The 72,089-nt window shown below is 40.1% G+C and overlaps 1 protein-coding gene across 1 annotated transcript; it reads right to left on the bottom strand.

Moving 5' to 3' along the window:
- Window positions 1–2,659: 2,659 nt before the first annotated feature.
- LOC128359525 (uncharacterized) lies at window positions 2,660–17,949 on the bottom strand. Its single transcript, XM_053320016.1, is given in 19 exon segments — window positions 2,660–2,759; window positions 3,322–5,472; window positions 5,474–6,904; window positions 8,456–8,478; window positions 8,748–9,320; window positions 10,426–11,388; window positions 11,645–11,683; window positions 11,803–11,928; window positions 12,099–12,158; window positions 12,310–12,444; window positions 12,616–12,834; window positions 12,963–13,030; window positions 13,201–13,294; window positions 13,399–13,671; window positions 13,763–13,866; window positions 16,279–16,887; window positions 16,976–17,151; window positions 17,569–17,763; window positions 17,909–17,949. Coding segments are annotated over 19 exon segments (7,380 nt in total).
- Window positions 17,950–72,089: the final 54,140 nt, after the last annotated feature.

The raw sequence follows: 72,089 nt of genomic DNA on the forward strand, positions 1-72,089 counted from the left end.
CAGATTAAAATGTCATGTCTACTGAGTCTGCACGTGAGTTTTGAAATAACTGAAACATGTATGCTGCATGCTCAGAAAACGATAACACATTTTGACTCGGTCTGAGCTAGCTGCTGCCGCCTCTCAACTAACGTCCGTGGAAAAAACGTGCGCTGGGCGCTCATTTTAGGTGTCCCTCGGTCCATGTTTTACATTACACACAAACGTAAAACCTCAGTCTACATATAATTCCTTGTCATAGCTATATTGGTGCACATAAAATATTACCTGTCGATTATCATTGTATTGTCAGATGGATGACGCTCAGGGAATAAGGCCAAATTATGTCACGATTACATGCATGCTAACATTACACGGGCATGACAGGGTGCATGATGTAAAATCACTTTCAGGATTTGCACATTAAGCAAAATGCATTTAATTGCCTAAATGTACAGTATTATAACTTATAAGCACATAACGTTACTTACACTCTCTGACGGGCACATAATGCCGGTGGTGGTGATATAGGCACCTGCTGCCAGCGGGACGAGAGGACGTAAGCCGGGGAGGGAGACGGTCGGTACGGCCCCCCTAAACAGACACAACGGACTGCTCAGAAATCCGGACTGTACCTGGTAGTGATGGGAATTCCGGCTCTTTTTGGAGAGCCAGTTCTTTCGGCTCGGCTCACTAAAAAGAGCCGGCTCTTTTCGGCTCCCAAGTGGCTCCTCAGATTTTCTGTTGCTTAAAGTATATTTATCACCAAAAATAATGCAAACCTATGTGTAAAATGAATTAATAATGTAAAAAACATACACTATATAAAATATTTATCATTTATATGGCTTTATTTACTGAACACTTCAAACTTGAACAGAGTAAATAAATTATAAAGTAGGTTATAAAAACAAAGACCAGTGTTTAAAAAACAAAACAGAAAATTCACTGGTTGCACATGTGCATGGACTATTTACATTGAAGCAATCTGAACAAACTCACGGAATGACACAACAAAATCTTTAGTGAAGATTGGCATTGAGAAAAACCAAGTGCCTCAGCTTTGAGGGGCTGATCCTGTTTCTTCTTTCTGTTATTATCTGGCCTGTTTTGGAGAAGATTCTCTTTGAGGGTACAGATGTTGCTACAATACACAGTCTCCGTGCCATCACATGTGTAAGACGTGGGTAGACTAGACCCTTGGTCCCCCACCAGCTCAGTGGGTCTGCACTTCTCTGGAAAAGGGGCTCCTCGAGATATGATCTCACTTCCAGTATTGCGTCTGCTGAGGGATTCCTTCTTGTAGTGTCTCCACTTGCTCGTTCTTCAAAGAACCTCCAAACAGCAGATGCTTGTGGCTCCTCTTGTTCATGCTCTGCTGCCTCTTCTCCCTCTTGGCCCGCTTGCAGTGGAGTTGACTGGCTGGATCTTGCTGCTGCTGCAGTTATTCTCTGAAGAGCTTCATCCACTGCTCTATTGTCATTAAAAGCCAGCTTTTTGAATCTTGGGTCAAGAATTGTGGTTTCTGACAAGACAGCGTTATATTCCATTCTGTGGAACTTTCTGTCCATGGATCCACAGAGAGTATCCACTAACTCTTTCACTTTCCCTGTGGTTACTCTGGTCTGGTGCTCAGCTGTCACTCTCTGTAGACCCTTGCACAGGATTAACATTTTAGAGGCTGTAACATAGCAGAAAAAGAATAAATAAGAAGTGTTAAAATTGTCCTTTCATTTATTTATCAGTAGGCTATATGTTATTATTTCCAGTCATGTCTAATCTGCTTTTCATACTAATGTTAACAACTAATAAAAATGATGATGATGATGATAATAATAATGTGATAACATTTATACACTGTACCTGTCTGCACTGATCTCCACAGTGACCTGCTCAAATGGCTCCAGAACAGTGCATGCTTCCTGCAGTACGTCCCATTCCTCTTGGCTCAGATGATCGACAGGTGCATTAATGACAGCCAGGGTTGAGATCACTGCATCCTTGGACTCTAGAATCCGTTTTAGCATGTAAAAGGTGGAGTTCCACCGAGTAACACACTCTTGTTTGAGCTTCAGCTCAGGCATGCCCATCTGCCGTTGAGTAGACTTGAGCTTCTCTGTGGCTGTTGTACTCCTGTGGAAGAATTCCACTATTGCCTTCACTTTGTCCACAGTCGGCTTCATCACCTTCAGGGCATCTCTTATAAACAGGTTGATATGTGTGCAAGGCATGGGTGGTGGGTCCATTTCAGGATTTTAATTGCTTTGGTTATATTAGCTGCATTGTCACTAACACAGCAAACCACTTTGTTTTCCACACCCCACTCTTTTGCCACTTTGAGCAGCTCCTCTGCTAAGTTCTCAGAAGTGTGTCTGGCACTGAACTCAAAACAATCCAGCAGAGATGACACCATTTTGTAATTTTCAACAAAGTGACATGTGACTGACATGTATGATGTGGTGGTTCGGGATGTCCAGCAGTCAGTTGTTAAACAAACAGCTGTGGCTTTTTTGACCCTTTCTTGGAGTGAAGCACATTCTCTATCATATAGGCCTGGGATGATTTTCTGCTTGGAACTGCATACATTGGATTGAGAGCATGGGTGTAGCTTCTGAATCCTTTGTCATCCACAATTGAGAATGGCTGAAAATCACGTGCAACCATTTTTGCAAGTTCCATATCAATTGTGTTCTGTCTGGCTGGAGTCATAGCCTTTTGCAAAAACTGGCTCATAGAGCTCTGGGTAGGTCCAGGTGGTTGTGGTGGTGTACTGCATGATGCTGTAGACATTGCAGCAGCAGCAACAGTTACAGTAGGCACACTGGCACCTTCATTTGCAGGTTCCCTTGCTTGTCTACTTTCTTCAAATTGCACTAATGGGTGAAGAGTTCTCGTGTGCCTGTACAGATTATTTGTGGAGCCTGCTCTATATGATATTTTTACCTTGCACAAATTACACTCCGCCTTTGAGCTGCTTTGAGCACTGAAATAGGTCCAGATTCTGCTACGTTTCCTGCTGCTGTCGCTCATTTTCTCACCATTCCTTGCACTCTCTCTCTCTCTCCCTCTCGCTCGCTCTCTCGTCCTCTTTCCCTCTCTTGTCTCCGTTCCGTCACCGTGTGTGCGTGTGCTAACCATAGACTGTATAAGTCTGTATAATTGGACGTAACATCCGTGACGTCACCCATTGGTTTGTGTGGACTGCTGCTCGGAAGCCAATAGTATCGAATCTAGGCAGCGCCATCTTGAAAATTTCAGGTGCATGCTGGGAAAAAAAGAACACGGATTCTACTTATATGGGCATGAGGCGGAGTCATGGACGGACGTATGGGCGGGACCAACGGCGGAGCGGGGAGGCTGCGTCTAACTCCACCTCTGTTGGTTACTTTGTCTTCATCACGTCCAATTGGTGTTGCCTTTTGAAGACCAGGCACTGTACATGGGAATTTTGCTCTTAATTTACTGCCAATCCTTTCATCATCAAAATTAACATAAATAGTTTTGGGGAGTTTGGTATTTTCATCAGATTTTACAAGACAAACAGTGCCACATACTCCATTAACAAGACCATCTGAAGTGTCTATGTTTTTGATGAGCATGACACGAGCATTTGGACCAACACTCAACAATTTATTTAAATATGTCTGTTTGTCAAAGGTATGTGAAGTAGTATTTTTTGCGAATCGCCCTGTTTGAGGATTTTTGTCAAAGTCTTGTGCTTTAATCTGAACAATATCAGAACATACTTTATGCAGCATCTTAAAGTTATGGGTTTCTACATCACTATTTGTTGCAAAAATGTGAAGGTCTTCTGTGTCATCACCCGTGCCTGTCTCACATCGTTTTAATAGTTTTTCATCTTGGACATTAAGTTTTTCTCCTTTTTTATGTTTCCTGATGCGATTTAGTGTCACAGCAAAGTTTTTATTTTTCTGTCGCACTATATCTGTTAACTCTACGTGACTAAAAGTATTTCCCCATAGGTTGGTCTCTGCTTGGTCTGTGTAAAGAGGCCTTCCTTTAACTGGTGGAAGTTGATAAAAATCTCCAACAGCTATTACAGATACATTACCAAAGGGAGAAAAATCAGCACACTGTTTAATTTGCCTCAGTCTGCCATGGATGTAGGTCAATAGTTTGTGATCAACCATGGAAATTTCATCTATGATTAATATTTGGAGATCTTTCAGACTGGCTCTTACAGTATTTACCTTTTCCTCTTTTAGTGGCTGATATGGTAATGAAACATTATTACAAATAGCAAAGCTATGGTGTATTGTAGTAGCATTAATGTTATAAGCAGCTACACCAGTAGGGGCAGTGAGTAAAACATGAACATCATCTGGATAATCTCACATTCTTGCTAACAGTCTTGTTGCCTCATAATACACAGCTTTAATTAAGTGAGATTTTCCTGTGCCTGCTCCACCAGAAATAAACACATGAAAAGGTGCAGGATTTTTACCATTAATTTTATCCAAGCACCACTGTCGTATCTTATAAAACACCTGTGACTGTAGATCATTCAGGGATCTCATAATAGCTTGTGCTTCAGAATGATTAATTTTCTTTTTTGGGAATTCTATAGACACCGGTGTCTTGTCTGGTTGCAAATCTGGAATAACGTCTCTTTCTGTAGGAAACAAATCTTTGTTAACACTCATCTCCTCCTCCAAACTTTCTAATCTCCCCAATTCAGCTTCAGGACAAAGCTCAGCCCAAGCATCTTCTTGAAAGCCTATGTGTGTTACAGCTTCTTCACAATGTTCTAATTCTTCAGCATTTATTTCAAATTTAGACCTGTTCAAATCAACCACCTCTTTTACAGATTTAATTTCATTGCCGTTAGTGACAGAACCAGTGTCATAAAACTCTTCAAAAGATAAAAATGGTGGGGGTTTCAACTGATTGCCTGTATAATAAGGCAAGAACAGCTGAAGCAAGCTTTGATAGTGCTTTTCAGGATGTTGTGTTGGTGAAAAGCGAACGTATCTCACAACAGCCACATCTGTCCATGTCCTCTTTTTTACAAAACCGCAGTCATTATCTAATTTAATCACATCGCTTCTACATTTTTCATTTTTGGGCACATCTCTATATTGTGAAGCATAAGTTGCTAAACACATGTCTTTAAACTCACTACTTTTAGGTCTATTTTTGTAGCGATCAGTGATGTTTGTCATCCAGATTTGGTCTTTGTTTGTGTCTTGTTGTTCTGCTCTCTTCTGAATTACATTTAGAGGAAGACTCTATACAATATTGTCTCCAGTCGGAACGAATACAACTTTTCTGGAGCACTCCTTTAATCGCATGTTTGTCAGTCGATATGCGCTTTCCTGAGCAGATACTTCTCTGTTGTGCAGAAACACACTTCCTAACTTGTTAAGAGACTGTTTTGCATCTAGTTTCCCTTTACTTTTAACTTCGTTCTGTGTATGTTGAAGTAGCAAACCCATTTCCCTTTCTGCTTTTGAGATATATGAGATGATATACTACACATGAATATGGATCACATACAAACTGAATGTCCAAATTTGCATTCCAGCAACGCAAAAAATCTTTGTTGTACTGATTTACCCAAACGTCGTTTACATTTCTTTTATGAATGACGCTAGTTTTCTTTGTAGTTAACTGATATGCCTTTTCAAAAATTGACTGAGTGATGCCAATGGAACTGAAGAGAGCGTCAACACTGTCAAATGTTGTTTCTTCATTTGAAAGAGCTAGTTTAACTTTACTCATTATTTCTTTAGCTTTTGCTTCTGCATCACACGTTTTTACATTACTTTGCTGCTGGTCTATGTTAGTTGTATCTTGTTGCTGCTGCTCCTCTGTTTTTGGTTTACAGATAAATGTTTTGTTGCTTGGAGGTCGTGGGAAATTAAACCTGCACGTTGTGCGCTTCTTTTTACAACTCTTAGAGTGTTTCTTACTGTGCATTTGAACGTTGGAAACAACCTCATGCATATCATCATTTTCAGGTGGGAGTTCACATGTTACATATTTATCAATGAAATCTATGACCTCCTGGTCTGTGTTACTGCCAATCTTTGGTGCATTCTCCACCCAAAACAAACAATGTGTATGTGGCGATCCACGCTGTTGAAACTCAACGCGAAAAAAATAGTCAATAATCTTGCCTATTGGCTGAGCAGGGGACATGATCACATCTTTTAGGAAAGAACGAAACCTATGATTGAACATTCTTGCTGCTGTCACAGGATTCTTCTTTAACAAATTACATTTTTGGGACCAGTCCATTTCATTTACATTGCCTTGCAAATTTTGCACTTTCATAAAGGTTTCCATCAATTCTGTCCAACGTAAATCCGCAGATGAAAAGGAACAGAACCAAGTAGGAATCCCAAGCTGCCTGACCATAGCAAATAAATCTTTTTGTACACTTTGCCAAAACACAGGTGTTCCGCGAATAGGTTTTAAGAATTTGTAGCCCATGTCACACTTTAAAACATTCTTAATAAAGTCTGTACTAGCAAGCGTCGAGGATGTAATCTGTATGTTCTCTCCTCCATGATACCCTTTCCTTAATGCAATGGAAACATTTGACACAACTTGATTAATCTCCGACAAATACTGTGCATAAAAGATGTAATCCAAGTTACTGCCAAATCGACCATCAGCATTAAGAACTCTACAATTCAGATAACGACTCAATGTCAACCTATGCTGTCTGGCATCATGAAAAGTACCAGTTCCCTTTGGGAAAAGAACAGGAAAACATTTAGCCTCATTGCTAACATCTGTAAGCAAACACACAGGACTGTTACCTTCTGCTGGAGCTACTGATAACACACTGTCAAAATGCTGATCTAATACTTCCTGTGCAACATCTACAGCCCCCATACTCAAGTAGCGGCCCGCGGGCCTTTTGTGGCCCTCGGGGTGTCTTTTAATGGCCCTCGAGCTGTTTTGAAATTTTTTTTTAATTATTAAAAAAAAAAAAAAAATCGCGCTGGGTGCTCTTATTTTGAAACCGTGCGCCGCGATCTGTACCAGAGTCGCCTAACCAACGAGCACGTGCATCAGTGTGTCTCCCTGGCAATCACACCATATCAGCCCAGGTTTGAAGCATTGGCCAAAGAAAGCAGAGGCCAATTCTCCCATTAAAGGGGACATGTGAGAAATGTGAAATAGTTTGGTAAACAAAGCACAAAAGTGGGCTGTCTGAAGGGTATTTGTTTTTTTTGTTTTTTATCTTGAACAGGGTTATGTTTGGTTTTATTTAGTTATTTATTTTAATATATGCCCAAATTAAAATTATATTTTTATTTTAGGAAATATTTTTGTTTTTAATAAAAAGGAAATGTTATGTTAGGGCTGGGCGATATGGCCTTTTACTAATATCCCGATATTTTTAAGCCGTTTCACGATGACACTATATATATCTCGATATTTTGCCTTAGCCTTGAATTAACACTTTGATGCATACAATCATGCCAGTATGATGATTCTACGTTTCTACATTAAAACATTGTTCATACTGCATTAATATATGCCGATTTTAAACATTCATGCCAAAAGCGTAAATCACAACTAAACAAATTCATCAAAACTGTATTTATTAAAGAGTTATTAAGCAGTGGCACAAACATGTCATTTCAAAACAAATAAAGTGTCTTTTATGCATGATGTAACTAATACGACAAATCAAAATAACACTAAATTAAAGCACATTTTGTGCATAATGCCACAAAAATATTTTAAAAGAAAAATATGCACTTTTGTGCAGGGTGTCACTGAGATGACATTTCAAAACAACACTAAATTAAAGTGCACTTTTTTTACATAATGCCAGTACAATATTTAAACAAATGAATACAATAAAGTGCCTTTTTCTGCATCATGTCACTATTAAACATTTCAAACAACACTAAATAAAAGTGCACATTTTGTGCATAATGCCACTAGGATATAAAGGTAGAGCTGTCTCTGCTAGGTAGATTATATCAAGTGTGTTGATGATCTTTCTGAATCCGGGCTTTTTAACCACACTCACTGGGGCCATGTCTATCTCAGTGTGGCATGTTACTGCGGACGTTATCTCCTTCTGTTTTTGACTATTTTAGTCGTATTGCTGTTCTGGAAAAAGAAGACGCCAGACTCAGTTGCGTCAGTGCTGGTAGCTTCGGCACTTTCTTCAATATGTCACTGGTCGGAGATGTGCTCTTGCAGAGTTTCAAGCACACATGGTGATATAACTTTGCTGTACTACCAGCTTTTGTGGTGACACTTTTATGGCGTACTTTACATATTACGGTTATTTGTTCAACGTCCTCCCTCTTGTACCCAAACCACCGCCAGATGATGGATCCTGAATTGTTTTTCTTGGAAATTAAATCTCCCTCTTCCACTTGTCATAGCACCTGCTGCTCCCGCGACCTGAGATCACTGCTGCTGCTGCTACATGCTGCTGGGCATATGACTTTGCATGCACAACAGAACGTGTTGTACGTACCTAGGTGCGCTTGTTTTATCTCTCTGTGCGGAGAGATGAGAGAGTGAGAGAAACCTGTAGTTCAACGGGCCGCGACTAAAAACAAATGCCATGCCATGCTGTTGTTTATCATTAAAGTGTTCCTCTTCTATGTCTTTTACCTCTTCACCCTCATCACTTGTATTACCATCATCATTTTTTATCTTTTTCAAGAGGATTCGTCCAATCTGTATTAATTTCCACATCTTTATACCACTTATTATGAGATTTTAAATGTTCTAGAGCACAATGAACTTTATTTATTTGTGTGGACATACTGATATTCATAATGCCCTTTGTAGGTAATTTTCCTCTTCAATTTAACACGAATCATTAAATCCTGATTTTCTAACCTAGGAAGTACATTATTAACAGCATTATTGTTAGAAGGAACACAGGTTACAGGGCCATGGACACCATTTTGTCCTCCCTTAGGTAGAGCTAGTACTTTCATGAAGGGAATATGCTGTGCAATTAAATGTTGTTCTAAAGAGTTTAATGTATTTAGTTCTGGTGGAATAGGATCTAACTGTAGATTATTAATTGCACTTTCTTCAGGTACTTTTCCACTAAGGATTTTTCTGTGGCAGGTGTGACAAATCCACAATTTACCAACATGTGTCCATTTTAAAGTACAGTCTGCAGTACATTTATCACCACATTCATGAAGATATGTGGAAGTTATACATTTATCTGCCAATGAAGCTACTACAGATCCTTTCTTTCCATATTGTTCTTTTCTACACTGAAGTACCTGATGTTGGAATAATAATCTATGACATACACAGCAAACATATTCTGGGCCCTGTTTAACCTTTTCTCTAAATTGCTGAATTACAAAATCTATCTGATGTTTTTGCAGCTTTTTGATTAATTTTTTTCCTGGTTTCGCTTCTTTATAGACTGGGCGTAATCAGGGTTAGATTTATACTTTTCTGAAATATAATGTCTCACATGAGCACGATGATCAGGAGAATTGGCATATTTTTTTTAACACTGCTGTGTTTTACTTTAGACCTGAACTCATCATCTGAAGCATATTTTTTAACACTGCTCTGTTTTACTTTAGACCTGAACTCATCATCTGAAGCATATTTTTGTGCACTGCTCTGTCTTAACTTTGTTCTATACTGCTGATTGGTAGAATATTTATCTTTAACAGTTTGTATTACCTGAGCTTTGTGTTCTTCATTTGTAGCATACTTCGTAACACTGGCCTGCTGTTTTGTTTGTCTATATTTATTGTCGGTTGAACATCTGTGTTGTACTTTCATTATTTTTTGTTTCCTAAATTTGCTGTTATCAGCATATTTCTCCCTCTCTTTCCTCTTCTGCCTATCATTACAGGTTTTAAGAGGTGAAATAACATCAAAACTTACCTTTGCATGACTCATTTCACCCAAGGTACTTAAACTAAAACATTTACTAGAGATATTATCTTTCACACATGCAATGGGCTCATAATGACATTCATTGCAGTGTTTAAGATAAATCCCTTTGTTTACAGGTGGTGCACAACTTGAGCTATACTTTAACCATTTCTGTTGACTATATGTATAAATATTAACTTTAAACAAATCTGCAGCAGCCTGAATTTCAAGCTCTGTAGCCCAAGTGCCAACATATTTCATGCGTGAATCGGTAATATACTGCTGTACAGATGTAAACTCTTGTCTAACAACATTACGGTACACATCAGTACTATGTTCAATATGCTTGACAACAGCCACGCGAATAGCCCTATGGTATGACTCTAGTCCACTAAAAACATGTGACATAGATCGAAAGAAACAATTACCATCTGGCTGAATATCGATGGTAGTACATGGTTCTGGCTGTTCAATATCTAAACAATCAGCAACAACAATGTCCTCATGACTTAAACTGGAGACAATGTCAAGTTTGTTGCAGATGCTCCTCTTATCAGCTAATGTCAAACACTTAAATGTTACATTGCTGGCATTTGTCTCAGACACTAAACAAATTGATGATTCATCATCAGTGTCATCTGCACCTCCCACTGTCTCCAACTGCTGCTCACTGTCTATCACTATCTCTGACTGCTCACGGTCTGTCACTGTTTCTGGCTCAAAGTCAACACTACATCCCTCTCCTGAAACCTCATCACAGTCATGCACGTGTGCACTGGTACCATGTACTGCTGTGTCACTTGTTGAAGAATGTGGTACAACAACAACAGCCTTAACACCAGTGACTTGAAACAACTTGTCCCTAGCATGTGCATCATAGGCATACAGTGATTGGACAAGGTTGGTGACGTGCGTGTAGAGTGCATCCAGACTATCATAGTAGGCAATGATACTGCTACCATCAGGTTGCCAACCACCATCATCACCACGTGCATGTGGATCAAACACGGAAAACCTGGACCCTTGCTTGAAAACCACACACATGTTCTTCCTAATGGTCAACAAGCAAGCATCTGCCTGAAACATGGCCCTCTGGAAAGCAACATCCAGAGGCATGGCCACATCTTGCAGAGCAGGGTCATAGTCCTCTACATCAATGTCTCCTGTGAGTGTGTCTAGGTACTCCAATCTAAATGTGTTGTTACACAACACATGCTCCCTGGGCCACTCCCTTACAAAAATGTACCCACTACGATGAGCATCACTAATCATGTGGTGTTTCTTCATGTAAGTGTAAAAGTCGTTGCCCTTGACTAAAACATTGTCAATGTCAGTCTGAGTCCAAGTCCAAGCGCTCTTTACAACATTGGTCATAACTGCAGTCACACTGTTTGTGGCACACTGCTTGTGCCTGTTACGACCAAAACGCTTGTGCCCCTGATTAAAGGACCCACGAATGAAAGACATGACAGGATCATGAATCACTTGATCCTGGACATCACCGTCATGCACACGCTCCACTGCCGTCCCCTCTGCGTCACAGGACTGATGAATCAAACACACAAACAATTAGGTATCAATTAAAGTAGCTGTACAACATTCAAAACAAATCACCACAACAAAATGTATACACATTAACAATGTAGAAATTAAAAATATATGTCAAATGTTTACTGTAATACAAACCCAATAGTCTGGGGGAGGAAATAAATAACCTGTGTGGGCAACATATAAATATGCTTAAACAATAATGTGCCATTATTTCAGTGTATGAATCAATACATAAAAATAAATAACAAACCTGCTGCACATCCTCCACCTGCAGGTTCATGGCACGCTCCTGTAAGGAAAATTATGGAAAGCCAATTGAAGAGACTATAGGTAACTTAAAAAATTAATACATTCATATTTTAGCACCACAAGACAAAACTGTAAAAACAAATTGTATAATGTACATACCTTCCTGGTGTCCCCCAGTGACTGATCAGAAGGAGGTGCGCCGACCTCCTTCCTCTCAGCCACTGTAGCAAGACAGGCAGGAACCAGGGTGGGAGAAGCCTGGGCCTCCAGCGCAGCTGCCTCCTCCTAAGAAAAAAAGACATAAATACATGAACACCATGTAACCTACAGGGTCCTTTCATAACTTCACACTTACTAACTACATATGATCAAATGTGGAAATAAGCTGTCACTGATTAGCATATCTGTAGAAAAACTTTTCAAAGAAGTGAAATATTTAATAAACAAAAACAGACCTCTGGCTGGACCACCCGCTTCCGGGAGGCAACAGGTCTCCGGCGACGTTCCCTTGTAGTCTTCCAAAATAAGAGAAACACAAAAAACATTTTGAAACCATATTTTGGGCATTGCTCAGTTCAAACTACATAAAACAGCATGGCCTGTTGTGTCTGAAATCATCAAGCAGATGAAACCAAATGACCAAATTTTAAAGTTAAGTTAAGTTACCTTCTGGTGCGCCGCCACTGCTGTAGAAACAGGAGCAGGAACGTGGACGGTGCCATCACCCAAAACATCCAGAAGTTTGCAGCTAAACCACACGGGGTTCAACACGACAGAACATTCCTTCAGCACCACGTTCCCCTGACAATAAAAGCAGTTGATTAGAAAACATGTAACAAAACAAGTACCGTTAAAGTTTAATAAGTCACTGTATGTAACAAAGATGACAAACCTCCTGCTGAACCACCTTCTTCTTGGCAGCAAGGTCAGCTGGTCGAGTCGTGTAGTAAACTGTAGTAAATGCCACATTACCTTCCTGCCTCGTCCAACGACGTTCCACTCAAAGGGGTTTGAGTGCAGTGGCACCGTGACCTCTCCCGTCACGTCCACCCGGGGGGAGCACCTGGGAACAGGGGGCGATGGCCTGGCTCGAACCTCTGGCTCTGGCTTGCTCGACTCCAGCTGCTGGTAGGAAGCAAACCACAACAACTCCAACAGGATAGGCATCCCATGACTGTCACTGAGGTGCACCTGCAAAAATACATAATGATCAGTTTGGTGAACAATTTTCTGATTTAAGACATGCATCAGCCATTAAGTTCATATATGAAGTACAAAGGCCAGTATATCAAACTCCTATGATAACAAATTTTACTTACACCATCCCTGCACCACAGCTCCCGGTGGCCCAAGGGGAAGTGCTCAGCAGTGGCCTGGTAGGAGATCCCTTAAAGAAATAAAACATCCATAAAATTATTTAGTTTCAACTGTTTTTGTTAAATGTAAAATGCTAATGAACACTAAAAACACCATTCCATTTTTTCCAAACTGCTTAATTAGATATAATCCATCATATATCCACCTGCACAAAAAGTACACACATTTGTCTATACATACCCATCTGCGCCGCAACACGGTGGTACTCCTGGCTCAAAAGCTCCTGGTAGTCCATCTCCACGGTCAGGCGGCGGGGAAAATCCAGGACACACAGCTAACAATAAACAAAAATTGTTGTTTTAGAGATCATGCAGCTGATGCATTAACACTGCCACTATCAGACATAATAAATGCAGTACTAAAAAGAAAAAAACTTGCCTTCGGCCAACGGCGACACATGGCAGTCAGGAGCCTCCTGAACTCCACTGCAGCCTCGTCGACGGTCCGGCTGGCAGTCAAGTCATTGCCAGGAGCCAACAGACAGACTGCCTCTGGGATCCGAGGGAGAACAGCATTCTCAACCTCAGTCCTCAGCTGCGCTGCTGAGGCCCCCGGCGTTGACATGAAACCAAAGGACATCCTCCCCTCTGGCATCTGGACGAACTCATCTACGATAGCACGTAGATGGGAGGCCCCGACAATCAGAACGAACTGTAACAATAGAGAGATTTTTTTTAAGAACAACAATCTACAGTATTTATCACAAATAGAATGATTTACCAAATACTACAACAATAATTACCTTCTTGTCTGGGGCATCAGCAGGGATGACCAACTTGTGGCTCCTGCCCGCGAACGCTGAAGTTGGCCAGTCCCGAACTGCATGGCGGTACCCAGTACCGCAGCCTGTGTAGGAAACACAGACAATACTAATAAGACTTAATTCACCTTTACAAAGTAGCAATTTCTAAACAAATGCAAAACACCCCAGCAACTAACAAATTACTATGTGAACTTAAGTGACTACTTACGTTTTTTTTTTTTAATCTCAATTTTTATTAACAAAATCCGGCAGTACATAGACAAAATCCTAAATATTTCTGTCAACATGTAGCCAAAATAACCAAGCAGATTATTGCTAATACTCTTAGTATAAATAATAAGACAGGACATAGGAAGTCGCTAAACTGAAAACACAGGCGGGGGACGGGGGAGTACTGCAGTCGAGGAATCCCCTGTTTACTTTTGAATTTGGCCGTGACCTAGCAACCGAAGCGCGTGCCACCACTACCGAGGCAGGGAAGGGAAATATACAGCAAAAGCTATCCAAAAGCAGCAGCTCCGAAGAACGTTCGAGAACCAAGCAATGGGTACTGCCCACTCTTGTTGATCTAAAGGGGCGTTCACACCAAAAGCGTCTGACGTGAATTGAGCAGCAAGTATACATAGAAAATCAATGTAAATGGCGCGATAACACGCGATTTCATATCAGGCGGCGCGAATGGAGCGTCTGGCGCGACGCGAATGAAGCGTCTGGAGCGGTGCGAATAAAGTTGGAAAAATGTAACTTTTCGGGTGACATCGCGCCGCGACATCCAATCAGCGGCGAGTTTCTCCCAACGTCACATCCGTGACGTAAGCACGTAAACTTGTCCACAAAGAAGAGAAGAGAAGAGAAGATGGAAGAAAAACTTATAGTTGCAGTTTGTGGGCTCCCTGTGTTGTACGTGCATCATTTTACCGGGACCGGAACAAAAAGGAGGAGGCCTGGGCACGGGTTAGTGTCGAGGTGGGACTCTCTGGTAAGTTCTGAGACTATTTGTGGCTTCTTTTACCACCTTACTGACTGTGTTTATGAAACGTTAGTATTGGTTAGTACTAGCAACGGCAGACTGTCCTGCTTGGCAAGATACAAGTTTCAGTTTATGTGTGAATGTTTTCATTGTCTGAATATTTAATTTAGGTAGATGCTAATTATACAAAGTGTATGTCTGTGTATGTGTTTGCAGCTGAGGTGTGTCGTAAAAAGTGGAAGGGGCTGAGGGATACATATCTAAAAAAAAAAGGGGAAGGAGAAAGGAGGAGCGGGTCGGCAGGAGGGCCATTAAAAAAGTGGCGTTTCTCTGCGGTCCTATCCTTCCTCGATCCCTTCACCAGTCCTAGGGAGACCAGTGGCAACATGGGTGGGGGGATCGAGGAAGACTGGACCGCAGAGAATACAAACGTAGATGGTGAGGCAGAAGCAGGGCCATCAGGAGAAGCAGGGACATCAGCAGTTGATGACGGTTGGTTAAGTTAATGACAGTTGGTTAAGTGAAGACAGACACATATGCAGTATCAATGCCATTTATTTCTGTATTGTTTCAGTTACATTTGTTTCCATTACATTTCAAATTATTTTAATTTTGGATCATAAAATAATTTCTCTTTTATAGATCAATCCTCTACTGAAGGTGAGGACACAGCTCCTGCTGCTGCTCCTGCTTCTCCTGCTGCCCCTCCTGCTGCCCCAGTTCCTTCTTCTTCTTCCATTGGTATGTACTGTACAAAAGTTGAATTGTGTTTATTTGTAGGGCTCAAGTCCAAATAGAAAATTAACCTTTACAAACTATATCACTGAGTGAATGTTGTGATTTTGATTTCATACAGTTGCACGGACAGGGAAGAGGAAGAGAGGGCAGGAGGATAGAGAGCGCCTCATTGAGGACCTACTTCTGCAAAATCTGCAGAGGGCTCCCCTGCCACCACCACCACCACCTGCCTGGAGAGAGGAGGAACAATTTTTGCTCAGCCTGGCTCCTTCCCTCCATAGGCTGCCACCCCTGCAAAGAGATTTCGTAAAATTTCAAATTCACAAATTAATTTATGAATCTTCAACGATCACTTTAAATTTGGACCTTATTGAGTAGCTGGGGTGGTAACCTATGGAGGGAATGAGCCAGGCTGCTTTTTCTTTTCTATTATAATTTAACTGTACATACATTTTTGCATAATCACTTATATACTGCTTTTTCTATTCTATTATATATTTTTTTTACTTGTGTATTTAATACTTAATATTTTTATATAAACAAATATATTTATTGACTTTCTTCTCATGTCATTCTTTCACATATATTCTTTCAAGTGCAATGAGAGATTGAAGTGTAGACAGCTAAATAAAGGTTAAAGTAAAGAAAAGAAAGTTTAATGGTATAATAGTAGTATTATACCATTATAGTTATAGTAATAATAATCAGATGTGTCAGTATGGTAGTAATGGAGTATTGCTCAATAGTTGTATTTGGGTGGCTCTTAAAAGAGCCGTTTTTGAGGTGCCTGTGCAGTAGATGTTATGTTGCCATGGGACCACTCCCTCTGCAGAGAAGAAGGCTGTGAAGGTCTCCCGAACCCTGATGGCCTCTCTCGCAGAGTTGTTGGCGCCAACTCTCCCCAGACCTGGCAGTGGCTCCACCTCACTCCCTGCGATGCTCCCCCCAACTCCAGGTGTCTGGGCTGTCGGGGCTGTCATCCGCAGGAAGTTGTGAAGAAGACAGGTCGCCTTCACACACTTCTCTGCCACTTCCGGGTGGACCTCAAGGACGCGGTGGTACATCCTCCACTGAGACGCGAGGATGCCAAAAGCATTTTCAACCACCAACCTGGCCCGGGACAGACGGTAGTTGAAAATCCTCTTGTCTCTGGGGAGGATGCGTCCAGGGAAAGGCCTCATGAGGTTTTTCCTCAGTGGAAAGGCCTCATCGGCAACAAAACAGTGAGGCTGAGGTCCTCTGTGCTCAGCTGCTGGTAGAGGCTGGTCAGGAGGCAAGTGGAGGGTTCCAGCATGAAGTGCCTGTCCAAAGGCAGAGTTGGCCAGGATACCTCCATCGCTGGTTCTCCCGTACCCCCCAACATCAATCACTCGGAAGCAGTAGTTGGCATCAACAACTGCCAAGAGAACAATTGAAAATGTTCCCTTGTAGTTGAAGAACTGCGATCCAGAGTTGGGGGGGGGCCTTCAGCACAACATGCTTGCCATCCAGAGCTCCACAGCAGAGAGGAAAATTCCACCTCTGCTGAAATTGCTCTGAGATGGACCTCCACTTGTCTGTGGTGGGCACGGCCATGAACTCCTCCACCAGGCAGTCCCAAATGGCACTCACCACAGCAGGCAGGATAATGCTTCTGTAGGAGTCTCCTGTAGCCAGAAACCTGCAACAACATAGGATAGATGAAGGGTCAGGCTTAAGTTCTTCGAACTTTTATCTATTCTACATTTAAACTTAAATTAGAAATTGCAAGTTTTGTGGTAAAAATATGTCCATGTATATTATGTTACAAATTCTCTGCAATCACATTATGAAATAATAACCATAATATTTCCCAATATCTGGCAAGAAAGGTGAACAATATTTTTTTCTCTCCCCTTTCAGACTAAATACTATCATTTGACTGAAGTTTATAGCTTAATGTGCATGTATCTGTACAGTCAGTTAAGTTAGCAGTTAAGTTAGGTACAGTCAGTCAAGTCAGTTAAGTTAGCAGTATGAAGTTACCTATGCTATATATTTTTACATATTCATTTTGCAGCAGGCTAATTAGTAGACGAATTATGAAAAGGCAACTCACCTCAGACAGATGGACAGGCGCTCCGCAGCTGGGATGGAGCGCCTGTAGTTGGTGTCCAGACGGGAGATCCTGGCACCGACCCGAGCCAACAGGTCCTCAAACTGGGCACCAGTCAGTCTGAGGTACCGCTGGAACCGGTTGTCATCCAGCCGGAGCTCCTGGAGGAGACGGTGAAATTCCCCCAGCTCCGTGCGCCTCTGGAGGCGAATGGAGCGATGATCCAAAAATTGAAAGCGGCGCGATAGACGCGATTCAAGCGATTAATTCGCGTCAGACGCTTTTGGTGTGAACGCAGTATAATATATTAAGATGTGGCGTCCAATCACAGCACTGCACCTACGCGTATGTCAAGTCTCCACCAATGACTGCAGAGAAATCCATGTACCCCACGTGCCCGCCATTAAATCTGCTGCTCGGAAGCCAATAGTATCGAATCTAGGCAGCGCCATCTTGAAAATTTCAGGTGCATGCTGGGAAAAAAAGAACACGGATTCTACTTATATGGGCATGAGGCGGAGCCATGGACGGACGTATGGGCGGGACCAACGGCGGAGCGGGGAGGCATTTAAAAATATATACATTATTCCTGCATACTTTCAGCTACAGACTCCATTCAAACGTTGAAATGTAGCCACATATCTCATCTATAGATGTGTGTAATTTGGTCTGGCTATGTTTTATACTTCTTGATCTGCGGACCCACATGTGCACCTTGTTCCTCTCCCATTCAAATCTCCATACTGTCTGTGCATGCTCTGTCCTCATGCTGCACGGTCGTTAACTACCATGGCAACGACTGTGTGTGTATGTGTGTGCACATGTGTGCGGGCGTGTGTGTATGTACGCGTGTGTCGGTATCGGTGAAAACATGGAGCGGAGTTTCATTGATTTGGGTTTTCTCTCAATAAACAAGCGAGATGGATTAAATAATAAGGCTGTGACACCGCAGTCTGAAAACGGCGCTGAGTGAATAGGTAGAAGTGTGTGTGTGTGTGTGTGTGTGTAGGGGAGTTATTGTTACTTTGATTGCGTGAGAGTTGACAGCTCTGATTAAGCCACTTTTCGTTTTTCTGTTCAATGCATTTTATCCAAGTTTTGTTGTCTACAGATCTGTAAATGCGGACGCATGCGCAAGGTAGATCCACAAATCACTCATTTGGGAAATTTCCATGAAAGAGGAAAGGTAAGAGGTATTTTCTTAATTGTGGTTTTAGTGTCAACCCGTAATGACGAAGCAAGTTATTTCTTTTTTCAGGACAATGTGGTCTATCACAATGATGTATGCTGCAGTGATGTCACATGAATGTATAAATAATTAATATCGTGTTATAACGTGTATTAGTGTGAATGTCGTTTGGAGTTGATTGTCATGTTTTATGTTCAGATGGCTACCAATTCGCCTAGAAAGTTTGCAGCGGTGGAGGACAAAGAGGTCATGGAAGTAAGGGGTGCTTTACAAATGCTAAGTGTAAGTATTAAATGTGGCGGGTTTTGTGCTGTTTTGGCGAATTTTTGACAAGAAGTGGGGAAACAGATTTGCAATCTTATAAACAATGTTGCTCTGATCTGAGATATTATGAAGTGCTGCTTTTGATGAAAGAAAAAAATGTTTTATCCATTTTATAGCATAATGATCTAATGAACCCATTCTCTGTAGACACACTATTTTGGATGGAGTGACAAGAAAATAAGTGTAATAAATTAGATATGATAAAGATTAGGTGAAATTGGATGAATACATTCTATTATTAATTCCTTATAACATCTACAATTGTTTAACCTCTAAAACTGGAGAGCCCCCACCATCTGGGGCAACAGTGCCCCCTATAAATGAAAAACGTCTCAGAGCAGCAAAACAAGCACCAATATAGTCATATGACACACTATGTAGCAGCTCAGCCATCAGCCAGCACAACCATTACAGCTCAACAAAACACAAGTCAAACACCGAGCAACTGATTGGGCCTTTTGCAAAAACACTAATCCGTCTAAGCACTAAATATATCTCTACTAAAATCTTTGCAGTGCTTTACTTTATTAACATGAAACTTGGCACATATCATGTTCAGATGCTGTGCTACAGTTTCAAGAGTTTTTTGGCTACAGCAGCATAATTCAGAAGGTGTTATTCACTCTAAAGGTGTACATTTTTGTCAGGCGAAAATTAAATATTTAATTTATGTTGTGTACAATCTTCATTTGGTCTGACCCAGTAACACATATGTTGATGCTTTCACCTCTACAAGTATCTCACAAGTGTTACCTTTATTATGATACCAATATTATTCATATACACCTTGTAGTTATCTGAGTTATGAATAATATACCATATTCATTTTGGGTATGGTATTTTCGAGCAGGACCCTGAGCCAGAGGTCTAGGGACCTGATAGCAGTTAGGCCTACAATTGGCGGTGTTTTGTCCCATGTCTCAATAATCAGTTCTATAAAGTGATGCTTCATATTGTTTTATGATTGATGTGTACATTGCTTATTTTGTATATGCAGTACGCCTGTGTTGATCCAGTTGCTGCCCGTGAGGACCTATATAAGGAGAGCCTGGCTGTTCATGGCCAGGCCATGCAGGTCCTGGTGCGCCAGGTGCGGGCAGCCATGCTGGAGGGCCAGCTAAAAGCTGCAAAGCTGCAGCTGGAGGTGGAGCAGGCGGCTGCCTGTCTCCTAAAGGATGGTGAGTGTTTGTGTTTAGTTGTGATTTGCGTGTTGTCAAAGATATGACTGATATGGTTGTGTAATAATATTACAGTGTTTATGTGTTTGTTTTTGGGCTGGATCACAGCAAAGTGGGGGTTAGCCTTAGTCTGTCATTGAGTGAATGAGTGATCAATTTGGTGAGTCATGGAGTTACACCATTGGTCGGTTGAAGTTTCCACCTAGATGTTACTGTTTGAAATTAATAGGATATTAAAAAAAGATGTCCACAAGTATTTTGCTGAAATTCAGCTTAATCACATCATGTGATATGCTACTTCACTACAGTTTAATAATCAATATTACTGGGACCAGTATAGAAAATGATTGATGAAAATGTCATGTCCAGGAATTCCCATTATAGACAGAAATGAGTATCCCTGTAACATTTGGCAATGATTAGGCCAATTAAGTTTGTCAATTGGCAGGGTTACATGGATATTGTCATTATATTTTTGTTCATGATTGTGTTATAAAGAATTAGTTTGACAAACAGGCAATGACATTATTAATGCATTTATATTTTTTTCTACATGTGTGCAGACAATGACACCCCCCGCCCCCATTGGACGAAACGGAGGACGTCCCCATTGAGGATTAGTTTTTTTTGTTAAATTGTTTATTTTAAGTTGTATTGTTGACATATTTTTAATAAAGTTTTATTGATTGTTTCTTGTGGTGGTTGGTTGTTCATTTTGAGGTAATGTGTGTAGGTGTCATTTAAAATGTTATGGGAGGGAGGGAAGTGGAGAGAGATGGTGATAGTTTTGGAATCATTACAAGTTCTCTCCACTGGGTGGCAGGGTTAATCAATTAAGGGTCTTTACTTGTATGTTAAACAAAAACCTTTACTGTGGAATTATTTCACATATACAGGTTGTTCTTTTAATAGTGTGTTATGGAGTTACAGTAAATCAGAGACAAGCAGACCATCATTTCATATTGATTTACACTAAAACGGGCGAGTCGCGTGGGGGGCGAGTTACGCTGTTCATAACTGTTCGGTACGAATAGTTCTAGTTTTATTTGTTTTTCTTTGAATCAGAGGGAGAAGCAGCTGAAGAGGACTCCTCAGGTGGTGAGGCCCGTCTGGGAAGGCAGAGGAGGAGGCCAAACCCTGACACCTGGAAGAGCAATATCCAAAAAAGAAGGCGAATGAGGGGCCAATCCTATCTCAGCAGGATAAACAAAGAGGGTGTTTTGAAGGAGGCGAGACAAAGGGGCAAACCATGTCATTCCACTGCCTGCCAAACGTCTTCTAAACTGAACTGCAGACAATTGGATGAGTCAAAAAGACAAGACATTTTCAAGTACTTCTGGGATAAATTAGATTGGAAAGAGAGGAACATTTATGTCAAATCAATAGTGGAATTGAGTGATGTGAAGCGGCGGCGGACAGGAGCAGAAGAGTCCAGGCATTCAGTTTCCATTTTTTATCACCTTGTTGTCGATGGCAGAAGGCTTAGGGTGTGTCAGCGAATGTTCATGTCAACATTAGGGATTAAGCAGTAGTTATATTTGAGGAGGGTGGGGAGAAGAGGGAAAAGTCCTCAGCAGACTGAGAGAGAGAGAAAGAGAGTGAGAGTGAGAGTGGTGACAGAAGAAAAAGAGTTCCTGAAAAAATTCCTTCTGGACCTACCAAAAGTGCAACCTGATCTCTCAGAAATACGTGACAGGGGCACGACCTGTTAACACTGAATTCCGTGATGGGGACACGTAATGTGTCAAATTTTCGTGTCCCAATCACGGAAACAATACCACAGTAAAGTCAATGGGAATCCTCTTTCGTGGTGGACACACAGATTCCCCGGTTCAACTACGTCACATAGTGGGCGGGGGGGATAATATTTCTAATGAATAAATCTTTTATTTTCTAGCAGTTTTTATTTTTATTTTTTTATTTTTTTCAAAGGTATTTCCTTTCATAGTAGGCAAATTATATTAATAACAAGCTATTGAATGAAAAGAAGAGTCAGTCGTTACCGGACCGGAGCACATCTGTGCAATAAACCCTTGTTTTTATTTTTTTATTATAACCACATAAACCGCTACATTGCTCAATATTTGACCAGCTGATTTTCATTCTTCTTGAGTATGCATCTGTCCCGCGGGAAGACCGGATAACTCGATTCTTGCCTCGGCTATTTTCCACACAGTCCATATCCTCATATTTCTCAATACAACAACATGAAAATAAGTAGATTTTATTTTTATTTTTCAAATTCATCTATTACTATTATAATTAAATAATGAATGAATGAGTAATAAGATTGAGAAGAAGAGTCGTTCGTTACCACGGCAACATCACGTCATGCTTCTTACCGGGAATCCCGAAGCTGTCATTCATTTCAATCACTGCCACTGACTACAGTAAGTATCTCAACCCGATGCATATTCATTTGTTCAAAACACAAAAATGTTATTCCATCCATTGTTGCCCAGTCTCCGTAGCGTTTCTCTGGAGATTAGGTTTACGGAAACAATAGCCTACCAGTGTAAAGTCAATGGGAATCCTCTTTCGTGGTGGACACACGGATTCCCCGGTTCAACTACGTCACGTAGTGGGCGGGGGGGATAATATTTCTGATGAATAAATCTTTTATTTTCTAGCGGGGTTTTTTTAATTTTTTTCAAAGGTATTTCCTTTCATAGTAGGCAAATTATATTAATAATAAGCTACTGAATGAGAAGAAGAGTTGGTCGTTACCACGGCAACGTCACATCACGTTTCTTACCGGGAATCCCGAAGCTGTCATTCATTTCAATCACTGCCACTGACTACAGTAAGTATCTCAACCCGATGCATATTCATTTGTTCAAAACACAAAAATGTAATACTGTTATTCCATCCATTGTTGCCCAGTCTCCATAGCGTTTCTCTGAAGATTAGGTTGAATCTGTTAATGTTGGCTACCCGCCAACTATTTTTAACGTGCAGTTTTTAGCTGTCATGTCATCTAGCAGATTTGAATTATTGTTATCTATGCAGCTAAAAGGACAATCTCAGCCGGCTTTCAGTGTAGGGCATTACATTATTTTTTCAAGTGTTGTATAGACAATCAGAAACAAATTGGTGTGCTTTATTTAGTGCAAGGCAAATGTCAGAAGTTTGATTTTTAGAGATTAGCGCCATCAGGGATGGATTGTAACAAAACATGGCCCTGGATTTCTCCAGAGGATCGAACTGGTCGCTCATCCTGCGGTCAGATGGGTCAGACTTATACAGTCTATGGGTCAGACCCATAACAATAAATACATAATCAAATAAAAAGAAGACCCACAAGCAATCTACAGATAGAGTATCCTGCATACACACTTATGCTATATTTTAATAAAACTCACTGTACTCATTATTTGATAAAATGAAATATACGACAACAGATAAAAGCACCATAAAAGCACTACAAGCACTGATTAAAAAAAGACATTATGCCAGTTATCATTATTTTTGTTACTTGACTGTGTACAGCAATGGTTGTTTTTTATTAGGTATATTGCAATTTGGTTCGTTAAAGATGTAATCATTAGTTACAATATTTTGGTAATAGAAATTAAGAAATGCTCACTTATTTCAAATTCTATAGTAATCATGTTTCTCTGCTTCCTGTTTTACAGACTTTTGCAACACCTCCATACCAGACACACAAACACATACACACACTCACACATAAACCAACGGCACTTTTAAGAGCCACTCTCTTTGCTCTCGCTCTCATCTTTTTATATTCCTTTTTCTCAATTATTCACTTTCTCTCTCTCACTCTTGTCTCTCAATCACTCTCTCTCTCTCTTTTGCTTTCACTCTCACTCTCTTCATTGTATCTTTGTATATTGTGTCTGTATCATCTGTAGTGTCTGTTTTGTTTGTATTTGTATATCATGTCTGTCAATCCTGATGTGAGGGTCTTTGAGGATCCAAATGAGGCCAGGATCCACATGGCAGCATTAATTAGCAATGCTCATCTCTGTGAGGCCAAGGTGAGGCTTTTCTTGATGAGCAAATACTCATGTCTGTAATATAATCATTGCCATAATCATACTATAGCTGTTCATTCAATGCATGATTATCATATATATATATATATATATATATATATATATATATATATATATATTATATAGTGCTGCTGTCTTATATTATATTCTACAACTTTTTTTGTTTTGCCTGTTAAGTTTCATTTCAAACTCTGCAAACATTTAGGCTGCCATGGAAAACCCTGCCTTTCCTCAAATAAAAAGGCGCAGGAAGAGATCCATGAGTACACAGACATGTGAGACAGCGAGGAACACAAAGCCCTGCAACAGGTTTGTTCCTAAGTATACCATGATAGAGTCTTTTCACACTAAAATATTAGATATTTTTAGAGTCTGATTAGAAGCAAAAATAACTGTCTCTCCAGCTTCACAACCCAGAAGAAGGAACCCGGTATGTATGAGGAACACCTTCATATACCAGATCAAGATTTGGCAAGTCTTGGTGAGTGAATTGATCATTACAGCAGTTGACTTTCACTTCAGTTATTGCCATTCCTCCATTTATTCACTCAGTTGGTTAATCACATGTAAGCAGTAGATAAACTATATCACTACAGACTTAAAGTAAATAGAACTATTCTCGTTGCAATACTTATGAGTATTGACTGTCTCATTCCAAGTTTAGTTGAAGTCTTCTCACTATTGATATTGATGCAATTAATGAGTTATAGCAAAAATACTCTATTACTAGAGTATTTTTCAACTCAAAAGTAGTTCATCATACTTCATTATTATACATCATACATTCCTTGAGTTTTAGGGTGGCTTAACATGTGTTTCATCCTTTAGAAACACGTCTACAAGAGTTAAGGGACACCTTAACCTCAGTGGAGGCTCCACAGGCAAGTGGTACAGCTTCTGCCTGGGCACAAAGGCAGCATCTCACAGATGTGAGAATGAAAGCATTCAGGCCCATACTTTTGGATGCTAAACTGTCATCTGAGCTGCTCATGATGCTGCACTGTACAAGCTGTCATAAGGTGTCTGGATTGTGTCCCACTGGACATGGAGTTCCTCTGTGCTGCATGTGACGTGGAGGCACACAAAAAGAATATATTCCACGACAGAGAGGCACTCTGTAATGGATTTCTGGAGCCCATCCCCCCTACAACTGCTGTGGATGAAGACGGCCAGCCTCAATTTTGTGAGTAAAGTATGTTATGACTAACAATACATTACAATGTCCCAATAAAATGTAATTCCTCAAATAATTGTGAGTTGGTACACATGGTTGTGTGAGTGTTAAATATCCTTAGCTGATTGATAAAAGTACAAATTGGACTGGCATGCCTTGGAGAATTCAAGTCATCAACTTATTTGTTAATGTTTGTGAAATGTACTTAAGCATTTGCATTTTGTTCCAACATTGTGAAATGTACATTTTGGAATAGTGCTGTAGCCAGTGGTGTTAATATTGTGAGGTTTTAAGGGACTATTTTGGGAATGTCATTAGTGTTTTGGGAAGTGCATATAAGGGATTGAAAAAAAAAACTCTAAATACACCCTTAATATTATCTTTCTACCAGCTAGCAATTTTTTGTTCTAAAATTGTTATGAGAATGTTACCTTTAATGTTCTTACAATGTTTTTTGCGGGAAGTTTTCTTTAAGTTCCCAGAACGTTATGGAGGAACGTTCTCTAAAAACTTTCTAAAAATGATTTGTGATAACATTCTTAAAATATTGAATAAAAATATTGCTATAACATTATATCCTAATGTTTTACTGATGTTTTTAGCGGGTAGTTTTCTTTAAGTTCCCAGAACGTTATGGAGGAACGTTCTCTAAAAACTTTCTAACAACATTTTGTGATAACATTCTTACAATTGTTACTAATGAAAACATTGCTACAACATTATACCCAAATGCTCTTTAAAATGTTTACAGCTGAGTTTCAGAATTATACTACTTAAGAACTGGATAACATGCTTTGAACATTTTTTAACAATTATTATGTTATGATATTTAAACATTGAAATATGACATCAACTTTCAATTTCAGGATTAATGTTTCCTGAGTGAGCACTGGTCAGTGGGATCACTGATAATTTACTTCAAAATAGAATTGGACTACAAACCCAAAAATGTTTCACAACATGAATTTATTTATTTTCATGAATATGAACTGGTCTTCAGCACTGGGAGCCTATGGACTGTGGGTGGGGATGAATGAAAATGAAATGGGGTTTCAGCTGAAAAAGCTGTTGAAGTCTCCCGAAACTGTGAAAAAGCTGTACTTAACAATCACAGGGTCACAGGCATGGCAGGAAGAAAGCGGGAATACGCGGATCCATCCGCAGGGAGACCAGGGAAAGAAAAAAAAAACGCTCCGACCTCTCTTCTCTCTCCACACATCTTTTAAGCATATTAACCAGATTTAGACACAATACCACCGCTATTTCATGACAAATTAACGTGAAGACTGTTTGAACATTACATTACGGCTACAATAACCCTACGTTATCAAGCACATGTACATGATATGCTAAGCTAACTAGCCGGCCGCTAACTAACATCACATAATGTTTTTACCACTATAACTGTTAGTTACAGAACAGAATAAAAAGTATACACTTAATTACCTTCTTTCTGGTTATGAAACAAGTTATTATCAGGACCAACGGGTAGTCCACCTTCCAGATAAAACTCATAAAACTCTCCGTTACACTCTGCTCTTCTCTCCCTTCACCACAACAGTACATCTGCTTGCAGCAAAACACACTACCTTGACCTGCGCCACATGTCCCGCCCCTTTTTTTGGTGAAACGACTTAGATTGGCTGTTAATTTGATAATGACCCAATAACAACACAAAAACAGATTGATTGACAATAAGGTGGTGACAGGTCAGGTTGCACGGCTGATTTTAGATAGAAAAAAATAGCTTTTTTCTCCACAATGGATTTTAAAGGAACATAGCTCAATTCTTTTTAACAATATTTAACATTTTAACCTGTTCATATATTTATGCATTTTAACACATATTTTAACCAGTTTTTAATCTTACAAACTTTTTTAATGCTACAACTATTTATGCTGTTATTTATTTTATGCACTGATTTTAGACAGGGCTACACGTGTATACCAAAACATTTGTAATTGCACCACTTCTGGGAGAAATGGTGAATTTTCTGGAGAAGTTCCAGGGGTGCCACTACTTTAATAAATGACTGTAGTTCTGCCTAAACACACAACACCCCCCCCCCCCCCCCCAAAAAAAAAACAACAACTTACGAACTACAACGGGGTATAATTTCAGGTCCCTGAATTTTTTCCCCATAACCTGAAGTATCAACAACATCCTCAAAACATTTTCTAAATATTACTTAGTAAATGTTCTTTATGTGATGCCATTTAACATTGTGGGAACATTGTATAAAGCCGTGTTCACACCAAGAGCGTTGGACGCGATTTTGCGCCGCGACAAATGAAAATCTGTCGCTCAAGTTTTGAAGCGTGACCATTTTGTGTACATTCGCGTCATCGCGCCATCGCGAGCCCGCCCATTTTGACGACACAGCAACATTGCTTTCTTTTCTCTTCAACCATGGACGAGATAACAACGTTTACCACCATCACTGCGCTGTACCTACTTTGGACGTCCGACACCCGTCGGAGGGTCAACCGCCGCCGTCGTTTCTGGGTGCATACTATCCTCCGGAGGCGCACAGAGCTCGGCGAGTACCACCGGCTCATTCAGGAGCTCCGTTTGGACGATGGCCGTTTCCAGCGGTACTTCAGGCTGGCTGAACGTAGCTCAATTTGAGGACTTGCTAGCGAGGGTTGGCGCCAGGATTTCCAGGCAGGACACCAACTACAGGCGCTCCATTTCAGCTGTGGAGCGCCTGTCCATCTGTCTCCGGTGAGTAGCTGTGTATTGTTGTGTTAAAATCAATAAATATTCACTTTATCCTGACGGAGAGATTTAGCTGCTGCTGCTTTGCTGAGAAATGTTGCTTCACAGCTGGTGTTTTGGTTTAACTGGTTACTGTGTTAATAGGTGACTTTCTCATAACTCTCTTAAAAAGCCATTGATTGTAGTTTAATCCTTTAAAAATACACAATAATATGTTTTGTATTTTGAGTCTTGAGTATGGATTTGATGCATGCTGTAGGCCTATGTATTTGTGTATTTTCTGATCTAAATAAAGTATCACTGCATGCACTACAACTCAGCTTAATTTAATGTTTTCTATGATGCAGATACCTGGCCACTGGTGACTCCTACAGGACCATCGCCAACAGCTTCCGTGTTGGGGTCTCCACTGTGTCCATGGTCGTGGCTGATGTGGTGTCCGCTATCTGGGACTGCCTCGTGGGGGAGTTCATGGCTGTGCCCACCACAGAGGAGTGGAGGTCCATCGCAGAGGGGTTTGAGGAGCGGTGGAATTTTCCTCTCTTGCTGTGGAGCTGTGGATGGGAAGCATGTCGCCATTCAAGCCCCTGCCAACTCCGGGTCCCAATTTTTTAATTACAAGGGGACATTCTCCATCGTCCTCCTGGCTGTTGTCGATGCCCAGTATTGTTTCAGGGTCATTGATGTCGGGGGCTACGGAAGGACGAGCGACGGCGGTATCCTGGCCAACTCGGCTTTTGGTAGAGCACTCCGCTCTGGTACCCTCCATCTGCCTGCTGACCGGCCTGACCACAGAGGACCCCAGCCACACGTCTTGGTTGCCGATGAGGCCTTTCCACTCCGGAGAAACCTCATGAGGCCATTCCCCGGGCGCACCCTTCCCAGAGAACTACCGGCTGTCCCGGGCACGGCTGGTGGTTGAGAATGCCTTTGGCATCCTGGCAGCCCAGTGGAGGATGTACCGGCGTTCCCTGGAGGTCCGTACACAGGTTGCAGAGAAGTGTGTGAAGGCGACATGTGTGCTGCACAACTTCCTGCGGAAGACCACGCCTGGGACGATGGGCAGCCTACCAGCTTGTGAGGTGGAGCCGCTGCCAGGTCTGGGAAGACTTGCAGCAAACAACTCTGCAAGAGAGGCCGTCCGGGTTCGGGAGACCTTTGCAGAGTACTTCTCCGCAGAGGGAACGGTCCCATGGCAACCCAGCGTTTAATGCACAAGCATTCCCCCAACGGCTCTTTTAAGAGCCACCCACACATCGCTATTGAACAAACATCCTGCAGTAATACTATATATTGACACAGAAATAAAAATGTGATGTATATAAGCACCAAAAATAATATGCAGGTGTTCATGAATTCATATCATATTGTGAGATAATAAAGCTTTAATTTGGCATGTCTGCAACAATACAATAAACATAACATGTGCATGACATGATACATATGCTAACTATCATATCAATGGTGCCATCTGATATTATTCTGGTATTGTTTTGTCCTGTAAATGATTAGTCAGTGTCCCACATAATGCTGTGGCTACCTCCCAACCTCTGACCCGTCCCGTAGATGGAACAGTGTGTTTTAAGAGGTTAAAATAAGTTGTTTAGTTTATGTGAATAACCTCTGCACAGCTTGAATCAAAGTTTACAGTACACAATGTGGGTGTGCAACAAATATCTGAAGTCTGGTGAGAATGTTCACTATAGGTAAGAGTAGGCGAAAGACAGCTGAGATTTTTATATTTTATTCATTAAATTGTCATACAAAAAAAATAAAAATATATATATACATGTACAAAAACAATAAAAAATAAATAACATATGGAAGAGCCTCAGGGACACATGAAGAAAATGAATGATTCCTCAAAAGTCTGATACGTTCCCTGCAGTGATTGCTGCCCCATTGCTAAATAGCTACTCGGCAGGTTCCAAATTGAGCACAACAGTGCTAGCTTCATAAATAAGTTTATGAATTTGAAATTTTACAAATGCCTTCCTTTGGGGTGACAACCTCTCCAGGGAAGGAACCAGGCTTTTGAGGAATAGTTCATCCTCTGAGGGGGGAGGCTGGGGAGCAGGTGGAGTTTGCTGCTTCAGGCCGTTCAGGGTGTCCAGGACGAGAGCCTCTAACTCCGCCCGTCTGTTGGTGGAGTCAGCGGAGTTTTCCTCCCCCCTGGCTCTCTTCCTGGACCTCTTCATCGCTGTATGAAATAGAAAAAACATTTTATGAAACTACTACCGTCCAAAAAATGCAATAGTTAGAAGTAACTCAATATCCAAATTAATATTTGTTTAAATATTTTAAATTAATTATCTATTAAACTATCTTAAATATGTCTTGTACATACCTCTTGGCACTGAAGCAGCAGGGGAAGCAGCAGAGACATCAGCGGGAGAGACAGCTGGACCATCATCAGGGGGAGCACCAGCAGACTCTGGCTCAATGTCAGAATCTGCTTGGGCTGTAGTAGTGACAAACATGTCTTAGTTTTTTTGTTCATACAGTATATTAATTGACTAGGTTATTCTAACAATTACAGCACATAAAGCATTTTACAGATGCAGTCATTTAATACATCATACTGTTCTAGCCATAGCAATATCTATCCTCCACAACACTTTAAAGCAAATGGTGTTTTAGTGCCCTTCATTCTTCACATTTTAACTTGTAGGTTTGGTGTAGGTGAGAGTACAGATTAGTTATTGACATTTTTTTAGTGCAGGCTGTGAAAAAAATATCTGTACTGACACATCAATACAAGTCAGTTATCATTTTATACAAAAACTAGTTTCCATGTCGTTTCTGTGTGTGTGTTCATTCATCAACAAACCTCCGATGGTAATCCCTGATGGGCCTGCTGTCTCTCCCTCGTCCTCCATGGACCCTACGCTGTACTCCACGGCCCCATCTTCCTCGACCCCTGCCCCCATGTTCCCGCTTGTTTCACGGGGGACTACAAAGGGGTCGAGGAAAGACAGGACCGCGAAGTACTTCCACTTCTTCGCTGTCCCTGCTGCTGCCCCACTCCTAGACTCTGTCCCCTTCCTCCTCTCCCTCATATGTGTCCCCGAGGCTCTTCCATCTCCTGCGACACACATCAACTGACAAGAACACACGTAAATTAACTGTTGAATCTAGTAAACCAGGAACTTTATGACGGGAAAGCCAGCTACGCTAACTGGGGCTATGCTAATGCTAACCAATAGCTGCAAACACGCAACAAATACATATTTACAAAACTTACCAGGTAATCCAGCCACCTGGCTTACTTTACTCCACGCCTGCTCCTTTTTATACCGATCCCGGTAAAGGAGACAGGACGTGTCATAAAGCACGGGGTGAGCTGTAACGGCAATAATCAATTTGTCCTCTATCTTGCAGAAGAGTGATCCAGGACGGCGACGTCAGTGACGTCGGCGACGTCAGGAGAATCTCAACGCTGATAGGCTGCTGCGGAATGGCGTCACGCGATGTCGCTGCAAAAGTTCAATATTTTCAACTCGAGCGTTGACGCGATTTTCGCAGCATCGCATCCATCGCGTCGCGTGTGACGCTGTATCGCGCCGCAAAACAGTAAATCACGTGTTTGCATTGACTTTACATGTAATCTCGACGCAAAATCACGTCCAACGCTCTTGGTGTGAACACAGCTTAAGTAACATTGTATAATCGGTTACCTACACATTGTTCCTAAAATATCCTCACAACGTTCTTCCTTTGTTTACAGATCACATTAAAGAAACATTCTGTGATCTGATGCATCAATAACATCTTGAAAACATTTTCCACATATTGCTTTGTGATATTCTTCATTTATCATCATATAACATTGTAAGAATGTTTTATAAATAACATAATATAATCCGAGGCCTTAACAACATACTAAAAACGTTTTCTGAATGTTGCTTTGAGAATGTTCCTTTGTTGTTTTCTTGTAACGTAAAGGAAATGTTGTATAGAAGAACATTCAATAATCCCCATAACCTGAAGTATCAACAACATCCTCAAAACATTTTTAGAATATTATTTTGAAAATGTTCTTTGTGTGACATCATATAATATTGTTGGAACATTTTATTGATAACATACCTACACATTGTTCCTAACATATCCTCAGAATGCCATAGATAAAATGTTCTTCCTATGTTTCTAAATGACAATCAATAACGTTGTGAAAACACTTGTGAAGAATGTTCCTTCCTAATTTTTGTAGAACATTGTAAGAATGTTTTATAAATAACATATTGCAATCAGAGGCCCTAATAACATACTGACAATGTTTTTCAAATGTTTTTTTTGACAATGTCTTTCCTTGGTTATATTGGAACATTGTGATAATGTTTTATAGGGGAACATTCAATAATTGTTTACCTCACAAACATCCCCCAAACATCCTTAAAATGTTACATCTAAAACATTCTATCTTTGTTAACATTTAACAATACAGGAACATTATTTGAAATAATAAACATCATTATGATGTTCTTTGAACATTAGATAAAAACATTTTCTATAAAACATAAACAGAACCTGTAGGGAATGTTAGCCAATGGTGTGGGAACGTTCCCTGCTAGCTGGGCTGTATTGCAGTATGCCAACTGCCTGTGCCTACAAGCACTATTTGCAATTGTGCTCACGAGCTGATGGTAACTCCAGGGAAGCACATATCTGTGGTCACCATCAGTGGTATGTTGTTCTTAAAGTCCTTTTTATGCAAGTTGTATCGTACAACAGAACTTAACACCTGTGTGAAACACAAAGCTTTTTCACCCAGCCATTTTCTTCTTGAGAAAGTCATGTCAAATAATAATATGTCATAATACATCATAAATGCCCATCTCTGTGTAAAATACAATATAATCAGGCAAACTCACAATTGGATTAGTAAAATATCTTTAGTCTTTACTATGTTCTCTTGTTTACAGGTCGATATGATAAACCTGTCCATCCTGCTGTGCTGAATGGACTCCAGACATAAAGAGCCTGCTTGGGTACAGGTACTGGCCAAGCAGCACCAGCTGCCAGACCTTGTACAGGTTAGATGTGCTTGAGTCGTTTCAGAATATGAAGGTGACAGCACCAGCCATGTCCAGGCAGGCCTTCCTTAAGATGTTGAACCATAGATCCACTCAAGCTGGAAGGGTACATTAGCCTGAATCACACTGAAACATACAATGAACAACATAATATTCCTGCATACATAATATTTTGGGTTATTGCTTTACTAGAAATCCTAATCTAACCTTTTTTATCATACAGAAAGGCAGTATCTGTGCTGATACCTTCCAGAGGAGCTTTTTTGAATATATGTTCATCAAATATAAGGAAGAGCAGATGTGCCAAACATCTCATTTTGACTGTCCAGCCTGTTCACCACACATGTTAGCTGTCTGTTGTGACGGTAACAGGAAGCACTACCGCTTCAGCAAGTCCAAAGGGTAAGTACAGGTATTATACAGACGGTTCATTTAAGATTGTCTAAGAAAGTAGCTAATATCATTAGCAGTCCTTAGGGTTGTCCTTGAGGTTTCATAATAGATATTTTCCCAAATAATAGTAAATGTCATGATTTGGGATTTGTATTATTGATTGGCATTTAACTTATTTTGGACAGGACTGAGGAACCACCCCTATATCAGGGTTAGTTCCTGCCAGGGATGAGGAAGTGGCCAGTTTCGTTGACCTTGTCAGAGGCAACACGAGGAGTGTAAGACAGTTTTGGATTGTTTATGATTATGAGTATTTTCATTTTTTCATTTTTTTTTTTTTACATATGTTACAATGTGTGTTTAATAAAATACTTTATAGGAAAATGGCAGCGCTGTCTGTGGAACAGCTAACTTTACCGCGGCCAGAGAGCAGTCAAAAAAATCTGGTGCCCAGACTGATGAGGAGGGCATTCAGATTGCAGTCTGCAGGTATGTGTTTGGAAGTGTGTGTGTGTGCATATACCAGGTGTCCTCATGTTGATGTGATGTAGTCTGTTTACACAGTCATTGTGTGTAGTCAGCTCCCCTATGGGGACAAAAAGCAAGTCCCCTTAATGTAAATCCTTAAGAGTAAATACTTGGTTTCAAGTTATGTTTGATGGAAACAGGACTGTGTGTGTGTGTGTGTGTGTGTGTGTGTGTGTGTGTGTGAGGCTGGTGTCAGTATTTGATTTGTAATAGCAGTTCCAGTCTTACCCTTGCTGGGTCAGTTGATTATTAACCAGTAGATTTTCTTCTGATTAATCAGACACGGGGTTCTCTTGCGAGGACTAAACCACTACAGAGCAGAAATCTTTGTGTATCCTTTGTTTCTACAAAGAGAGGTGGCAAAGAGGGCAAATGTGACCTTCTTCTGCATGGATGTAACATGCAGGTAATCCTCACTGTCTTATTGCAACTCCATCACCATGTTCAAAATGGCCTGTGCCTAAACTTTAGATGTTATCATGGGAATTAAAAAACTGATCTTTAATACTCACCAAATACTGCCCCTGTTTTATAGGTACTGGCCTTATGTTAATAAAGTTGCAGAAGTTGTCCCAGAGCTGCGGCCATTGACACACATGAAGCCATTCCTCAGTGTCATGCACGCCAAAGCTCATACACCTAAATGCGAGGTACATGCACTTACTTAACTTCTGGTGTGACAGCACCTTTTGTTGAGACACCATTTATAATGCTATTTATCAAACATCTAATGCAGTTAAAGCATTCAATCTTTTATCTAAATTATTTTCAAATGTTGTGCATGTAAAGTTTGATTTAATGATGTTATATCAAAACTTCTAAATTACATATATAATACTTCTCACACTTTATTACAGGTGAGATGGGGTGGCCGAAGCCAGGATGGAGCTGGAAACACTGTGGGAGAAGAAGTTGAACAGGTGTTTATTGTAACTTTACAAGTGGTAGTAGAAACCAAGACAATATATATACTCAATAGTTACAAGCTTGGTGTTAGGGATATAACACATCCCTTATGTCGGAGTTAAAATGAAAGACAGCAAAGAGAATGTTGATAATATTGACATGTAATGGAGATTAAACGTTACTTGTAATATTTTCTTTGTAGGTGAACAGCTTCCTCTCCAGAGCAGCTCTTGTCACAAAATATATGACAAAGGCAGGTTGGTATGACACTTGGATTACACACTGTAATAAGGTAGTCCTAATTATTGTTTTAGAGATTTTAAAATGACTGTTTTCCATTTCCCTTCTTACAAAAGTTATTGTTCTATAACTTTACTGTAATCACACTTGTTAATGATTGGGTTTAGTTATGTCTATCAGGTTTCTCAGTAAGTATTGCCTGTTTTATGTGAATTCACATTTTTGTCTTTATTAGGAAGAGTAAACATGCTCACTCTGCAGGCGATGGGGTGGAACAAGAAGAAAAGAAAAACAAACCTCCACAAAGTGTTGGTCCGTAGATAATTACAATAATCTCATCTCACAATACATATTTATTACAAATGCCTGCACTTTTAAAAGCTTGTAATCTCACAGCTATATAGATATTTTTCCTCTTGGGTGTCTCTACATGTTCTGATGAAGGCTTATAGTCAAAGCTTGCATCATGGTGCTGCATGAACTTTGGTTTTAACATTTTGGGGGGGGGGGGGGTTTCTATTCAAAAGATCACAGAGAAGGCAAAGGTGGAGGTCGCCAGCTTCAGCCACCTCCAGAGTGAGCACAGGCTTGATAGCAACACCACACAGCAGTGGGGGGGGGGGGGGGGGGGGGGTGATATCAGACAATGTTTTTTATATATACATCTGTTAATGACTGTACCTTTATACACTAAATACCAGTTTTCAATATGTTGAAAATGAGTCGATTATCTCCAAATATTTAGTTTTTGTTCTGTTTAGAGAGAATAAACAGTCCAGGGTCTACTGAAGACCTCAGGGCTGACATTGAAAGCCTCACCGTGACCCTTTTGCGCAGGAAGCAAGACCTTTATTGGCAGCATGGTTTGTTTCCAAACGACATTATTTAAATGACACTTCAAAAACAACAAAAACACTCTTGAGTCATGACACTGTTTTGTTTTTGCTTCGCTTTGTAGATAGCAACCAAACAAGACAAAAGAAAAGGAAAAAAATTACAGAGCTGAAGAAAAAGCTCCATGAGAGAGTCTTGGAGTATAACGCACGTGAAGAAGACCAGATTGACGAGGACTTAGCTTGCAGTCTCACAGAGGCTACGTCCTACCGTGGGAAAGAAGCGAAGATGGTAATGGTAATTGCTAGTTTGGCATGGTGCTCTTTATGTCCCTAGTCTATGCCTGTTGTACCACTGAACATTGGTTCACACATTTTGAATAGTTCTCAGTCTGTCATATCATAATTCATATTGGGTGGGACTGTAAAATGAAAGTAAAAGATCACTATACCAGATATGAGTACTTATTGTAGAAAAAAGGGAAAAAGGCACTGTGCTATTCCACCGCACCAATCACAAATTACATGGAAAGCATATGAAATTATGATAGTCAAGCGACAATCATAATTTCACATACTTTCCATAAAAATGATATCATTAAGTTGTTTACATTCTGGAAAACTTGTGCTTTGCTACAAAGATTTGTGTCAAAAATAAACCTTCTATTCTAATATTTATATCTAACATAATATCATTCAAAAAAATATTCCTTGTCCTTTACTCCATCCTAAAGGTGCAACTTTCAGGTTGAAGAGGTCAGTCTTTTACCTGGTGGTAATGCTGCTGAAACGTTTGGAGGAAGAGCAAAGCATCCTGGTCAAAGAAATGTGTCAGCATGTGACATATCTTCAGAAGGAAGTGCAAGAAGTGGAAGCAATGAGAGGACAAGTGGTGGAGAGCATCAAAGCCAGCCGTATGTTTCAGATCTTAAAAATGGAATCTTCTCATCCAATCTGCATAACATAACAAATATAGCACATCTCTCACTGTGAAAGGTTGAAGGGAAATTATTGTTTGTAAAAGTTTCTGTTCAGACAATGTCTGAGTCATGTGTCTCTAAAACATGTTTCTTTTTAGCTATTCAGCCCCAGTGTGCACAATTTACATTGTGACAAGTAAAGATAATGACTGAAAGGTTACTTGAAATTTGATGCATTTGCATTTATAATGTACTATATATATTGTAAAAATGTACAGTACTTATAAAGTGCCATATAGTGCCATTATAGTCTTTTGACTTCTCAAAGTGCTTTACAGTACAGATCAACATTCACCCATTCACACACATTCATACACTGATGGCAAAGGCTACCATACACGGTGCCAACCTGTTCATCAAGAGATCAATCTATTGCTTATTAATAAATGCTTAACCATTCATTATCTAGATAACAGTCAATAAATTGCTGTCTACTGACTGATGATTTCACACTATCAAAAACATGAATTAATATGTCCCATATATTACTTTTTTGCATATGCAGCATTATATAATGCAATGGTATTTTCCATTTGCATGGTTTGTTTAGAAGGAGTCTTGCTGCAGTGTGCTGTTGTTCCTGTACTTCTTCTGCAGGTTTTAGTGACCTAACAGAGGACGCTACGCATGGGCTCCACAGTGTCCTCAATCGGAGGTGTCATTCCATCAAAGATGAAATCAAACAGGCTGTAAATGCGTACAGCACAATAACGGCTATGGATTCGGACCTGTTTCAGGACACTGAGGAATCTGAAGATGGATTCACTAGCCCCGAGTCCGACGAAGAAAATGTTACAGCCTAACAACACAGAGGCCCTGGAGAGCTAACAATATTAGACAAAATCAATTTGCAGAAAAAATAAAAACAATTTTAACTCCAATCTTTTTTTTGTTTCCTTTTTTAAAATTTGGATTAATATTTGAATTTCAGTGTACTGTCCTGTAGTTGTCAGCTGTTTCTGTTTGCTGTGTCACATGTTCAGGCTGCTGTTAGATAAGTGTTTACAACAATTACTTTCCTAATATGTATATGAAGTGGATTTTTGTAGGCCTACCTCCTATTATTGCAAGTTAAAAAATACATATGTATTTGAATAATAATATATAGCCATTTCTTTTGTTGTATTTGTTGTAAAAATGTAATCACTTAAGTGACTGGGGACCTTTGTTGTTGGGTTACACCTTCATTAAACATCTGGAACACAATATACACAGTTAATATAGAAATGTAGCCTTTTTACATGTCGTTCCATAAGTAATATAGACTACATTAGCGAGATGGGCCGACTCCGAGAGCAAAATAAATAATGTCAAATGGGCCTAAATAATGAAATTATCCAACAGTAGAGGTTGAATGCATTGCACAATATAATGTCCATTCATTCATTCATTCATTCATTTTCCATACCGCTGATCCACTAGAGGATCGCAGCGGGGGTTGGAGCCAATCCCATATAATGACACTGTATGAGGGGGCATGGTACATTCTGGACAGGTCACCAGTCCCTTACAGGGCTAACACTGAATAGACAGACAACGATTCACACTTATATCTAAACCAATGGGCAATTTAGAGTGACCAATTAGGCTGCATGTTTTTGTATTTAGGAGGAAGCTTGATTAATAGGGATGGGGATAACATGCAAACTCCACACAGCAGTCATGTAAAGTCCACTTTGTTGAGGTATATGAAATTGAGACAAGTGCAAAGATAAAAGGAAGGATGTGTAATATAAAGTTTAGTGTGCTAACCGCGTCTTTATCATGTTTATATGGCAATGATACAAGCACACGGACCCACACCCGGGAGTGAGTGGCCCATTAGAGGAAGACTTTTAAAGAACAATGATTTCATATTAAATATCATAAGCCACATATTCCTATAAATATACAATTCGATGAGCAACCTCACATTTTACAATCAGAGGCTATGAAACGTGTGAGATAGTGGCGTTTACAGTCGGGTTGTGGCAGTCGATGTTGAAATGGAATGCAGCCCACTGACCGTAGAACGCACCCTCCTCCGCTACCAAAACCCCATGAAAACTTTATTTTTCAAGGATGAATTATTAAAACTAATGGCATTAACATTATCGTCCTGTTTTGTTAATGTATCAAGGCCACTTTGATGTCTTTGTGTTGGTAAATGTTAAAGATATTATTCAAAGAAAACCTGACACGGAAAAAAATTGCCAACATTAATGCCAACAATTAAAAATTAAAATACATGAATAAAATCAAGAATAAAATGTCCTTAAATGTTGAGTGATTTAAAAAGAATATGACCATTTATCATGTACCAACATGTACCAGTACCAACTGCTGTGATACTGGGTTGCTTAATGAGCAAACAAATATATAAATTCTACAATGACAAAAAGTACTATACCATGTCATACTGAGTCATGGATGTATCATAGAGCTCTTACAGTAATACATCCATATACTGAGTAGCCTATATGTTGGCATCCTCACCATGTTAATCGTCACTAAGGATCATGGGTAGGCTTATGTTTTTTACATAACATATTGTTATAGACCAACAAAAGTAAACACCAAAAATATCTCTTTTTGAGCATATTTGATTTTATATTGAAAGAACATGAAAAAAATACATGTTTCTTGGACAGCTGAATGAGATGAGAATCAAGCTGGTTGCCAGGATGGAGGCCAGGTCTTTCCACTGAGAAAAAATTAATAAAGACAAAATGAAGGGGGCGAGAATGAAGAATAGGTAGTGAGTAGTAATCATTGAATTGGTCATTCAATGATTGGTCATTTACAATATTAATAATAATAATAATATTACATTTAATTTATAAAGCACTTTACATTTGCAAAGAATCGCTTGAAGACTAATGCAGTGAGGCTATTAAAAAAAATCACAATTTTATAACAGTATGGGTTCAACTACACCAAGTGTTTCTGGTGTCACTCTCACAAAAGGTTCCTCATAGTAACTGTTGCTATTTGAAATAGATAGATAAGACAGATAAGATAGATACACACAATACAACTGACAGACTGAAGGTGAAACAAGCCAAATGTAGCAGCTTAAAAAGTCAAAGTGTTGTGGAGACATACAATAAATCAAATGAAAAAAACTCATGTATCCATCCATAACTTTAAAAATCTGAAACCATACCATCAATGTCTCAAATAATTGCATCCTGAGAAATGACTGAAATGAAGACTAGCTTCATTATTGACAAAATGTGCCAACAATGTAATCCTCATAACCTCATCCTGTTATACTTTGTTGCCTTTACATAATTTAATATAATTATGAATAAGCAGTGGATTTCTCTTAGTGGTTTCATACGTCTCTGCATGCATAGCACAGCATTTCTGTATCCTGACACAAAACAGCAATGAACCAAGAATCCCCAGAAACAGTAAACTAAACAGGCACAGAATGACTTGGCCCACTAATAAATGAAATGTAACTGTACTTAACCAAAAGATAAACAACATACCACAAGCTGCCAGGCTAACAGGCATAAAGCTGTTCTGTTCTCCCCTGTGGCAGGCAGACAAAGATATGGTTATTTTCATTTTCACCAGGAGTAACAATATATTTATTGCAAAAAAGATATATATGTGTATATATATATATATGAAGAGCTTTTTTCCAAAACGCTATAAATCCATTTTAATAGTTTTCAGGAAAATTACATTTTCTACCTAGACCCACACATTTTGCAAATATTCAATTTATCCTGTTAAGAGGTTTGTTGGCTTAGTCTGGACATGTTGAACAATGATTGTTAAATCAAACAACAATATTGTTGATTATAAATTCAAAGTTTATTTTATTTTATTTCAAAACGCTATAAATCCATTTTGTCTGTTTTAAAACAAGTGAACATATATTATATCATGGGACTCATACTATAAATGAATATAGATTAAATAAATACAAATGCATGAAATAAATAACGGCCCAATAAAATAAATAGTAACATAAAATACATTTTCTATTTCACATTTCAATAATGTCCACCACATAAAACAAATAACTTAAAAATAACACACATACAAATACCACTAATTAAATAAAAAAATAAAACAATGATAACAATACATCAAAATCATTTAGTAATACATTCAATATTCTTTCAATAAAGTGTCAAACCTGTAAAAAGTAGAACCATTGTCTGCTACATAAAACAAATCACATAGTAAACACAAACTTCAACAAACAACTGTAACTTAAATGTGATTGATTTGATCCACCCCGTGTGTGTGTGTGTGTGTGTGAGAGAGAGTGAGAGAGAGATCTTCGTCACTTTACCATGCATTACTCTGCATCTTCATCACTCTGACCTGCATTGTCATTCACCTCATACAGTGCATCATCATAAAAAGACCTCACCAAGTCAGACACACCTACTGCTCCCAATAGTGGCAGCACATCGCGCTTCTTTGCACTCTTCACAGTGGTCTGCTTTGTAAGTAAGGCAGGTTTCAGGTCAGCCCACCGCTTGCCCCGTTTTAACACAGTATGGAAACAGTACTCCCCATTGTACGCTGCCTTGACCAACCTTGTTGGTACTCAAGTCTTTTCCAAAGAGCTAAAGAGCTATATATACACACATATATATATATATATATATATATATATATATATATATATATATATATATATATGTGTGTATATGTGTTTGGAGTAAAACAAGATCATTGACAGACACCTTGAGCTAAATGAATATATAGGATGTTTACATTAACAGTACAATATTGTTACTTATACACCATTCCCTCAAGGTAACATATACTCATGATAAATCTATATGTTATCCAACAGTTTCACAATGTCATACAGAGTTTCCTTTAAAGAAAAGGTATATATTGTTTCTATAGGTGTAATGTTTGCTTTTAGGAAAATAATGAAAACAATAAAATTATTGTTTTTTAATAGACTCTGAGTTTTTCTTGCTTTAAAAGTGCAACTGAATATAGTCATGATTTTTAAATAAGAACTACAATAACATTAGTTGAAAATGTCCTACTGTGATGAGCAACCGTTGCTTAACTAATGCAGAGGAAACAATCATCCAGTCAGTCATTAGTATTTTCTACCTTTCTGTTCCTTGTCTTTAATATTTCCCCTACTGGGAACATTTCAAGTTGGTTGTGAGGACATTCTGTAATTGTGAGAAATATATTATTCACAGACATGTGCAGCATGTGTTGTACTTTTTGTATTCAATTCAGAACACGCCAACTCATCTTTTGCATCTTTTCTACTCTGTGACAAAAGCACATTCAGCTTTTCCTGGTGAGACTTGACAATCACAGCAGTATGAAGGTCTACACATGTTTCTATTCATAATATTGGCCTTTCTGCCATCCTTTAGGTATTTTTTGTGTTTGCTGATTGACTTACATATTACATTGTTTTCCACTTAGGCGATATATTTTCCTCTCATATTCCTGACATTATGGCTTTCCAGCTGTATATTATATGAATCAATGATTTACAGATATTCAAATTAAGGATCATTTATAGAAACATATGAACATGGCATCTATGCATATTGTTTTATTTCAAATCCAAGTTAACAATGTTTAGAAGGTCTAGAAAAATCACAACATTAACTTAGTGATGATCAATGTAAAATACAAGTCAAGTATAGATTAAACACACCTTTCATCTTCTTATGTCTTTGCTCTCGACCTTTATGTGATGACAGCATAGCGGAGGGAGGAAGGAGAGAGGGAGCTTGGTGGGCAGGCTCCAGGAGAGAGGAGGGAGGAAGGAGAGGGGGAGCGTGGGGTGCAGGTTCCAGGAGAGAGGAGGGAGGAAGGAGAGAGGGAGCGTGATTTGGTGGTGTTGCGTCTGCAGGTTCCTGGATGGAAGGCTGGGTGGCAGGTGCAGGGTCACATGGCACCAAATGTAATACAAAGGTCTCTTCTGGTTGGTTGGCTGGGCATTGGGATGGTGGCAGTGTGTGAGACCAGAGACATTATAATAAGAGGAGACATATCACTCCCATTGAAATGCATAGGGAAACTACGTAACGCCAAGATGGCCGGTGTTTGCACATGTCCCGCCTCTTCTGGTGCCGTTGCTACAATCATTTTGCTGGTCCTACGCGGTCACGTTTTTGCGACACTTGGAAGTCATTTTCAACAGAGACATTTTAAAACACATGATCAGCAGTTTATACTACTTTGTGTACATATATTTTGTAATGCTTTATCCAAAATTATGGCATGATCTGGGAAAGTTGACTGTGAGCAAACTCCTGTCTCTGCTGTGAGCGTAAGATGACGTCTTGCTGTCACTGCCTGCCGTAAATGAAGACTGTCGTGAAGTATTGCGCATGCGCAGTCCAAGATGCCTGTAAGGAAAAAGGCTTTTAAAACGTTAATTTGATACCAAACCATCAAACCCTTTCAGCGATTATAGTTTGATTTTCATCGTGATTTCAAAACATATGTTTTTTATGTCCCTTAGACCTCGGGACATGGAGATACAGCTCTCTCCCTATTCATTTAGATAGCCGGTTGGTCTTCCTATGGCCAAATAGCTGCCCGGAGGCGTGGCCAATTTTGCCGCCGAGTGAGATGACTTGCCTTAGAAGGACTTTGGTGAGACTCTTCAGGAGTTTCAGGGTTGAGTCTGGTCCAACCTAAACATAGACATGGAACACACACAAACACAATATCTAATATTCAATTAGGCTGAAGTACAAAAAAGACAACATCTGATCAACCCAAGCAGGTAGCTCCAGCTCTGAAAAATGAAGCGTGTGGTAAGTCCCTTAAACATGCATTTTCTCTAATGTGTTTTTCAAGTAGCGTAGCTCCTATAAAGACTAGCTCAGTACAATGTGAGTGTGTGGTTAAGAATTGGTATTAGAGCCTTTTGACTAATTTTTATAAATGAGTTAATTGTAAAGATATCTGTGACATTTTTTCAAGAAAATGTTTTAGATGTCTCTAAATCTATCTTTCTTTACTGCCCAGATTCCCTTCTGTCCTCAATCAGACTGTTTAGAAGCTGTTTACATGAAATTGTTATTATTAATGAGTACCTACTCTGGTTAGCTGTAGATGTGTCACCCTCCTTCAACCCCAGCAATTTTCCTTAAGTCCAACCCAGTCTCACGGAAATACGTGACACTGTCACGTATTTTAATCTATTGATTCGTTGTCTGGGACACGAAATTTCCACTTTTTTCGTGTCACCAAGAACGATTTTCAAACTCATGTATTTCAATCGGAGGTATTTTTCGTGTCACTCAGCACAACTTTCAAACTAATGTTCTGTCCCGGAGCTTTCTCCCTGCTGTCCCTTAAGGGGCTCCGTACAGATAATTTATTGTTTATTTTTGTCATTTGTTTCAACATTTTTCAACACAAAAACAAAACAAATGTCCTTGATAACTAACAAATTGACAGCTTTTGGTCACCCGTTTCTACTTTCACCTTGGATTCTGAGAAATTGTGACAATTCACGGATATATTTAGTGCAGGTGCGCTGCTCTGCTGGCAAACCGCGACGGTCACACAGGTATGCTTCATCTTTTTCTTTTCAGAATTGTATGTTTTAATGTTTATTTGATCTATTCTATGTATCTATCTATTGTCTTGTTTATTTGTGCCTTTATGTGAATTTGTGACTCTGACCTCAGAAAAGTGAATTTCCATTGAGGAAGATATAGATTTAAAAATGTTCATATTCTAAGACTAAATAACAAATGTTCAATCTTTGAATCACTAAATAAGTGACTTGTGTGGTGTTTTAAATCAATCAAATTTAGTGTAATTACATTTTGTCCGTCACTGGACAGGTACGACCGATACAAACAATATTAGGTTAGTCAACCTAATCTCAAAGACCCCCATAAAAGCCTACTAGGTCCCCACAATATTCATAAATGTTATCCAACGATCCAAATAGTTAATCTCCCTACAAGACTCCTTAAATAAAAGAAGGAAAGGGGATGATAGGCAACTTGTTACAAAAAGCTTGGGGTGAAATGTTTAATGAACTGTAGCCTATCAATAAACTGGTTGTGCTGGGCAGTAACATACGTTTAGAGTGATCGTATTGGGCATTTTCCTATCTCCATGTGAATTAAGATCAAATATTTGAAAACGAAGGTAACAGGAATTACTTTTTAAATGAAGATGTTTTGCTTTTACAGCGCATCTCAGTTAACGTGCTCTGTAACACATTGTATTCTAAGCTGCTCTCAGAATAAATAATTAAATAAGTAATATCATTCACACAGCTGGATTTATTCATTCTTCTCAATTATAAAAGCATCGCCCTTTACTTTGAAAGATATCTGTAAAAGTTGACAGTGATTTACTGACTGCGTTACCCATAAGCTTTCTCTGCCGTTGCCATGGTGAAGACTCAAGCTATCTGGTGACGAAATCACTGTCGTCAATTTTAGCGGGGATTATGCTCTTTCGCTCCCAAACTACCATTAAGGTAAGGTGTATGAGGGTCATTCCAGAATTGGAGGACATTTTCTGTCCCCCCCATGAAATTTCAAATAATACATATACAAAATACAGAAACATGCATTTGTTGTGTAAATTATAGTTGTTCTAAGACAAAATTTAACTGAAGTTGTAGTAAAAGTGGTTCTAAAATATTATTTAAAATACCAAATACCTCTTGACTACCCCTTTTTTCTCTCGTCCCTGTGTCCTGATGACCAACTTACAAATCAAATATAACAGATAAAATAAGTTTTAAAAAGCTACTGGGTGGTGCATCCTACACTGGCTGATCGTGACTCCTGCATGTGTAAACAACATGAAAATCTAGCTTTTATTGCTAAAAAACTTCACCATATGCACATCATCAACACTTCAAATTTAGACATCCTAACAGAAGCCATCACATGTGACACCAAAAACAAAAAATGCATGTATGGAGAATGTGATAAATGCAGCAACAACACCTATACACTTACAGACCACTACAGAGCCACAGATCGCATCTCCTACCTTCAGTGGACCACTGTGAACAAAGAGCACAGTAATGATCCTGGAAAAACCTCAAAGATAACTGTAAAAAAAAGAATTTGAATCTTCCCAAGACGAGTTGGTTGAAAAGTTTGCCATTTTGCTCCAGAAGTTCAGGCGCCATCTCTATAACATCAGGCAGCAGTATGCTTTCTCACGGGCCCTAAAGCTGAACCTCTCTGCAAATGAATGCACAGTCCATATTGACTTCTCAGAGAACTATGTTTGCAAGTACAGTACTGAAGTGCAAGCTGTCCACTTTGGTGCATCACACCAACAGGCCACATTACACACTGGGGTTTAGTATGTGGGTGGAGTATCTGCTCCTACGTCCTTCTGCACTGTATCGGTATCCAGACTGAAGGGACCACCTGCCATATGGCAACATCTGGAGCCCATCCTGAATGAAATTCAAAAGCAACACCTGCATGTGACAACCATCCATTTTTTAAGCGTTGCTTGCACACAGTACAAGCAACGGGGTAATTTGTATCTCTTTTGTACAGAGATATTCAAGAAGGGGTTCACAGGAGGAACCTGGAATTTCTTTGAAGCCAGCCATGGGAAAGGTGCCCCAGATGGTGTGGGTGGCACATTGAAGAGGACTGCTGACAGGCTTGTCAGCCAAGGAATTGATATTCCCACAGCTTCATCCCTGTACCAAGCTCTGAGGGAGGAACAATCAAAGGTGAAATTGTTTTACATACAGCAGCAAGCTGTGGAGGATGCAGTTAAAGAAATGCCAACTGATCTTCCAGCTATACCATCCGCAATGAGGCTCCACCAGATGGTCACTCTATCTCCTGGTGAAATACTATATTGTGATGTCAGCTGCATGTGTTCTGCAACAGGAAATCTGGAGTGTAACTGCCAAAAGACCAAGTACTTCAGCTTTAACCCCACAGATGGCCAATCACACAGCGTAACCAAAGTACAGTGGCACGGTCAAGAGATTGTGGGGAGATGGTGTGCCTTGCTGTACGATCACACTATCTACCCAGGGATCATCCAAGACAAGAATGAAACCCACTGCCAAGTGAAATGTATGCATAGAGTGGGAGTAAACAGATTTTTCTGGTCGATAAGGGATGATCTCCATTGGTATCCCTTTAAGGGTATACTGACCCTGATTCCCCTGCCAGAGAATGTTACCTCACGCCACGTGGCTATTGCAAGAGAGGTATGGGATACTCTTGTCAACCATGAAAATTAAATCTGTTATAACATCAGGTTTCTCAGTTCATGACTGTTATTTATATTACCAAGTCATTTTATGGCAGTTTTTTTGCCAAGTGTTATTTGACTATTTTTACGTTTGTCCATTGACTATTTGACCACATCCAGGTTGTGGTCCTTTTGACATGTTCACTTTTTTTTGTCAGAGCCATCCTGTTTATCCTTCATGAAGAAAGATATATTAAATATGTTAAACAACATTACTGTGATCCTGAGTATTTATTTGTCCCATTTATGTCTTGATCTACAATCAAAAGTAATGTGTCCCTTCAACCCTGTTACTTTGTGCAACCCTGTTACTCTAGTTTCAACCCTGTTACCATATCATTTTTATTAAAATAATCTTTAATTACTTTTTTCAGCTGACAAAGATTTAACCTATTGTCCTTCTAATAGTTTAAATAGGGGCGCGCAGGTGGTCGAGTGGTTAGAGCGCATACCATATACGCAGCCGACCCCGGTTCGAATCCCGATCGGAGGTCCTTTGCTGCATGTCACACCCCCCTCTCTCTCCTATGTTTCCTGTCTATCTACTGATAAATAAAGGCGTCTATGCCAACAAAATCTTAAACAAAAAAAAAATAGTTGCATTTCAGTAAATATTTAAAAATAAATGTTGAAATTAGTAAAATAACATGGATGACAAATGAAAAGTTGGGTAAGATAGATTTCAAAAGTTGCTTAAATTGATATAAGTCAACAATTATCTGGAATTAAATTAGTATTTGAATAAAATGTTGCTTTCTTTATTTAATTGTAAATGATTTATTCAATAATATTTTTGAAATATATATTTTTCAGGCACCTGAGTATCTGTAACAGGGTTGCACCAAACACAGCACATAACAAATAAAATATCTCATAAAAAGTGTACAGTTGATGGTTGAGCTGGACGAATCAAATTATATGATGGTTTATTACCTGTTTTTCTTGAACACATAATAAAATATAACAAAATAAATGGTCAGTTTTTCAAAAATGTTGATGCCTAAATTGTCCTCCAATTCTGGAATGACCCATGACTATACGTCTGCTATATGTTTTGTTTAATATGACAAATTACTTACATGGTTTACATATTAGGGTGAGTATTAAAACCCCACCAGTGATTCAACATTGGTCAGCACAAATGAAAAAGGGAAACTCTTGAAATTAACATAACCTTGCTTGCTGGATAGCTAACGTTCAATATAAACTAACGCAATACAGCATTAACGTTATATCCAATGAATTGTAGCGTTGAGCATTAAGCAGATGTCATAATTATGACTATAATAATGTGTGAGTAAATTAATTGTGTGTCAACGTCATCTAGACGTTGTTATTTCATCTGTCACTGTGGATCACTTTTAAAGTTAGCTGTTGTGGGTTTTACTTTGCTCTGTGTTAAGTTGTGTAGAAAACAAGTAAGGGGCTCATTTTGAACAATTTATTCCAACCCGGTATCACACTGTTTCGTGCTCATCATCACGAGATTTAATCTATTGAATCGTGTCCCGGAGCACGCTTTTGCGACTTTTTTCGTGCTGGACAGCACGCAGTTTAAACCCATGTATTTCAGAGGGAGACGCTCATTTGGAGCTGCGCATGCGCACACTGGTCTGCTTGCCTACAGGTCTGCTAGTGCAGCAAAACAGTGAGGAGGACATATCCAAGGTAAGGCTGGATGCTCGCTTTATATACAGTCTATGGTGCTCGTCTTTACTTAAAAAGTTTGCCAACTTTTGTCTCAACATTGTCACGGCTCGTGTCCATCAGATTAATTTGTTTTTTAATTCACAGTAGCGCACATAACAGTTTAAGGCCGTTTTGCATAGCCAGATTATCTGTGTGCCGCAATTAAAAATTGAGAGTGTAAAACTATGATATACGGTACTATGATATACGGTATGTTCGTTTAGAAGCCACAAAACCACATGATATCAACGTTGTTTTAAGAAAACCGCTACGTTTTATTTGCGATGTCACAGAGAAGTACTATATTACCCACAATCCTAAAGTGTGACGACGTCTCTGATTGGTGGAGTTGGCTGTTACCATGGAAATTGCCGCTTTGGCTGCTGCAATCTGGCGGCCAGTTCCAAAACTTTCATTCAGAAAATGAATGGGAAATATACTGTACTTCCAAAACTAGAGCGGATGTAAACAAACGACATCAGCCTTGACTATAGAGGTTCATTCAACACAGATAATGAATTACAGGCGTTGCTAACCTTGTTGTCTATGCTAGCAGCTGTTGTGCACTTACATTTTTTATTTTATAATGCTGCTTATGTCTATATGCGCAGGATGAACAGCATGCCAGAGTTGGAAATTAGCCCCTAGCTAATACAGGCACATTTACAGAAATGTCCATGAATGTGTATTGTCCTTCCTCTAAATAGATTAATAAAAAAAAGAAAAAGCAATATTGTTATTTGAGTGATTTGTGGCGTGTTTCAGTACTTATTTTTTTCATTTTTATTAATGACTAATTGTCTTCTTTTTTTCCTTGCAGCATCAATTCAATTCTATTCTATTCTATTCAACCACGAAGGCACTTTTAAGAGCCAACCTTTCCCTGCTATCTATCTATCTATCTATCTGTCTATCTGTCTGTCTATATATCTATCTATCTATCTATCTGTCTGTCTATCTGTCTGTCTATATATCTATCTATCTATCTATCTATCTATCTGTCTGTCTGTCTATATATCTGTCTATCTATCTATCTATCTATCTATCTGTCTGTCTGTCTGTCTGTCTGTCTATCCGTATTTACCTACAATGGCCTACTTTTCTCCTGACCCCCTTGACCCCCAGTGCCAAGAAGGAAGACACTTTGCCATTGGGTTGATTCACAATCAAATCCTTGCTGAAGCCAGGGTAAGGTTTTAACATCTTTTTGTCCATGAATTCATGTCTCAGTACCTCAGCAACTCAATCTAACAAGATCATCGATTTAACAGAAGGCTGCAAAGGATGGGAAACGAGTCCATGGCAGACCATCACCAAGGGTTTGCCACGGACGTGGCAAGCCCAGAGGGAGACGTGGAGGCCGTGGAGGCCGTGGAGGCTGCTGTAGTAGCCAAACTACAGGTCTACTTGTTTATGTACAAAGTCAGAGTAGATCACTGTTATGAGAAACAACAGCCCAATGTAATACAGTTATGGAGAGTAGTCCAATAGTTTAAGAAATAATCAGCTGCTAAATTAAACTGAAAAACATTAATTGTATCATTTTGCAATTTCAGGAAAGGTTCATCAATATATATATGTTTATTTTTTAAGTTAATGGTGCAGTGATGTCTCAAACTGTCATGTACTGTTTTACAGGCATGGAACTTTCGGCAGAGGATTCCTTGCCATCACCCAGTGTGTTGCTAAATCCTCAAGAAATATTTGGTAAATATACAATAATTTATTCTGAAATCAAAATACTATATATGCATTGTGGATCATTTGGTCATGTGCTCTTTGTAGAACAAAACATGGAGAGGCTTTCTGCCATATTGGACTCATGTCCATGTCCTGCTGAGCCTGAGAAAGGTTCAGCATTATCATGGTCTGTTCGGCAGCAGAAAGCCTCAGACCGCTGGGAGGAAGCCCGGCCCTACCACCTCAGATGCCTTTTGGAATCTGAAGCTGTCGGCAAGCCATTGTGTTGCTTCTGCCACCAGCCTGCTGTTATAAGGTTGGATATTCATGAATCAAATAACATTATGTATCTATGTACATTAAAAAAGTCTGTAAAATAAAAAATCTGGTGCTTAGTTAGGTATGACCTCTTGACCCAAAACAATGACAATTCTTTCTCTGCTTAGGTGCAGAGAGTGCCTCCCAGAGGAGTGGTTTTGTGGGGACTGTGATGTACAGTATCACACCAAACGACCACTCCACAACAGGGACAGCATAGTCAATGGCTTGTTTAAAGCCATTCCCCCGTCCATACGCATCTCAAGAGGAGAGGATGGACAATATTACACTCATGAACAAGGTACGGTCTGACATCATAAGTCTAACTGTGTGGTCTTCTTGTTCAAGTTCTCATTTATTCTGTCTTTTGCCACAAGTGGCGTTTTTACATGTAAAATGAAATGGGGCACCGGCGACTTCATAGATAGGCAATTTTAAATATGATATGAATCGTTTCGACCAGGAAGCAAACCTGCACCGCAGCAGTTCAAACGCTGTTCTTATATCATTCGTCTACCAATCAGTTTGCGTACAATCTCTCAGCTGCATGTATAAAAGTGGTCTAGGACCTAGGGGAGGTGGCACCTCCCCTTCCTGATGATGCTGTAGTGGGGCATCAAGCTGACTGCCCTACTGGCTATCAAATTCGTGCAATCTATATTAATACACCAACAGTCTGAGCATGCGCATTCATGTTTTCCCATGTACAGTACATTGCATTGAGAAAGAGGGGCAGCCCCAGCTTTGCCCCACCTTCCGCCCCTCCGTAGCTAAACTGCAGTAGCAAATCAGGAGAATGGCGGCAGTGAGGGAGCAGGGAGCAATAAACATGAAATAAAGTCCTAACACAAATTATATGCAATTTAGAAATATGCCATATTCATAAATAAGAATTTAATAGAAAACAATAACTATTGAGAATTAATAATAATACTGTATTATAATAATGATAATAATAATAATAATAATTAAAGCTGCAAGCAGCGATGATCGGGCCCAAGCTCCCCCGCCCCGCAACGACTGAGCAAGACTTGCCGCAACGCATCTTTAAGGTCTTGAGATGACACAGAGTCAAAATGAAGTCGGTCGGATTAGGAGGAATTCATTAAACTATGTGGTGTGAAAATTGTATCAAACCGTGCCAAAATTGAAGATTCATTTCAAAATGGCCGACTTCCTGTTGGCGTGAGGTTATAGGTCCAGGAGACTTTTTTGTGAGTCTTTACACGTTACATATATATACCAAATTTCGTTCATCTATATCAATCTGGAGGGAGGGGCTCAATTTTATTAATCTTCTACGGGATGCAGTACCCCCATTTGGCCAGCTGTTCCTGTTAAATGGCGAAACATCAAAATTCCTCACATCGCCACGAAGCATCCAAATCCCTAATTAGAAAGTTTTTGATAACTTTTCATCTCCAATGTCTCAAGATGGTTCTGAGTGAATTTGAAGTCTATCGGATTAAATCCCTAGGACGAGTTTGTTAAAGTATGACGTGTGGAAAACGCCAAAATCGCACATATTTTTCAAAATGGCCGACTTCCTGTTGGAGTGACGTCATGGGTCCAAGAGAGTTTTTGGTGCGTCTTTACCAGATACATATGCGTACCAAATTTCGTTTGTCTATGTCAATCTGACTTTAGGGGCTCAATTTTTTTTCAATTTTCAAGAAGGCACTATTGTATCCAGTAGGTGGCGCTATGGAGCTGACACAGTATTGATGCATATATGTGTTCAGGGTGGCACCCTCTACATGCGTCATTAATTTGGTGTAGAGCGGACAATGTCTGTAGGAGTTATAAGGACTTCCTGTTTAATGGCAAAGGATCGAATGGCGAAGGAAATTGTCGGCGCCGCCACGACAAAACCGGATCCATAATTAGAAAGTTTTTGATAACTTTTCATCTCCAATGTCTCAAGATGTGTCTGAGTGAATTTGAAGTCGGTCGGATAAAATCTCAAGGACAAGTTTGTTAAAGTACGAGGGGTGGAAATCGCCAAAATGGCGCCAAAAACGCAGATTCGATACAAAATGACCGACTTCCAGTAGGAGTGAGGGTATGGGTCCAAGAGACTTTTTTGTGCGTCTTTACACGATACATATGTGTACAGAATTTCGTTTGTCTACGATAATCTCAGTGGTGGGGCTCGCTTTTTTTAATTTTCTAGGGGGCGCTATTGAGACATTTTTTCTCGCCCATTTTCGTTATCCTTAAAATATCAAATTTTTCGCTGGGTCAGACATGATTGCAAATTTTGGTGACTTTTCGGGCACGTTTAGGCTGTCAAAAACGCGTTTGTTTTGTATAATAATAATCTCTACGATTACAATAGGGCCTTCGCACTGTATAGTGCTTGGGCCCTAATTAAAGCTGCAAGCAGCGATGATCGGGCCCAAGCTCCCCTGCCCCGCCACTAATGAGCGAGACTTGCTGTGACGCATCTTCAAGGTCTGGAAGGTGCGCTTAAAGTTGTCTTTGGTAAATTAGTTGTTATTATGAGCAACAACAAGAGTGTGTAATAGATGTTTTTTTCCCCCCTAGATCTCAATCAATCAATCAATCTTTATTTGTATAGCGCCAAATCACAACAAAGTTATCTCAAGGCACTTTACACATAGAGCAGGTTCTAAACCAAACTCTTCAGGTTTTAACTTTAAAGAGACCCAACATTCCTACATGAGCAACAGTGGTGAGAAAAAACTCCCTTTTAACAGGAAGAAACCTCAGAACCAGACTCAGAAGTGGGCGGACATCTGCCTCAACCGGTTGGGGTTGAGAGGAGAGAAAGGAAGGATAGAGGAGAGAAGCACAATGAAAATCAACAATGGAGCCAGATGGTCCGGGACTGGAATCCATCATCCGGACGTCTACAGGCCCAGATTACCTGTGAGACGAGAAAGCACAGACAACTCCGGGGAAGAAGTTTAGGTTATTGAATGCATTAATAGAACATGAATGTTAATGGATATAGATGGATGGATAGAGAGAGAGGAGAGAGAGGCCCAGTGCATCATGGGAGTCCCCCGGCAGTCTAAGCCTATGGCAGCATAAGTTAAGAGCTCAAAGAGCCCTAACGATAAGCTTTATCAAAAAGGAAAGTTTTAAGCCTACTCTTAAATGTAGGGAGGGTGTCTGCCCCCTGACCAAATCTGGAAGATGGTTCCACAGATCTAATGACACTCCCTTTTTTGATGGGCTGTTTCTAGCCAAAGACAGTGAGGTGTCAGATTTTGTCAACTCAACACAGATGGCAGTGAAGAATGTAAGTTTAAGCTATACACTGACAAAGTAGTTTTGTAAGTAAAGGAACCATTACATGTCCTGTTCTTATGTAGTCTGTACTCCCTAGTCCTCAGCTAGTCAGACATGTATTTCAACTTGAGTGAATAACTGGCAGGAATGATGCAATGTTTTGACTCGTCTTATCTTGCACTAACAATCTTTTAATGCACTAAATTCACAGATACAGGGGAGAGGCACCTGTGGAGATTCTAAGTGGGCAGCAGCAAGGGAGACCTCAAGGCGAGCTGCCTCCAAACTTGATGAGGAAGGTGTTGAGGTTGCTGTCTGTCGGCATGGCTTCCTGCTAAAAGCCCTCAATATGTACCGGGGGGAAATTTTTGCCTATCCCCTGTTTCTCCAAAAGGAGATTCACCAAAGAAAGCCAAGATTTATTGCCATGGATGTGGCATGTAAATATTGGCCATATCTTGAAAAGGTTGCTGCCGTCATTCCAGCTCTCAAGGGCCTTACAAAAATGAAGCCCTTCCTGAGCATCATGCATGCAAGAGCTCATGCCACCAAGTGTGAGGTTTGTCTGTTATCTATTATTTTCAATTAAATATGCTATGTGTTTCTATGAAAATGGACAGCCTTAACGTCCATGTCCATAATATTAGTCCACATTGCCAAAGTGCCTCATTGCCTCTAATGAATGTACCCCCATCCCACTCATCCTTGCAACAGATAAAATGGAGTGGCCGGAACCAGGAGGGAGCTGGAACAACTGCTGGTGAGGAGGTGGAGCAAGTAAATAGTTACCTCTCCCGTTGTGCCCTGACAACCAAGTACAAGTCAAAAGCAGGTATCTCACTATAATTAGTCTTTGAGTTTGTACTGTCATCTAATATTGTTTATAAATTGCAGAACATAATGTAAGTATTCTTATACCAGCACGTGTGGACATGCTCACTGTGCATGCAATAGGTTGGAACTGTCACAAAGATAAAACGCTACACAAGCCCTCTCCACAAGATACTTGAAGGTATGTTCCATATTCTTCTTTGTTTTGCCATTATGTTTTTGCTCCTGGCCAGGGATTTAGCGTAATGATTTCTAACTGTAAAATGTTTCAGACATCTAAAAGGGCACAAAAAGAGGCAGAGAGGCTGTCACAACTTAAGACAGAGCTGCAGTGCACAGATGTGATGGTAGAACAGTGGATTGGTGAGGTCAAGGAATGGGCAGAGAGTGGTAAACAGCATATAGTATTGTATTTTCTGGACTATAAGTCGCGCTTTTTTTAGTAGTTTGGCTGGCCAGATCCTTTTCAGTTTGTTCCAGGCAACGGAGTGTTTTTTTATTATCATTTGTTCGTATAAACAAAGCCCTGGCCATTATATGAGACCCGGCTATTAATTGAAGACCAGCTTGAGGAAATCTATTTGTGTCTCAGCCGCGAAGCTGAGCTCCTATGTTCAGATGTTTGTTTTTGGATTCTTATTAAATGAATGTTTCAAAAATAAATGCAACTTATAGACAGATGTGACTATAGTGTAATATATATTTCACTCTAACCCATATCTACAGAGACCCAAATAACAGATCTGCACAATCTCCAGCAGTCCATTGAGGGTCTTCATCTGGGTGTGAAGCAACAAAAACAAAGCCTCTACCGTCAGAATGGTACGTAGGCTTTTTCTTTAATTATCTGATATAAGATAAATGTATGCATATGGTTTTAATATAACATTGTATGTGTGTCTGCATATTTTAATGGATTACATTATCACAGTTTCTCCTAAAATCCTGTGTCTTTGCAGACAGCAACAAGCTTCGCCATCGTCTCCGAAGAAAGTTGACGGAAGACAAAAAGCGTCTTCTCCAGGAGATTGAGAACTACAATAGTCTTGTTGCAGATGACTCCAAAAAGATTGTTGTGACCCTGGTGGACCAGTCTCTTGCTGGACAGAGCACTGAAACAATATGGCCATGGGAGGACAATGGCAGTGGTATGCATTTTTCCAATGCTTCAAAAATGATATGGTTGCATTACAAAATGTAATGCTAAATTTATCTCCCACCCCTACTAAACTGTAATGTATTTATGTAACTGTTTTGGATGATTAGTAACAATCGGCATCAAGAAAAAGCTACATGACCAGCACATGCTGACAACTCGGCTGCAAGAGGAACTCCCTATCCTGTTGTTGGAGATGGCCCAGCACTGTACGTCATTGAAGAACCTGGCAGTGGTCCTCAAGACAGAGCTTGCAAGATGCAGTGAGTTAAAACTACAATACAACATCCAGCCCATCAAAAACATGTGTGGTAGGCATCGGGTCAGGTTGACCCATAGTAGCAGTGCGCTCAGTCACAGCGGCTCAGGACTTTCAGTTCTGTGTGTGATTCCTATGACTATAAGTTAATGTGAATGATTGATTGTGAAATGATTCAATACACTGAAAAGAATTGTTTTGCTCATCACTACTATATTTCACAACACTTTGCTGAGAACATGAAAGGAGGGGGGAAGTGTGACTTCCATTTATTTTGGTCTGAGATGCTGGTGCTTGAGTGTTACATAAAGTGGGGCTGAATGTTGTATATTAGATCCTTTCAAGAAAGGTTAACCCATTCAACATAATGTGTTTGATCAGTTGTTGTCTGAAGGCCAGTCTCAATATGCATGCAGTAAGTTGTGTTTTCTGTCCTCTTTCTCTCTTGACATGTAGAAGATGGAAGTGGACTCCATTGTCTTCTAAAAAGAAGAATTGCTGAAGTGACAGAGCGAATTCAGGTGGTTCTGCAGCAATATAAGACGGCTCTAGGTCCACAGGCCTCTCTCCTCTTAGATATGCCTGAAGAAGAGGAATTTGATCTCATGGGCCTGAGCAGTCCAGACACCAGCTGACCTGCCAACATGTACGCATTTTGCGTAGCGGGCACACATTTTGACCTCCTAGTACGCTAGTACAATTTTATGTTCTAAAATACGCATATTGTGTGATCTCGCATTTCGTCAGTTTCAGTTTCAAGTTCTCACTGAAGCTGCCACTGCCGCTGAGCTACAGAGCCACAGAGATCTGCGTGTAAGAGTGCTGTCGTCCAATCAGAGTGCTTCATTTGAGCCACAGTGATCTGCGTGTAAGAGTGCTGTCGTCCAATCAGAGTGCTTCATTTGAGCCACAGAGATCTGCGTCTAAGAGTGCTGTCGTCGAATCAGAGTGCTTCATTTTCACCCATTTACCCCGCCCCGCCTTTTTTAGTTTCGCGCCTCAGTGGCTCAATCAGTAGGCTACGGTGAATCAGAGCTGATCAGAGCCATACAGTCTATGATCAGAGCCCGTCTACAGACATTCGCTGAGTGAATGCCGTGCTAAGATTACACAGCCAGCCCCGCGGTCGCCGATAAAAGGTAAAAAGGTAAAATTAAGACGTTGAGTTAGCCAAATATTAACCCAACGCTGTAGTTAAGCACTTGTCAAACTTATAAGGTTAATCTATTTCGATGTGTGTGTACGGTGTAACCGTCACGTTTCACCGTATTCTTACAAAATTAATTTTCGACCAAAACTAGGCTTGCGTGATATGCCATGGCGGAACCGCCTGAAAAGAGAGTCAAGAAACCACAAAGGTTTCTAGAAAGTTACCGGGAGAGATGGCCTTGCCTCGGTCCATCCAGGCTCCCTCATCATACTTTCTGCACCGTGTGTAAGGTCGACGTGGACATAAGTCATCAAGGAGCAACAGGTAACGAACACAGTGCCACACATAAACACAAATACCCCCCTTCCACAATGTCCATAGCCTATCACGCCCGTCATCCTTATCAGTGGGATCTATAAGACGGGCAATCTTTTATTTCAGAAAGTCAGTTGAAAGTCTATCAGTTGATAGCGTAGACTCACTTTTGATGGCCAAAATGAAGCATGTAGGCTAGGCTAATTGCTTTTCTATAAACAATAACCACAGAACAGTATTTAGGCTCCAGCTGTGACAGGCAATTCCAGCACAGTTAATGATGCCAACAGCCTACTATAGGCCTATCAGCATGGCCAATGTGATGATAACGGACACAATAAGCTTGATTTAATGCAATGTTGCTCATGTCACCCTTTGTAATAGGTCTACCTGAAATTACCTGATTCATTTATTATAATCTTACCTGCAGGTTTAAATTCAATGTTGCTTCATTAGCATAACAGTGTTGCCAATGCATAACAAGACATAAACATGTTAACTTATTATATTAATAAATTGTGTGCTGGTACAGTGGTTGATCCAGGCCTATTTTAAACAAGATGTTTTAAAAAAAATTTGTTGATGTGTCTATATGATAATGTAATATATTTTATATATTATAGTAATATATTTTATATGATAATGTAATATATTTTAACATAATATATTTTATATATATATTTTTTATATTATATATACAATTATATCATTGTAGTGAACACAGCATCAGTACGGCTCAGAACATCATCTGGCCAGAGTCACCTTTGACCACCAGATGAGTAAATTGGACCAGGTTTGATATAGAGACTGACAGGGTCTCTCTCTTGGACAAACAAAGATCCATTAACATTCCATGGAGCAACCAAGAGTGACAAGAACTACATAAAGTAACGAAAGACAGATTTTGGTGTCTCCTTCGGATGTCATCATTTATCCGAGAGACTTCTTCCATCAGATAAGAGTCACACAGACAACGGTCGTAAACTAAAAGAACACATTCCTGACTCCCCCCCCCCCTCTGTGTCTCCTGAAACCACACAGAGCATGAAAGTGAGAGAATGAGTGTTAAGAACTTAAATAAAGAACATCTTAGTAAAAAGTATGTTTTAAACAATACCAATTACTTATATCATTATCAATTACCTAAAGAAACCTCCACTGTAACAGCTATTAACAGCGATCATAGATAAATGTGTATTTGAAGAACTGTCATTATAATTTCTCCTTTCATCAACACAAATTTTGGTATGAAAATGTTTATTTAATGTGAGAAAGTGTTACACTGATGTTATGCTTACATTTTGGTGATAATCAATTATCTATCATGGAATAAGTAGAATAACTATGTGCTATGTTTGATCATATTAATCATCTTCAGGTTTTAATGAATGGCAGCTTGATGAATCAAGCTGAGGTCATATCAATGCCAGAATAATACATCCTGTGTTCTGTGTCAATAGATTATAGTATGCATTTTATAATCAGGATTAAATACTGAATGAATGATGATGATGAAAAGTTTCATGATAAAAAGCTGGAAATTAGATTTCCGGGGTCGCGCAGCTACAAGATGGCAGCCTAGTTTTTCGTGCTCCCCGACCGACACAGAAAACAGCCCTAAACAAGTTGAAAATACTCAGAACAACGAGTTGAAGCAAATATGACGGACAATAGGGCTAACAAGGGACCATATATGAAGACCAGAAGCACCGCAGCGGTAGGAGACGAGGACGAACTCAGCCTAGCCGAAGTAGCTCCCCAACGCTACACGAGGAAAAGGAAGCAGAAGATGCAACCCTGCACTCCATCCTAAACGAGATAAAAGACTTCAGACGTGACAACAACCAACAACTCGCGGAGATAAAGCAGGAATTGCACAGCACCAACAACAGACTCGAGGAGGCTGAGGGTTGGATCGAAGAAACCGAGACAGCGCTGCAGGCCATGGCTACGCTAATGAAAAAGCTAATGAAACGCCAGCTGAACATGGAGGCTAAGCTAACCGACCAGGAGGGGCGAGCCCGCCGGGATAATCTCCGGAAACACGGTATACCTGAGAAGGAGGAGGGAGACAACATGTGCGCCTTCCTGGAGAAACTACTGAGTGATACACTGGATATCCGCGGAATCCGGATCGAACGAGCACACCGGAGCCAAGCACCTGTACCGGAGGACCCACAGGTGAGACCCCGGTCCATAATCGCAAAGTTCACAAGTTACAGAGTTGAGGAAGAAGTTATTCGCAGAGCTTGGCAGAAGAAGGCAGTGTATTACAAGAACACACGCTTCTTCGTGGATCACGACTACCCGGCCGCGGTGCTCAAGAAACGTTATGAGTACACGGAAGCGAAAAAGATCTTGAGGGAGAGAAAAATTAAATTTCAAACCCCCTATCCGGCCAAGCTATGGGTCCACTACGACGACGGCACAGAGACATATCAGAATGCAGCGGATGCCACAGCGGACATGGCGAAACGAGGATTCCCCGTCACCGTCATCACGGCCCCAATCAACACAGACCACCGGGAGCTGCAACTCCTATCATCATGGCAGATGGCCGGAGACCGGAGGGGAACATCAGACGTGGACGCAGGACCACAACGACAGGAGAAACCTTCCCACAGATCTTACAAAGAGAGGCTTCAGCAGTTTAAACACACACACCCAACAAAGTGAATCCAAACGGTGACCTAAAGGCTACTCACATGATCCCAGATAAGTAATTTCATGTTTATTTAGCCTCGTATAGCAGACTATTTTATTTTGGCCCCAGTAAGAGTTCACCAGGAATTAAGATATTTAACACATAACTCATGAGGGGGAGGGAGGAGAGAGAGAATGGGGAAGAAGGAGAAGGAAAGAGACCTGCCAGTTTTATGTGAAGGGGGACACATTTAATTAGGGGGCCAAGCCCGAGGGACCGAGGAAACGCGTATGCAAGCAGACGCGTTTCCTAGTAACAGCGGTGCTAGGAACCCTATTGTTTTTGTGTTGATTTTAATTAGGGGGCCAAGCCCGAGGGGACGAGGAAACGCGTATGCAAGCAGACGCGTTTCCTAGTACCAGCGGTGCTAGGAACCCTATTGTTTTTGTGTTAATTTTTATTAGGGGGCCAAGCCCGAGGGGACGAGGAAACGCGTATGCAAGCAGACGCGTTTCCTAGTACCAGCGGTGCTAGGAACCCTATTGTTTTTGTGCTGGTTTTTATTATTATTATACACTATTTTTATTCTTCCGTTGATAAAACTGGTGCTGCAGGCTAAACCGTGCAAGGGAGGGCGGTGCAATTTGGAGGGTTGGTCCAGACCCCGGCACGTACCTCAGACGCAAAAAACTACATATGTCCGCCTGCAGGGGGCGCTATAAGTAAGGACAACGCGTTATGGCCTATTACTCTCACACCGTATGTCGCACATTCAAAAACCTTATATCCCCAGATTCCCTGAATAGAGCTGAATCACTTTGCCATTGGCCACGCCCACTTCCGCCAGAAAATGTTTGCGCAAAATCGCAAAAACTGGAAAACCTACTTTTTCGAACTCCTCCTCAGGGTTTTGTCCGATCTGCGTGAAACTTGGCACGTACACTGCCCAGCTCAACCTGATCTTAAGTTATCAAAAGAATTTTGCTCGGCCAAGGTAGGCGCAAATTATTAACAAATTAATTTCTGTAGCTAGCTATGAAAATGCTAACTGTTGGATATCTCGGTCCAACTAAATGCTATTAACACCAAATGTCAGATCCTTGGTTGGCATTTGACTGTAAGGGTATGAGCCAAGTTTTGTGAATGTTGACCACTAGGGGGCGCTACAAATCTAGGAAATTTATATCTCTTGAACGGCTTTACGGATTTCTACCAAATTCGGTAGGTATGATGCAGACCCATTGCTGAGGCCATATATTGAAAGTGGTCATGACTGGTCAATGTGGGCGTGGCTTATAAGTACATAAACAACAAGCATTTATTTTAGCTGAACGCTGATGATGAGGGTTGTGAAATTTATAGGGTACATATAGAATAGGACACAGATCTTCCACAACAAAAATAGCACATCTACACCACTAGGTGGCACTATAACGGATACAAACGCGTTTTTGCCTGTAACTTCCACATTTTAAATGACACATTCATATACATCATATCCATGTATTCCCTGAATAGAGCTGGATTTTCTGACATAGGCCCCGCCCACTTCTGCTGCAGATTTCCTTTGCTAAGTCACTGCATATGCAAAACCTACTTTTTTGAACTTCTCCTACAGTTTAAGAGCTATCTGCATGAAACTTTGCACATATAATCTCCAGATGAGTCTGGTGAAAAGTTATCAAAAGAATTTTGGCACTCCAAAAAATGCTCTATTTATAGCCAAACAATCTTTTTTGCTAGCTTAAAAAAACACATTGTTTCATATTTTGGTCAAAGTAAATGCTTTTAACTTCAAACTTAAGTCACTTGTTCAGGAAGTCATACAGAGGCTCTGTGCCAAATATGGTGCAAATCAAATCAACAGGGGGCGTTATAAACCCACAAATATCAAGATGATCGCATTCACACATAATTTGGTGAGTATGATGGGACATCACTCCAGACATCACTCCAGAGGCCAGCTGGAAAATTACGTAACAATCGGTCAAAGTGGGCGGGACTTATTACGACAAATCCAAATGGCCACACATTCGACCTTTCGCACTTCCCATTACAGTGAATACTGAGGCTCAGACATCGGTCTGTGTCCTGACGCACGCCCAGAGCCCCGTCGTCCTTGTAGGCAATATTGCGTGGGCTTCGCGGGGCGAGTCGCGTGGGGGGGGGGGGGGGGGGGGGGGGGGGGGCGGGACGGCTTGGCCCCCGTTGATAACTGTTCGGTACGAACAGTTGTAGTTAGGGCCCAAGCACTATACAGTGCAAAGGCCCTATTGTATCTGTAGAGATTATTATTATTATACAAAACAAACGCCTTTTTGACAGCCTAAACGTGCCCAAAAAGTCACCAAAATTTGCACGTACATCAGACCCGGCGAAAAATTTGATATTTTAAGGTCCACCAAAATGGCCGTCGCAAAATGGCTCAATAGCGCCCCCTATTGAATATAAAAATGTGAGAGATTGACGTACATGAACGAAATTTGGTATATATATGTATCATGTCCAGACGCACTAAAAAGTCAGTGGGACCCATGACGTCACTCCAACAGGAAGTCGGCCATTTTGAAAAATATGTGCGATTTTGGCGTTTTCCACACCTCGTACTTTAACGAACTTGTCCTAGGGATTTAATCCGACCGACTTCAAATTCACTCAGAAACATCTTGAGACATTGGAGATGAAAAGTTATCAAAAACTTTCTAATTAGGGATTCGGTTTGGCCATGGCGGCGCCGACAATTTCCTTCGCCATTAAACAGGAAGTCCTTATAACTCCTACAGACATCGTCCGATCTACACCAAATTAATCACGCATGTAGAGGGTCCCGCCCTGAACACGTATATGCATCAATACTGTGTCAGCTCCATAGCGCCACCTACTGGATACAAAAGTGCCCTGTTGAAAATTGAAAAAAAATTGAGCCCCTCAAGTCAGATTGACATAGACAAACGAAATTTGGTTCACATATGTATCGCGTAAAGACGCACCAAAAAGTCTCTTGGACCCATGACGTCACTCCAACAGTAAGTCGGCCATTTTGAAAAATATGTGCGATTTTGGCGTTTTTGATGCCTCGTACTTTAACGAACTTGTCCTAGAGATTTAATCCGACCGACTTCAAATTGAAACATCTTGAGACATTGGAGATGAAAAGTTATCAAAAACTTTCTGATTAGGGATTTGGTTGCTTCGTGGCGATGTGAGGAATTTTGATGTTTCGCCATTAAACAGGAACTGCTGGCAAAATGGGGGTACTGCACCCCGTAGAAGATTAAGGAAATTGAGCCCCTCCCTCCAGATTGACGTAGATGAACAAAATTTGGTACACTATTGTAACATCTAAAGACGTACAAAAAAAGTCTCTTGGACCCAAAAATGGTCATTTTTGGCAATAATTTATTCATATTTTACAACAATTCTGGAGAAAACACACCAAATGCATATCTGTCCAACAAACAATTGGGCTGTATTTCTTAAAAATGGGCTGTGGGGTTAGATTTACACAACCACTGACAACAGAACATGGAATCAAGTTATACTGTATGTCAGTACATGCATTAAAAAAATGGTTTACATTTTACATGACATGTTGGAGCTGCAACAATTTGATTTGAATTAATAACCAACTGCATTGATGAACGATTAATCATTTTGAGTCATTTTTTGAAAATAAAAAAATTCAAAATGATCTCATTCCAGCTTCTCAAATGTAATATTTTCTGGTTTCTTTATACTTCTATGACTGTCAACTGAATAAAATAAAATATTCTGAACAAAACAAGACATTTGAGGAAGTCATCTTTTACATACATTAACTAAATAACAACACACCAAAACGACAGCGCTTCCATCACCAAGATTGATAATCTGTGAAACTGGAAGGGGAGATATGGAACAGTGGTCTGAACATTCACCAATGCTATGTAACTGTGCTGAGAGCTGTCAAGTGTGGCACCAATGAATGTTCACGCATTCATTCAGTCATTTACAGTTGGTGGGTGTATTGCAGAGGACCCAAGGGTGCACAGTGTCAGGTGTGAAGTTGCCCGGAAGTTGACACCGCTGTGAGAAGCACTTCCAGGGACCAAGCAACAACCCCCAAACAATGTTGAAAGCAGCAATACCTGGCAATTGGTCTCTTCCAGATAGGCACTTTCCCTTTGGGGATAAAAAAAGTTCTTATTATTCTTACTAGTACTAATAACTAATAAGATAAAGGGCAAGTTCCTTCGCCACAATCCTCAGTGCAGCTTCAATCTGGGGAATAAAAACAAGAGGTAAGATCAAAGGCTGAGCTGTTTTAGAATGAACAAGCATAAATAAATACATAAATAATCATTAAAGAGTAATACTAATCTGTCTAGATATGTGAATGCGCACATACTTTACCTAAATTATGTTTTCCTCTTCATCCTCACTGGTGTCTGGACTGCTGTGGACACTTTGATCTTCCTCTTCCTCTTCAATTTGTAAAATGACAGAGGCCTCAGGACCTAAAGCAGTCTTGTATTGTTGAAGGGCCACTTGCAACTTCTCTGACACCTCTGACATCCTTCTCCTCAAGAGACTGCAAAGTCCTTCGTTTCCTTTGTCTCCACCTCAAAATATACATGAGATTACATTACAGACATTCTACATAGTAAGATTGCTTCATGACATACATATACTTACATATATATACATACTATTCACATTCATACCATATGTGAATAGTTGCCATGGAACCAAGCAAGCTTCAGCTGGATATCATAGTAAGCACAAGTTTACTATTATGCTAACCCTGTGTGACACATTAGCCACATATTCCAATGTTAACATTTATTTTGTTAGTTTCTGATTTCAGGCTATAGGCACAGTGCTAAAAATCTCCACATCTGGCAAAAGTGACACACTTTACAGCCCTACTGACTTGTTACCATAGCAAACAACGTAAATCACCATTTTACTATGTACAAATTAAATGACCATCACTGCAAACAATGATTGTTCTACTCCATTGAAGGTTTGTGATTGAAAGTGAGTTGGTCATGGATAGCTATGTTTTGCCTCAACTTACCCTACTCAGCCACCTTGTTTTTGAGACCAAAAACCATGTTCTGCAACCATGTGCAGTGCTGTGCCATCTCCATCACCAGAATGCTTTTTTCCTCCTGCAGTCACTTCGTTGCCATGACTTGGTCATGAAACCGTTTCTTGGTTCCAATGTTTGCTAAAAAATCAATGACAGTTTTATGAATACATTAGACAATGTTGCATATAAACATAACAAAAATTTAGCAACAACAATTGTACTTTTTGTCAATTTTATACAAAATAAGAAAACTTATAACACATAGAAACTACATGAATATTAAACCACTCAATATGTTTTTTCAGTATACTGTATACAGCTGAACTTAAAAAAAAAAAAAAAACTTCTGAAAACTGACATACAGCTGTCATGAACCTCCCAAGGCCATATTGGGGACACAGTGCTCTCTCCACTAAGGGAGTGCTCCACCACAGCTGCATCAATGTTTGCTGCAGGCTGAAGTTCATTGTAATTTTTTATCTCCTGAAGAAGGAGCTTTTTGTCTTCTGCCAGCTTCCTCCGAAGCTGGTGGCGAAGCTTGTTGCAGTCTAGAATGACATGAAGTAGACGGGTAAAGGCTCTTGACAGAACTGTTTGACAAGAAAAACATGCATTGCACTCAAAAAGTGAAAGTGAAGCTGCAGTGACTGAAATATGTAATAATGACAATCTAGATAATAATCAGTTACAATCAAACAGAAGAGAATGTAATGATCATTGAGCTGTAATTGGCTTCTACATTGTGTACTAATTCCATGTATTTGTTTGTGGAGATGTAACGGGTGTGTGTGTCAAGTGAGGCAGAAATGATGACTCAGGTGTAGTTTTCCTCCATTTATTTTCTGCAGAAGACAATAAACAGACATTCACGTCTTCTGAGTCTGGCTCTCTCTCTCTCACACTGCTCTCCTAAGCAGGCAAAAAAAAGCATAAAGACGGGCAGCAACACATTAGCTTTCTTCACTAGCCACCTAGCCTGTTATCATACTATAGGCGCGAAAACAAAGCATCAATAAAAGTGTAAATGAACTATTATAAACAACACAAAACGGCCTCTAGCCTACTACTAATTACTACTTACATATAATTAATTAGCGCTAGCAGCAAGCTTAATAGATCGTGTGTCTTACAAAAAAAAAGTTATAAATCACAGCAGCATCTAACAACACAACTTACCCTCATCAGTGTCATACAGTACTGTGAGGAGTTGACGAGTTGCAGTACGGAAGCCCAGGAGGTACATGAAGAGGTGAGAGCCAAACGCAAATAAAAATAATAATGAAATAAAATAACACATTAAGATCAAATTCACAATTATACACCAAAATAAATAAATACATACAATATATACAGTAGTAATACCATTCTGACGGTAGAGGTTTTGCTTCCGCTGCCTCACACTGAGGTAGAGCCCCTCAATGGACCGCTGAAGCCCTGTGTGTGTGGTGCCTTGCAGGTTGTCAGATGTATCTCCTGTCTCTGTAGAAATAATAGTAAAATTCACAATAAAACAACACATAAAAGTTTCAATGTTTGAATTCATTTTACACATAAACCCCTTTTAACCTGACTTGATTGTACAATTTGGTATGTGTACTTCCTACAGAGAAACTATCGTTGGCTGATCTTTAATATCAAACCTGAAGATTCAAATAGTAGTGGAAAAGTATTGTGTTATTTTCTGTTATCTGGTCATGCTTACCACCAGCTGCCCATTACTTCAGAAATCCACTGTGACACCATTTCAATGTAGCTGTGTTTTTAGCTCTGCCAGCTTTGCATTTTCATCCAGGAGCCTTTGACAAGTCTGATAAACAGTGTTACACAGTAATCAGGATAAAGTCTATGATTAACAACAGCTCAAATGACAACAACAAAGGACAAAATAAAACCATTAGATCTACCTTCACATATCTTGTGGAAAGTGCCTGATGTAAGGAATCCCTTTTTTTGTGGTTCCACCCCATTGCATGCAATGTAAGCATGTCCACCCGGGCTATTGAAGGCAAAGTATGAGTTTATGGCATGCAGTCTTTGAAAAAAAGTATGCAAAAATATGGAAAACACTGATCACCTGCTTTCGCCATATATTTTGTCGTAAGGGCACAACGAGAGAGGTAGCTGTTTACTTGTTCCACCTCTTCACCGGCAGTTGTCCCTGCTCCTTCCTGATTCCTACCACTCCATTTAATCTGTTAGTAGTAGTAACACAAAAAGTATACATAGTATAGTTTACCCATTAACTTCCATTTAATATTATTAAACATTACAATTTACAATTTACATATGATGAAAAAATAATAAACATACCTCACACTTAGTAGCATGAGCTCGAGCATGCATTATACTGAGGAAAGGTTTCATGGTGGTCAGCTCCTGGAGAGCAGGAAGGACACTGGCAACTTTCTCCAGGTATGGCCAGCAAGCCACATCCATGGCAAAGAATTGTGCCTTGGCTGGCATCAGCTCCTTTTGAAGGTACAGGGGTTGGACGAATATTTCTCCCCTGTATATATTAAGGGCTTTCAGAAGGAAACCATGGTGGCACACAGCAACCTCCATGCCCTCTTCATCCAATTTGGAAGCCCTTCTTGAAGTCTCCCTTGTCCACTGGGAGTCCCCACACGTGCCTCTTCCCTGTGTCTATGACACACATAAACAAACATAAATCAAATAAAATCTATGGTATCATAAAACACTGTATATGCCATGTATTCTCTCAATTTGATTTTGTAGTTGGTAGGCAGAAGTTGCAGTTGGGGAGGAAATCTAGGTTGGATATATATGGTTATTTTAGTAACAGAAGTATTTTGTCAAATTACGATTCAAACTTGCTTTTTTCACAGCTTTCTGGATTATGTCCACAAATCCAGACACTGCACTGTCTTCAGCCACAAAGATTCCCTCAAAAAAGGCATGGTCACCAGAACTGTGGAAGACAAATAGGAAATCAATTTATTAAATATATAACTAAATCAATCAATCAATCAATAATAACACTGGAACAAAAAGCACCTTCCATTTCGGCGAAAGCGATATAATTTTCTGTTTCCATCTGCTGAAACAGCCAACATTTCTGGTGTGTAGGCTGGGCAGGTGAAATCAGCACCACAGCAGAGTTGGTCTTCCTCAAACGAAGCATACGAAAATTCTAAGAAGCTATGCTGCAGAGTGTCACCGTTGATATGTCCAAACTGGAAGATACATAGAATAAAACCATCTTTGTGGTGTTGTCTGCTTATGTACAGAAATGTTGTATTATGGCCAAGAACAATAATACTAACTCGTCCTCCACACTTGGTGCGATGCTCCAGCAGCTTTGCGAAGGCCTGTCTGGAGAATCCCGGAGAGATGACTTTGAGTTCCTGAAAGGAGCTCCTACCCTGGGTAAATAAAGTTTAACATTAATGTGATCCCCTCCAACCTAATAATAGCAGGCTTGTGGCAGAGGCAACACAAGGGACGACCAACAGCCTCCTTTTCAATGAAGCATTGTAAGTGGTATGGTCGTGCTTCTTTACAGCGCTCTGAGGCTTTCTGCTGCCGAAAAGTCCATGACGATGCAGAGCTTCTTTGAGGCTCAGTAGAAGGACACGAGGCATTTAGAGAAGAAAGCCTCTCCATTAACTTTTCTGTAAAGAAAATATAAACTTTGGCTATAATGGATTCACAGTTCATTATCGAATTGGCCAAAATTTGTACTTTGACATAACTGACAGTAAAAGTACATGGACCAAGAGTAAAAAGGGCTTTTTTCTCTCAGTGATAACTTTAAAGTTTAGATTTAAACTTTTAAACTCAAAGTCCACATTGGATGACAGGGAGCACTGAGCTCAGGGGAATGTGACTGTAAAAGAGTACATTAAAGAATAATTAACATTAATAAATATGTTTTTCTTGCTACAAACTGATCCAGTATTTACACATTTAATTCCAATAAATGTCAAATAATTCAGATAAGAACCTGTAGCTGAGGCTTGGCGTCGCCCTCCATGCCTCCCCCTCGGCTTGCCTCGTCTGGCAAAGTCACTATTGGACCTACGTGGAGGTTCTCCACCAGAATGTGCCCGTTTCCTCTCCTCAACTGCTCTCTGTGTGTTGAAGTGAAAATTGAATAGTTAAAAGTACTGAAACCGAGAAAGGTGACAAATGAAAAACGAAAATGCAACCTAGTGTTTTAGTAAGGTGTTGAACAGCTTAAATGAGCCTAGGCATAGATTCTCCAAGTCTATGGAACACTACTGGAGGGATGGAGCTAAATTCTTCCAGAAGATGTTCCCTAATTTGGTGTTTTGATGATGGTGTTGGATAGCCCAGAATCCCTGTTGAACTGGATAGAGATGTGATGAGTTCAAAGTCCACAGGATATGATTTTCATCCTTGTCAAACCATTCAGTGAGCTCTTGTGCCCTGTACATATATTTGTCTTTGTAACGAGGAGTTCATGCAAGGGCCAACTCTACCATAATATCCCTCTCTCTATAGTTGAAGTAAGACTCTTGGTTCTGACAATGTCTGATCTCATCTTGCATTGACATTCTCAGTCACCTGAGGAAGAGTTGATCTTCAGGTTTTTCCTGACCTGTCACACTAATACACATACATTGTGGTCATCAAATGTGTGTCTTCGCCCGCAATTTCTGAATCTATTCATAGTATTGATATCTTTCCCATAGGTTTCAATGCAGACTTTATTCACTTTTGGCAAGCTGAACTCTTTGCGACTGAAGCGCCAGCCACCCATGCTACAATAATGAACCCAAAGTCACGTATATCATCCAGGTATTCCATTACAATAATTTGCCACCCATCTGTTTGTTCAAGTACAAAATGAATGACATTGAGTGATATAAAAACACTAACCTTCAGCTAGAATATGGTCTTGTTCCATTTCAAGCGCAATACGTTTCCCCTCTTGGTAGCTTGGATGCTGGCGGTCAAGGGTACGTCTCGTGGCCATTGCAACACAAACAGACTGACCTAGACAGAGTGACAGACAGATGGACGCAGACAGATAGATAGATAGATAGATAGATAGATGGATAGATAGACAGACTGACAAGCAGACAGATGGACGTGGCTCTTAAAAGTGCCTTTGGGTATTCAAAATGCTGACAATAAGGTGTGATGGGGGTTGACTATAAAGGAGCTGCAGGGAGAAAAGAAAAAAAAATCACAAACAAAGTTAGCAGCAATGTGCACTTTTGGTTTGCAAAAAAATACAATATTAATATAGCCAATACCTAATGATAAGAAAACCATATCAGATGTGCACTAACATTAACTCACACTGCACCTGTGCCTGGGAGGGTGTGATTAACTGTGGTTTTAATGATAATTAAGTTTTGAAACAGTAGCCTAATATTAACTGTCAGGAATTCAACCATGGTTTACCTTTAAACTGTTAATCGTTCATCCCTAGCTACGGTATGTTTATATTTACATTCAACGGTTTAAAATGGAGAAATTGTGAATTCAGGTCTTGTTATAACTACTTAAGGGTACTTAAGGGTCACCCAAATGTAAATCTCTGTGCACTTCATAGTATTACTGTAGTAATGTGAAGATGTTTCGCTATTATGTATAGGGTTTTGGAATAATGTTTACTCTGAAGCAGACTTTTATTTTGAAGGACCGCATGGAAGACCAGCAGTAGGGAGGGTTTCGTTGTACTTATTTTAGCGGGTTTTTCTTTATCTCTATGGCGGACTTTTGCCGGTATACTACTGGGAAAGCACCATAAGAGCATAATGCAGGAAAGGTATTGAATACCTTACCGATGGGTACTGAATAAACAACCCGGTATCACACTGTTTCGTGCTCATCATCACGAGATTTAATCTATTGAATCGTGTCCCGGAGCACGCTTTTGCGACTTTTTTCGTGCTGGACAGCACGCAGTTTAAACCCATGTATTTCAGAGGGAGACGCTCATTTGGAGCTGCGCATGCGCACACTGGTCTGCTTGCCTACAGGTCTGCTAGTGCAGCAAAACAGTGAGGAGGACATATCCAAGGTAAGGCTGGATGCTCGCTTTATAGCTCTCCACTCACCAGCTTCATACTGCCAACTGTCTCTGAAATAAGTGGTCTCATTCATAAATCCAAGTCAGCTACCTGCCAGTTAGACCCACTACCTACCCACCTGGTCAAAAGCTGCCTACCTGCCCTGTCTGCGTTAATAATTCATATCATTCATTCCTCACTGACTTCTGGTGTTGTTCCATCATCACTAAAGACTGCTGCAATAACTCCTACACTCAAGAAACCTGGTCCAAATGACTTGAACAACTTCCGTCCCATCTCAAACCTGCCATTTCTCTCCAAAATACTTGAAAGAACGGTTGCAGCTCAGGTCCACACCCATCTGTCTGACAACAACCTCTATGAACAATTTCAGTCAGGCTTCCGTCCCCT

Source organism: Scomber japonicus, chromosome 5, assembly GCF_027409825.1.
Source record: "Scomber japonicus isolate fScoJap1 chromosome 5, fScoJap1.pri, whole genome shotgun sequence".
In the NCBI taxonomy this organism is placed as follows: Eukaryota; Metazoa; Chordata; class Actinopteri; order Scombriformes; family Scombridae; genus Scomber; species Scomber japonicus.